The 66,190-nt window shown below is 51.6% G+C and overlaps 13 protein-coding genes across 13 annotated transcripts; all 13 read right to left on the reverse strand.

Moving 5' to 3' along the window:
- Positions 1–8,619: 8,619 nt before the first annotated feature.
- On the reverse strand, positions 8,620–11,931 carry LOC138368505 (proteoglycan 4-like). Its single transcript, XM_069331031.1, has one exon. It carries the CDS (start codon positions 11,929–11,931, stop codon positions 8,620–8,622), a length of 3,312 nt encoding a protein of 1,103 aa, XP_069187132.1.
- Positions 11,932–14,566: 2,635 nt separating this feature from the next.
- Positions 14,567–15,418, reverse strand: LOC138368506 (rho family-interacting cell polarization regulator 1-like). Its single transcript, XM_069331032.1, has one exon. It carries the CDS (start codon positions 15,416–15,418, stop codon positions 14,567–14,569), a length of 852 nt encoding a protein of 283 aa, XP_069187133.1.
- Positions 15,419–16,447: 1,029 nt separating this feature from the next.
- Positions 16,448–18,684, reverse strand: LOC138368507 (mucin-6-like). Its single transcript, XM_069331033.1, has 3 exons — positions 17,997–18,684; positions 17,193–17,857; positions 16,448–17,053 (listed from the first exon to the last, which is right to left on the reverse strand). Exons 1-3 carry the CDS (start codon positions 18,682–18,684, stop codon positions 16,448–16,450), a joined length of 1,959 nt encoding a protein of 652 aa, XP_069187134.1.
- A 799-nt stretch (positions 18,685–19,483) lies between these two features.
- On the reverse strand, positions 19,484–20,752 carry LOC138368508 (uncharacterized). The gene has a single exon (XM_069331034.1). The coding sequence runs from the start codon at positions 20,750–20,752 to the stop codon at positions 19,484–19,486; it is 1,269 nt and encodes a 422-aa protein (XP_069187135.1).
- A 5,089-nt stretch (positions 20,753–25,841) lies between these two features.
- On the reverse strand, positions 25,842–27,143 carry LOC138368509 (mucin-7-like). Its single transcript, XM_069331035.1, has one exon. The coding sequence runs from the start codon at positions 27,141–27,143 to the stop codon at positions 25,842–25,844; it is 1,302 nt and encodes a 433-aa protein (XP_069187136.1).
- An 18-nt stretch (positions 27,144–27,161) lies between these two features.
- LOC138368510 (mucin-2-like) lies at positions 27,162–29,690 on the reverse strand. Its single transcript, XM_069331036.1, has 3 exons — positions 28,498–29,690; positions 27,628–28,347; positions 27,162–27,477 (listed from the first exon to the last, which is right to left on the reverse strand). Exons 1-3 carry the CDS (start codon positions 29,688–29,690, stop codon positions 27,162–27,164), a joined length of 2,229 nt encoding a protein of 742 aa, XP_069187137.1.
- Positions 29,691–29,708: 18 nt separating this feature from the next.
- LOC138368511 (mucin-2-like) lies at positions 29,709–32,237 on the reverse strand. Its single transcript, XM_069331037.1, has 3 exons — positions 31,045–32,237; positions 30,175–30,894; positions 29,709–30,024 (listed from the first exon to the last, which is right to left on the reverse strand). Exons 1-3 carry the CDS (start codon positions 32,235–32,237, stop codon positions 29,709–29,711), a joined length of 2,229 nt encoding a protein of 742 aa, XP_069187138.1.
- An 18-nt stretch (positions 32,238–32,255) lies between these two features.
- On the reverse strand, positions 32,256–34,654 carry LOC138368512 (mucin-6-like). The gene is made up of 3 exons (XM_069331038.1): positions 33,837–34,654; positions 32,722–33,441; positions 32,256–32,571 (listed from the first exon to the last, which is right to left on the reverse strand). The coding sequence occupies exons 1-3, from the start codon at positions 34,652–34,654 to the stop codon at positions 32,256–32,258; spliced, it is 1,854 nt and encodes a 617-aa protein (XP_069187139.1).
- A 485-nt stretch (positions 34,655–35,139) lies between these two features.
- LOC138368514 (rho family-interacting cell polarization regulator 1-like) lies at positions 35,140–36,048 on the reverse strand. Its single transcript, XM_069331039.1, has one exon. It carries the CDS (start codon positions 36,046–36,048, stop codon positions 35,140–35,142), a length of 909 nt encoding a protein of 302 aa, XP_069187140.1.
- A 525-nt stretch (positions 36,049–36,573) lies between these two features.
- Positions 36,574–37,632, reverse strand: LOC138368515 (uncharacterized). Its single transcript, XM_069331040.1, has one exon. The coding sequence runs from the start codon at positions 37,630–37,632 to the stop codon at positions 36,574–36,576; it is 1,059 nt and encodes a 352-aa protein (XP_069187141.1).
- Positions 37,633–37,964: 332 nt separating this feature from the next.
- On the reverse strand, positions 37,965–39,023 carry LOC138368516 (glutamate--tRNA ligase-like). The gene is made up of 2 exons (XM_069331041.1): positions 38,254–39,023; positions 37,965–38,103 (listed from the first exon to the last, which is right to left on the reverse strand). The coding sequence occupies exons 1-2, from the start codon at positions 39,021–39,023 to the stop codon at positions 37,965–37,967; spliced, it is 909 nt and encodes a 302-aa protein (XP_069187142.1).
- A 2,632-nt stretch (positions 39,024–41,655) lies between these two features.
- On the reverse strand, positions 41,656–42,324 carry LOC138368517 (uncharacterized). Its single transcript, XM_069331043.1, has one exon. The coding sequence runs from the start codon at positions 42,322–42,324 to the stop codon at positions 41,656–41,658; it is 669 nt and encodes a 222-aa protein (XP_069187144.1).
- A 1,132-nt stretch (positions 42,325–43,456) lies between these two features.
- LOC138368518 (mucin-2-like) lies at positions 43,457–44,803 on the reverse strand. The gene has a single exon (XM_069331044.1). The coding sequence runs from the start codon at positions 44,801–44,803 to the stop codon at positions 43,457–43,459; it is 1,347 nt and encodes a 448-aa protein (XP_069187145.1).
- Between the last annotated feature and the right edge of the window lie 21,387 nt (positions 44,804–66,190).

Genomic DNA, 66,190 nt, shown 5'->3' on the forward strand with positions numbered 1-66,190 from the left:
CCATAGCGGTGTGTGGGCCAGTGAGTTGCCATAGCGGTGTGTGGGCCAGTCAGTGGATATAGCGGTGTGTGGGCCAGTGAGTGGCCATAGTAGTGTGTGGGCCAGGAGTGACAATAGCGGTTGGTGGGCCATTGAGTGGCTATAGCGGTGTGTTGGCCAGTGAGTGGCCATAGTGGTGTGAGGGCCAGTGAGTGGCCATAGTGGTGTGAGGGCCAGTGAGTGGATATAGCGCGGTGAGGGGCCAGTGAGTGGATATAGCGGGGTGAGGGCCAGGGAGTGGCCAAAGATTTGTGTGGGCCAGTGAATGGTCATAGCGGTGTGTGGGCCAGTGAGTGGCCATAGCGGTGTGACGGCCAGGGAGTGGCCATAGCGGTGTGTGTGCCAGTGAGGGTTGCCATAGCGGTGTGTGGGCCAGTGAGTGGCCATAGTGGTGTGTGGGCCAGAGAGTGGCCATAGTGGTGTGTGGGCCAGTGAGTGGCCATAGTGGTGTGTGGGCCAGTGAGTGGTTATAGCGATGTGAGGGCCAGTGAGTGGATATAGCGGGGTGAGGGCCAGGGAGTGGCCAAAGCGGTGTGAGAGCCAGGGAGTAGCCATAGCATTTGTGTGGGCCAGGGAGTGGCCATAGCGGTGTGTGGGCCAGGGAGTGGCCAAAGCATTTGTATTAGCCAGGGAGATGCCATAGTGGTGTGTGGGCCAGTGAGTTGCCATAGCATTTGTATGGGTCAGTGAGTGGCCATTGCGGTGTGAGGGCCAGGGAGTTGTCATAGCGGTGTGTGGGCCAGTTAGTGGCAATTGTGGTGTGTGGGCCAGTGAGTGGCCATAGCAGTGTGTGGGCCAGAGAGTGGCCATAGTATTGTGTGGGAGAGGGAGTGACAATAGCGGTGTGTGGGCCAGTGAGTGGCCATAGCTATGTGTGGGCCAGTGAGTGGGCCATAGCGGTGTATGGGCCAGTGAGTGGTCAAAGCAATATGCGGGCCAGGGAGTTGCCATAGCTGTGTGTGGGCCAGTGAGTGGCCATAGGGATGTGAGGGCCAGTGAGTGGCCATAGCGGTGTTTGGTCTAGTGAGTGGACATAGTGGTGTGTGGGCCAGGGAGTGGCCATAGCGGTGTGTGGGCCAGTGAGTGGGCCATAGCTGTGTGTGGGCCAGTGAGTGGGCCATAGCGGTGTGTGGGCCATTGAGTTGCCATAGCGGTGTGTGGGCCAGTGAGTGGCCATAGGGATGTGAGGGCCAGTGAGTGGCCATAGCGGTGTTTGGTCTAGTGAGTGGACATAGTGGTGTGTGGGCCAGGGAGTGGCCATAGCGGTGTGGGCGCCAGGGATTGGCCATAGCGGTGTGTGGGCCAGTGAATGGCCATAGAGGTGTGTGGGCTAAGGAGTGACCATAGCGGTGTGTGGGTCAGTGAGTGGCCATAGCGGTGTGAGGGCCAGTGAGTGGCCAAAGCAGTATGCGGGCCAATGATTTGCCATAGCGGTGTGTGGGCCAGTGAGTGGCCATAGCGGTGAGTGTGCCAGAGGGTAGCCATAGCATTTGTGTGGGGCCAGGGAGTTGCCATAGCATTTGTATGGGCCAGGGAGTGGTAATAGTAGTGTGTGGGCCAGGAGTGACAATAGCGGTGTGTGGGCCACGGAGTGGTCATAGCGGTGTGTGGGCCAGTGAGTTGCCATAGCGGTGTGTGGGCCACGGAGTGGTCATAACGGTGTGTGTGCCAGAGAGTGACCCTAGCGGTGTGTGGGCCAGTGAGTGGCCATAGCGTTGTGTGGGCAAGTGAGTGGTCATAGCGGTGTGTGGGCCAGTGAGCGGCCATAGCGATGTGAGGGCCAGTGAGTGGATATAGCGGGATGAGGGCCAGGGAGTTGCCATAGATGTGTGTAGGCCAGTGAGTGGTAATAGCGGTGTGTGGGCCAGTGAGTGGCCATAGCGGTGTGTGGGCCAGGGAGTAGCCATAGCATTTGTGTAAGCCAGGGAGTGACCATAGCGGTGTGTGGGCCAGGGAGTGGCCATAGTGGTGTGTGGGCCAGTGAGTGGCCATAGCAGTGTGAGGGCCAGTGAGTGGCCGTAGCGGTGTGTGGGCCAGTGAGTGGCCATAGCGTTGTGTGGGCCAGTGAGTGGCCATAGGGGTGTGTGGCCCAGTGAGTGGCCATATCGGTGTGAGAGCCAGTGAGTGGCAATAGCGGTGTGTGGGCCAGTGAGTGGCTATAGCGGTGTTTGGGCCAGTGAGTGGCTATAGCGGTATGTGGGCCAGTGAGTGTCCATAGCGGTGTGTGAGCCAGGGAGTGACCACAGCGGTGTATGGGCCAGGGAGTGACCATAGCGGTGTGTGAGCCAGGGAGTGGCCATAGCGGTGTGTGGGCCAGGGAGTGGCCATAGCGGTGTGTGGGCCAGGGAGTGGCCATAGCGGTGTGTGAGCCAGGGAGTGACCATAGCGGTGTGTGGGCCAGTGAGTGGCCATAGCGGTGTGTGGGCCAGGGAGTGGCCTCAGCATTTGTGTGAGCCAGGGAGTGACCACAGCGGTGTGTGAGCCAGGGAGTGGCCATATCGGTGTGTGGGCCAGTGAGTGGCCATAGCGGTGTGTGGGCCAGGGAGTGGCCATAGCGGTGTGTGAGCCAGGGAGTGGCCATAGCGGTGTGTGAGCCAGGGAGTGGCCATAGCGGTGTGTGGGCCAGTGAGTGGCCATAGCGGTGTGTGGGCCAGGGAGTGGCCATAGCGGTGTGTGAGCCAGGGAGTGACCATAGCGGTGTGTGGGCCAGGGAGTGGCCATAGCGGTGTGTGGGCCAGTGAGTTGCCATAGCGGTGTGTGGGCCAGTCAGTGGATATAGCGGTGTGTGGGCCAGTGAGTGGCCATAGTAGTGTGTGGGCCAGGAGTGACAATAGCGGTTGGTGGGCCATTGAGTGGCTATAGCGGTGTGTTGGCCAGTGAGTGGCCATAGTGGTGTGAGGGCCAGTGAGTGGCCATAGTGGTGTGAGGACCAGTGAGTGGATATAGCGCGGTGAGGGGCCAGTGAGTGGATATAGCGGGGTGAGGGCCAGGGAGTGGCCAAAGATTTGTGTGGGCCAGTGAATGGTCATAGCGGTGTGTGGGCCAGTGAGTGGCCATAGCGGTGTGACGGCCAGGGAGTGGCCATAGCGGTGTGTGTGCCAGTGAGGGTTGCCATAGCGGTGTGTGGGCCAGTGAGTGGCCATAGTGGTGTGTGGGCCAGAGAGTGGCCATAGTGGTGTGTGGGCCAGTGAGTGGCCATAGTGGTGTGTTGGCCAGTGAGTGGTTATAGCGATGTGAGGGCCAGTGAGTGGATATAGCGGGGTGAGGGCCAGGGAGTGGCCAAAGCGGTGTGAGAGCCAGGGAGTAGCCATAGCGTTTGTGTGGGCCAGGGAGTGGCCATAGCGGTGTGTGGGCCAGGGAGTGGCCAAAGCATTTGTATTGGCCAGGGAGATGCCATAGCGGTGTGTGGGCCAGTGAGTGGCCATAGTGGTGTGTGGGCCAGTGAGTTGCCATAGCATTTGTATGGGTCAGTGAGTGGCCATTGCGGTGTGAGGGCCAGGGAGTTGTCATAGCGGTGTGTGGGCCAGTTAGTGGCAATTGTGGTGTGTGGGCCAGTGAGTGGCCATAGCAGTGTGTGGGCCAGAGAGTGGCCATAGTATTGTGTGGGAGAGGGAGTGACAATAGCGGTGTGTGGGCCAGTGAGTGGCCATAGCTATGTGTGGGCCAGTGAGTGGGCCATAGCGGTGTATGGGCCAGTGAGTGGTCAAAGCAATATGCGGGCCAGGGAGTTGCCATAGCTGTGTGTGGGCCAGTGAGTGGCCATAGGGATGTGAGGGCCAGTGAGTGGCCATAGCGGTGTTTGGTCTAGTGAGTGGACATAGTGGTGTGTGGGCCAGGGAGTGGCCATAGCGGTGTGTGGGCCAGTGAGTGGGCCATAGCTGTGTGTGGGCCAGTGAGTGGGCCATAGCGGTGTGTGGGCCATTGAGTTGCCATAGCGGTGTGTGGGCCAGTGAGTGGCCATAGGGATGTGAGGGCCAGTGAGTGGCCATAGCGGTGTTTGGTCTAGTGAGTGGACATAGTGGTGTGTGGGCCAGGGAGTGGCCATAGCGGTGTGTGGGCCAGGGAGTGGCCATAGCGGTGTGTGAGCCAGGGAGTGACTATAGCGGTGTGTGGGCCAGTGAGTGGCCATAGCGGTGTGTGGGCCAGGGAGTGGCCACAGCATTTGTGTGAGCCAGGGAGTGACCACAGCGGTGTGTGAGCCAGGGAGTGGCCATAGCGGTGTGTGGGCCAGGGAGTGGCCATAGCGGTGTGTGAGCCAGGGAGTGGCCATAGCGGTGTGTGAGCCAGGGAGTGGCCATAGCGGTGTGTGGGCCAGTGAGTGGCCATAGCGGTGTGTGGGCCAGGGAGTGGCCATAGCGGTGTGTGAGCCAGGGAGTGACCATAGCGGTGTGTGGGCCAGGGAGTGGCCATAGCGGTGTGTGGGCCAGGGAGTGGCCATAGCGGTGTGTGAGCCAGTGAGTGGCCATAGCGGTGTGTGGGCCAGGGAGTGGCCATAGCGGTGTGTGGGCCAGGGAGTGGCCATAGCGGTGTGTGGGCCGGGGAGTGGCCATAGCGGTGTGTGGGCCAGGGAGTGGCCATAGCGGTGTGTGGGCCAGTGAGTGGCCATAGCGGTGTGTGGGCCAGGGAGTGGCCATAGCGATGTGTGAGCCAGGGAGTGGCCATAGCGGTGTGTGGGCCAGGGAGTGGATATAGCGGTGTGTGGGCCAGGGAGTGGCCATAGCGGTGTGTGAGCCAGGGAGTGACCATAGCGGTGTGTGAGCCAGGGAGTGGCCATAGCGGTGTGTGAGCCAGGGAGTGACCATAGCGGTGTGTGGGCCAGTGAGTGGCCATAGCGGTGTGTGGGCCAGGGAGTGGCCATAGCGGTGTGTGAGCCAGGGAGTGACCATAGCGGTGTGTGAGCCAGGGAGTGACCATAGCGGTGTGTGGGCCAGGGAGTGACCATAGCGGTGTGTGGGCCAGTGAGTGGCCATAGCGGTGTGTGGGCCAGGGAGTGGCCATAGCGGTGTGTGAGCCAGGGAGTGACCATAGCGGTGTGTGAGCCAGGGAGTGACCATAGCGGTGTGTGGGCCAGGGAGTGACCATAGCGGTGTGTGGGCCAGTGAGTGGCCATAGCGATGTGTGGGCCAGGGAGTGGCCATAGCGGTGTGTGAGCCAGGGAGTGACCATAGCGGTGTGTGAGCCAGGGAGTGACCATAGCGGTGTGTGGGCCAGTGAGTGGCCATAGCGGTGTGTGGGCCAGTGAGTGGCCATAGCGGTGTGTGAGCCAGGGAGTGACCATAGCGGTGTGTGAGCCAGGGAGTGGCCATAGCGGTGTGTGAGCCAGGGAGTGGCCATAGCGGTGTGTGGGCCAGTGAGTGGCCATAGCGGTGTGTGGGCCAGGGAGTGGCCATAGCGATGTGTGAGCCAGTGAGTGACCATAGCGGTGTGTGGGCCAGGGAGTGGCCATAGCGGTGTGTGAGCCAGGGAGTGACCATAGCGGTGTGTGGGCCAGGGAGTGACCATAGCGGTGTGTGGGCCAGGGAGTGACCATAGCGGTGTGTGGGCCAGTGAGTGGCCATAGCGGTGTGTGGGCCAGGGAGTGGCCATAGCGGTGTGTGAGCCAGGGAGTGACCATAGCGGTGTGTGAGCCAGGGAGTGACCATAGCGGTGTGTGGGCCAGGGAGTGACCATAGCGGTGTGTGAGCCAGTACTCACCTAATTGTACTCACCTAATTGTGCTTGCGGGGGTTGAGCTTTGGCTCTTTGGTCCCGCCTCTCAACCGTCAATCAACTGGTGTACAGATTCCTGAGCCTACTGGGCTCTATCATATCTACATATGAAAATGTGTATGGTGTCAGCCTCCACCACATCACTTCCTAGTGCATTCCATTTATTAACTGCTCTTACACTGAAAAAATCTTTCTAACGTCTCTGTGGTTCATCTGGGTACTAAGTTTCCACCTGTGTCCCCTTGTTCTTGTCGGTCCCGTGCTGAAGAGTTTGTCTTTGTCCACCCTGTCAATTCCCCTGAGAATTTTGTAGGTGGTTATCATGTCTCCCCTTATTCTTCTGTTTTCCAGGGATGTGAGGTTCAGCTCCTTTAGCCTTTCCTCGTAGCTCATTCGTCTCAGTTCTGGGACGAGCCTGGTGGCATACCGCTGGATCTTCTCTAACTTTGTCTTGTGTTTAACTAGGTATGGACTCCATGCTGGAGTTGCATACTCCAGGATTGGTCTGACGTAAGTGGTATACAGGGTCCTGAACGATTCCTTACACGAGTTTCTATAGGCAGTTCTTATGTTGGCCAGTCTAGCATATGCCGCTGATGATATTCTTTTGATGTGGGCCTCTGGTGACAGGTTCGGTGTGATATCGACCCCAGATCTTTCTCTCTATTTGACTCTTGCAGGATTTCACCTCCCAGATGATACCTTGTGTTCAGCCTCCTGCTCCCTTCGCCTAATTTCATTACTTTGCACTTTCCTGAGTTGAACTTTAGCAGCCATTTTCTAGACCATTCCTCCAGTTTCTCCAGGTCATCCTGTAGTCTCTGTCTATCTTCATCCGTCTTGATTCTTCTCATAATTTTTGCATCATCAGCAAACATTGAGAGGAACGAGTCTATACCCTCCGGAAGATCGCTTACATATATGAGAAACAGGATGGGTCCAATTACTGAGCCCTGTGGGACTCCGCTGGTGACATATCGCCACTCTGATGTCTCCCCCTCACCGTTACTTGCTGTTTTCCTGTTGCTTAACCTGCCTGATGCTCCAACTTTTTAAACAGCCTTTTATGTCACAGGCTTTTTGGCAGTCCAGGAAAATGCAGTCGGCCCACCCTTCTCTTTCCTGCATAATTTTTATTGCTTGGTCATAGAATTCTATTAAACCTGTGAGGCACGATTTACCATCCCTGAACCCATGTTAGTGGTGTGTTACAAAGTTATTTCCCTCCAGATGCTCTACGAACCTTTTCCTCACGATCTTCTCCATCACTTTGCATGGTATACAAGTTAGGGATACTGGCCTGTAGTTCAGAGCCTCTTGCCTGTTACCCTACTTGTATTTTGGGACTACGTTAGCTGTCTTCCAACTTTCTGGTAAGTCTCCTGTTTCCAGTGACCTGTTAAATACCATAGAGAGTGGCACACTTAGTGCTTCTGCACCTTCCTTTAGTATCCATGGTGAGATTCTGTCAGGCCCAACAGCCTTTGTCACATCCAGCTCCAGCAGACACCTTTTGACCTCATCACTGGTGAGGTCAAATTCCTCCAAGGTTGCTTGGCTTGTCTCCTCTTTTAGTGCAGGTTCCTCCCATTGCTCTATTGTGAAGACCTCCTGGAACCCTTGTTGAGTTTTTCACACACCTCCTTGTCATTCTCTGTGTATTTGTTCTCCCCTTTTCTCAGTTTCATCAGTTGTTCCTTTACTGCTGTTTTCCTCTTGATGTGGCTGTGGAGCAGTTTGGTTGGATCTTGGCTTTACTTGCTATGTCATTTTCAAACTGTCTCTCTGCATCCCTCCTCACTCTGACGTACTCATTTCTGGCCCTCTGGTATCTCTCCCTGCTCTCCGGTGTTCTGTTATTTCTGTAGTTTCTCCATGTTCTTTTACTCAGTTGCTTCGCTACCTTGCATTCCTAGTTGAACCATGGGTTTTTCTGTTGTTTTTCGTTTTTGTCCTTTTGGACGGGGATAAACCTGTCTGCAGCTTCCTGGTACTTCTGGGTGACAAAATCCATTATATCCTGCACATTCTTGTCTCTAATTTCTGTTTCCCATGGTATTACCCTGAGGAAGTTCCTCATCTCGTCTATTTCCTCTTCGGTAATTTAGTCTTTTTCCCTCCAATCCCATCCTTGGATAGGTTATCCCTACCTCCACCAAATGAAGGTTCAGTGAGTGGCCATAGCGGTGTGTGGGCCAGGGAGTGGCCATAGCAGTGTGTGGGCCACTACTTACCTATTTGTGCTTGCGGGGATTGAGCTCTGGCTCTTTGGTCCCGCCTCTCAACTGTCAATCAACAGGTGTACAGGTTCCTGAGCCTATTGGGCTCTATCAAATCTACACTTGAAATTGTGAATGGAGTCAGCCTCCACCACATCACTGCAATTTGTCAACCACTCTGACACTAAAATTTTATTTTCTAACATCTCTGCGGTTCATTTGGGCACTTGTTCCACCTGTGTCCCGTAGTGAGTGTGCCCCTTGTGTTAAATAACCTGTCTTTACCAACCCCCTGTCAATTCCTCTGAGAATCTTGTACATGCATGGTGATCATTTCCACCTAACTCTTCTGTCTTCCAGCGACGTGAGGTTTAATTCCCGTAGTCTCTCCTCGTAGGTCATACCTCTCAGCTCGGGTACTAGTCTGGTGGCAAACCTTAGAACCTTTCCCAGTTTAGTCTTCAAGTGAGTGGCCATAGCGGCGTGAGGGCCAGTGTGAATGGCCAGCAGCGTGTGGTGAACATAGGTCAGAAAGTGATTGGCTACAGGGCGTAGCCGAAAGGTGGGCCAAGCGGGTCGCGCCACAGGGCATGTATGAAATCATTTAAGTGGTGGTAATCGTGAGAAACCATTGCTAAAGTGAAATCAAGCGTTAACTGTGTATGCCTAGGCATAGCGAGCCGTGAGTATTTTGACGTCTGGTGTTCCCGTGGGACACTGTGGGGGTGTTCCCGTGGGACACTGTGGCGTGTTCCCGTGGGACACTGTGGGCGTGTTCCCGTGGGGCACTGTGGCGTGTTCCCGTGGGACACTGTGGCGTGTTCCCGTGGGACACTGTGGGCGTGTTCCCGTGGGACACTGTGGGCGTGTTCCCGTTGGACACTGTGGGCGTGTTCCCGTGGGACACTGTTGGCGGCGTGTCCCGTGGGACACTGTGGCGTGTTCCCGTGGGACACTTTGGCGTGTTCCCGTGGGACACTGTTGGCGTGTTCCCGTGGGACACTGTGGGCGTGTTCCCGTGGGACACTTTGGCGTGTTCCCGTGGGACACTGTTGGCGTGGGACGCTGTGGGTGTGTCCCCGTGGGCACTGTGGGCGTGTTCCCGTGGGGCACTGTGGGCGTGTTCCCGTGGGCACTGTGGGCGTGTCCCCGTGGGCACTGTGGGCGTGTTCCCGTGGGACACTGTTGGCGTGTTCCCGTGGGACACTGTGGGCGTGTCCTCGTGGGCACTGTGGGCGTGTTCCCGTGGGACACTGTGGGCGTGTTCCCGTGGGACACTGTGGGCGTGTCCCCGTGGGCACTGTGGGCGTGTTCCCGTGGGACACTGTTGGCGTGTTCCCGTGGGACACTGTTGGCGTGTCCCCGTGGGCACTGTGGGCGTGTTCCCGTGGGACACTGTGGGCGTGTTCCCGTGGGACACTGTGGGCGTGTTCCCGTGGGACACTGTGGGCGTGTACCCGTGGGCACTGTGGGCGTGTTCCCGTGGGACACTGTGGGCGTGTTCCCGTGGGACACTGTTGGCGTGTTCCCGTGGGACACTGTTGGCGTGTCCCCGTGGGCACTGTGGGCGTGTTCCCGTGGGACACTGTGGGCGTGTTCCCGTGGGACACTGTGGGCGTGTTCCCGTGGGACACTGTGGGCGTGTCCCCGTGGGCACTGTGGGCGTGTTCCCGTGGGACACTTTGGCGTGTTCCCGTGGGACACTTTGGCGTGTTCCCGTGGGACACTGTGGCGTGTTCCCGTGGGACACTTTGGCGTGTTCCCGTGGGACACTGTTGGCGTGTTCCCGTGGGACACTGTGGGCGTGTTCCCGTGGGACACTGTTGGCGTGTCCCCGTGGGCACTGTGGGCGTCTTCCTGTGGGACACTGTGGGCGTGTTCCCGTGGGACACTGTGGGCGTGTCCCCGTGGGCACTGTGGGCGTGTTCCCGTGGGACACTGTGGGCGTGTTCCCGTGGGACACTGTGGGCGTGTTCCCGTGGGCACTGTGGGCGTGTTCCCGTGGGACACTGTGGGCGTGTTCCCGTGGGACACTGTGGGCGTGAACCCGTGGGCACTGTGGGCGTGTTCCCGTGGGACACTGTGGGCGTGTTCCCGTGGGACACTGTTGGCGTGTTCCCGTGGGACACTGTTGGCGTGTCCCCGTGGGCACTGTGGGCGTGTTCCCGTGGGACACTGTGGGCGTGTTCCCGTGGGACACTGTGGGCGTGTTCCCGTGGGACACTGTGGGCGTGTCCCCGTGGGCACTGTGGGCGTGTTCCCGTGGGACACTTTGGCGTGTTCCCGTGGGACACTTTGGCGTGTTCCCGTGGGACACTGTGGCGTGTTCCCGTGGGACACTTTGGCGTGTTCCCGTGGGACACTGTTGGCGTGTTCCCGTGGGACACTGTGGGCGTGTTCCCGTGGGACACTGTGGGCGTGTCCCCGTGGGCACTGTGGGCGTGTTCCCGTGGGACACTGTGGGCGTGTTCCCGTGGGACACTTTGGCGTGTTCCCGTGGGACACTGTGGCGTGTTCCCGTGGGACACTTTGGCGTGTTCCCGTGGGACACTGTTGGCGTGTTCCCGTGGGACACTGTGGGCGTGTTCCCGTGGGACACTGTGGGCGTGTCCCCGTGGGCACTGTGGGCGTGTTCCCGTGGGACACTGTGGGCGTGTTCCCGTGGGACACTGTGGGCGTGTTCCCGTGGGGCACTGTGGGCGTGTCCCCGTGGGCACTGTTGGGGTGTTCCCGTGGGACACTGTTGGCGTGTTCCCGTGGGACACTGTTGGCGTGTCCCCGTGGGCACTGTGGGCGTGTTCCCGTGGGACACTGTGGGCGTGTTCCCGTGGGACACTGTGGGCGTGTCCCCGTGGGCACTGTGGGCGTGTTCCCGTGGGACACTGTGGGCGTGTTCCCGTGGGACACTGTGGGCGTGTTCCCGTGGGCACTGTGGGCGTGTTCCCGTGGGACACTGTGGGCGTGTTCCCGTGGGACACTGTGGGCGTGTTCCCGTGGGACACTGTGGGCGTGTTCCCGTGGGACACTGTGGGCGTGTTCCCGTGGGACACTGTGGGCGTGTTCCCGTGGGACACTGTTGGCGTGTTCCCGTGGGACGCTGTGGGTGTGTCCCCGTGGGCACTGTGGGCGTGTTCCCGTGGGGCACTGTGGGCGTGTTCCCGTGGGCACTGTGGGCGTGTTCCCGTGGGCACTGTGGGCGTGTTCCCGTGGGACACTGTTGGCGTGTTCCCGTGGGACACTGTGGGCGTGTCCTCGTGGGCACTGTGGGCGTGTTCCCGTGGGACACTGTGGGCGTGTTCCCGTGGGACACTGTGGGCGTGTCCCCGAGGGCACTGTGGGCGTGTTCCCGTGGGACACTGTTGGTGTGTTCCCGTGGGACACTGTTGGCGTGTCCCCGTGGGCACTGTGGGCGTGTTCCCGTGGGACACTGTGGGCGTGTTCCCGTGGGACACAGTGGGCGTGTTCCCGTGGGACACTGTGGGCGTGTACCCGTGGGCACTGTGGGCGTGTTCCCGTGGGACACTGTGGGCGTGTTCCCGTGGGACACTGTTGGCGTGTTCCCGTGGGACACTGTGGGCGTGTCCCCGTGGGCACTGTGGGTGTGTTCCCGTGGGACACTGTGGGCGTGTTCCCGTGGGACACTGTGGGCGTGTTCCCGTGGGACACTGTGGGCGTGTCCCCGTGGGCACTGTGGGCGTGTTCCCGTGGGACACTGTGGGCGTGTTCCCGTGGGGCACTGTGGGCGTGTTCCCGTGGGACACTTTGGCGTGTTCCAGTGGGACACTGTGGGCGTGTTCCCGTGGGGCACTGTGGGCGTGTTCCCGTGGGACACTGTTGGCGTGTTCCAGTTGGTGGACGTGTGGCGTCTAGAGATGGCGACCCGTGTGAATTGGCGCTTGGACACTGGGGGGGGTGCAAAGTAATGCTCGTTTAGTGGCGAATTAGACGCCAGTGTAATGACCATTATTGACTGTTTTGTAGTGTGCATGTTTTGACATTAAGAGCATGGAGGTATGAGAGTGCATGACATTAATGGCGTTGTGCGCCAAGGTATGTACTTACATAATTATACTTACCTAATTGTGCTAGCGGGGGTTGAGCTCTGGCTCTTTGGTCCAGCCTCTCAAAGGTCAATCAACTAATGTAAAGGTTCATGAGCCTACTGGGCTCTATCATATCTACACTTAAAGCTGTGTATGGAGTCAGCTTCCACCACGTCACTTCCGAATGCACTCTGACACTAAAGAAAATTTTTCTAACTTCACTATGGCTCATTTTGGTCATTTCCGCCTGTGTTCCCTAGTGTACTGTTACTGGTAGGTGTACATCTGGGAGTTTTGTAGCGTTATTAGTGTTGAGGTATGTAAACGCAGGTGGTAGTGTATGGTGCAGGGTCACTACGCAAGTGATAATACTTGACAAATGTGGGTCAGGAAGTTATCGGATTACAGGGAGAGAATGTGCATGCGTTTGGTTACTTATTGTAGGGGTTATTGGTGGTAACGTTTCGTGGTGTTTTGGTGCGCTCTGGCTTAAGGCATGTGGTTATGGTGTTGAGGGTGTTGGAGACGCCGAGTGGTGTTGGGGGCGTTGGAGACGCTGTGTGGATGTTGAAGGTGTTAGGGACGCCGTGTGGTGTTGAGGGCGTTGGAGACGCCGAGTAGTGTTGGGGGCGTTGGAGACTTCGAGTAGTGTTGGTGGCGTTGGAGACTTCGAGTAGTGTTGGGGGCGTTGGAGACGCCGAGTGCTTTTGAGGGCGTTGGAGACGCCGAGTGGTGTTGATGGCATTAAGGACGCCGTGTGGTGTTAAAGGCGTTAGGGACGCCGTGCGGTGTTGGAGACGCCGTGTGCTGTTGAGGGCGTTGGAGACGCCGAGTGGTGTTAGGGGCGTTCGCGACGCCGTGTGGTGTTGATGGCATTGGGGACGTCGTGTGGTGTCGAGGGCGTTGGAGATGCCTTGCGGTGATGGAGGCTCCGTGTGGTGTTGAGGGCGTTGGGAATGCCTTGTGGTGTTGAGGGCGTTGGAGACGCCGTGTGGTGTTGAGGGCGTTGGGGACGACGGGTGGTGTTGGGATCGTAGGAGACGTCGTGTGGTGTTGAGGACGTTGGAGACACAGAGTGGTGTTGGGCGTTGGAGACACCGTGTGGTGTTGAGGGCGTTGGAGACGCCGAGTGGTGTTGGGGGCGTTGCAGACGCCGTGTAGTGTTGAGGGCGTAGGAGACGCCGAATGGTGTTGCAGACGCCGTGTAGTGTTGAGGAGGTAGGAGACGCAGTGTGGTGTTGGAGGCGCCGTGTGGTGTTGATGGCATTGAGGACGCAAGTGTGGTGTAGAAAGCGTTAGGAATGCCGTGTGGTGTTGAGGGCCTTGGGGACGACTTCTGGTGTTGGATGCGCCGTGTGGTGTTGAGGGCGTTGGAGACGCAGTGTGGTGTTCAGGGCGTTGGAGATGCCTTGTGGTGTTGAGGGCGTTGGAGACGCTGTGTGGTGTTGAGGGCGTTGGAGACGCCGGGAGGTGTTGGGGGCGTTGGAGACGCTGTGAGGTGTTGAGGGTGTTGCAGACGCCGTGTAGTGTTGAGGGGGTAGGAGACGCCGTGTGGTGTTGAGGGCGTTGGAGACGCCGGGAGGTGTTGGGGGCGTTGGAGACGTTGTGTGGTGTTGAGGTCGTTGGAGACAGTAAGTGGTGTTGAGGGCGTTGGCGACGCCAAGTGGTGTTGAGGGCGTTTGGGACGCCGTGTGGTGTTGAGGGCATTGGTGACGTTGTGTAGTGTTGAGGGCGTTGGAGACGCCGTGAGGTGTTCAGGGCGTTGGAGACGCTGTAAGGTGTTAAGGGCGTTGGAGACCCCGAGTGGTGTTGAGGGCGTTGGAGACCCCGAGTGGTGTTGAGGGCGTTGGAGACGCCGTGTGGTGTTTAGAGCGTTGGTGTCGTTGTGTGGTGTTGAGGGCGTTGGAGACGCAGTGAGGTGTTTAGGGCGTTGGCGACGCCTTGTGGTGTTGAGGGCGTTGGCAACGCCGTGTGGTATTGGAGGCGTTGGTGACGCCGTGTGGTGTTGAGGGTGTTAGAGACGTCGTGTAGTGTTGAGGGGGTAGGAGACGCCGTGTGGTCTTGGAGGCCTTGGGGACGACTTCTGGTGTTGGAATCTCCGTGTGGTGTTAGGGGCGTTGCAGACGCCATGTGGTGTTGGGGGCGTTGGAGACGCCGTGTGCTGTTGAGGGCGTTGCAGACACCGAGTGGTGTTGGGGGCGTTGGAGACGCCGTGTGCTGTTGAGGGCGTTGCAGACGCCGAGTGGTGCTGGGGTCGTTGGAGACGCCGTGTGCTGTTGAGGGCGTTGCAAACGCCGAGTGGTGTTGGGGGCGTTGGAGACCCCGTGTGCTGTTGAGGGCGTTGCAGACGCCGAGTGGTGTTAGGGGCGTTGGAGACGCCGTGTGCTGTTGAGGGCGTTGCAGACGCCGAGTGGTGTTAGGGGCGTTGGAGACGCCGTGTGGTGTTGATGGCATTGGGGACGTCGTGTGGTGTAGAAAGCGTTGGGGACGCCGTATGGTGTTGAGGGCGTTGGGGACACCTTGTGGTGTTAGAGGCGCCGTGTGGTGTTGATGGCATTACAGACGCTGAGTGGTGTTGAGAGCGTTGGTGACGCCGGGTGGTGTTAAGGGCGTTGGAGACGCCGTGTGGTGTTGACGGCGTTGCAGACGCCGAGTGGTGTTGAGGGCGTTGGTGCCGCCGTGTGGTGTTAAGGGCTTTGGAGTCGCCGTGTGGTGTTGACGGCGTTGGAGACGCATTGTGGTGTTCAGGGCGTTGGAGACGCTGTGTAGTGTTGAGGGCGTTGGAGACACTGAGTGGTGTTGAGGGCGTTGGAGACGCCGAGTGGTGTTGAGGGCGTTGGAGATGGCAAGTGATGTTGAGGGCGTAGGAGACGCCGAGTGGTGTTGGGGCGTTGGAGACGCCAGTTTGGTGTTGAGGGTGTTGGAGATGCCGAGTGGTGTTGGGGGCGTTGCAGACGCCATGTAGTGTTGAGGGGGGTAGGAGACGCCGTGTGGTGTTGATGGCGTTGGAGATGCCGGGAGGTGTTGGGGGCGTTGGAGACGTTGTGTGGTGTTGAGGTGGTTGGAGACGGTAAGTGATGTTGAGGGCGTTGGAGACGCCGAATGGTGTTGAGGGCGTTGGAGATGGCAAGTGATGTTGAGGGCGGTGGAGACGCCGAGTAGTGTTGAGGGCGTTGGAGACGTCGTGTGGTGTTTAGGGCGTTGGTGTCGTTGTGTGGTGTTGAGGGCGGTGGTGTCGTTGTAAGGTGTTGAGGGCGTTGGAGACGCCGTGTGGTGTTGGGGGCGTTGCAGATGCCGTGTAGTGCTGAGCGCGTAGGAGACGCCGAATGGTGTTGCAGACGCAGTGTAGTGTAGAGGAGGTAGGAGACGCCGTGTGGAGTTGGAGGCGCCGTGTGGTGTTGATGGCATTGAGGAAGCCGTGTGGTGTAGAAAGCGTTAGGAACGCCGTGTGGTGTTGAGGGCCTTGGGGACGACTTCTGGTGTTGGAGGCGCCTTGTGGTGTTGAGGGCGTTGGAGATGCCTTGTGGTGTTGAGGGCGATGGAGACGCCGAGTGGTGTTGAGGGCGTTGGAGACGCTGTGTGGTGTTGATGGCATTGGGGAAGTCGTGTGGTGTTGAGGGCGTTGAAGACGCCTTATGGTGTTAAAGGCGTTGGAGACGCCGTTTGGTGTTGAGGGTGTTGGAGACGCCGTTTGGTGTTGAGGGTGATGGAGACGCCGAGTGGTGTTGGGGGCGTTGCAGACGCCGTGTAGTGTTGAGTGGGGTAGGAGACGCCGTGTGGTGTTGAGGGCGTTGGAGACGCCGGGAGGTGTTGGGGGCGTTGGAGACGTTGTGTGGTGTTGAGGTCGTTGGAGACAGTAAGTGGTGTTGAGGGCGTTGGAGACGCCAAGTGGTGTTGAGGGCGTTTGGGACGCCGTGTGGTGTTGAGGGCATTGGTGACGTTGTGTAGTGTTGAGGGCGTTGGAGACGCCGTAAGGTGTTCAGGGCGTTGGAGACGCTGTGAGGTGTTGAGGGCGTTGGAGACACAGTGTGGAGTTTAGGGCGTTGGTGTCGTTGTGTGGTGTTGAGGGCATTGGAGACGCCATGAGGTGTTGAGGGCGTTGGCGAAGCCTTGTGGTGTTGAGGGCGTTGGCAACGCCGTGTGGTATTGGAGGCGTTGGTGACGCCGTGTGGTGTTGAGGGCGTTGGAGACGCCGAGTGGTGTTGGGGGCGTTGCCGACTCCGTGTAGTGTTGAGGGGGTAGGAGACACCATGTGATGTTGAAGGCGCCTTGTGGTGTTGATGGCATTGGGGATGCCGTGTGGTGTGGAAAGAGTTAGGGGACGCCGTATGGTGTTGAGGGCCTTGGGGACGACTTCAGGTGTTGGAATCGCTGAGTGGTGTTGGGTGCGTTGGAGACGCCGTGTGCTGTTGAGGGCGTTGGAGACGCCGAGTGGTGTTAGGGGCGTTGGAGACGCCGTGTGCTGTTGAGGGCGTTGCAGACGCCGAGTGGTGTTGGGTGCGTTGGAGACGCCGTGTGCTGTTGAGGGCGTTGGAGACGCCGTGTGGTGTTGAGGGCGTTGGAGACACTGAGTGGTGTTGAGGGCGTTGGAGACGCCGAGTGGTGTTGAGGGCGTTGGAGATGGCAAGTGATGTTGAGGGCGGTGAAGACGCCGAGTAGTGTTGAGGGCGTTGGGGACGCCGAGTGGTGTTGGGATCGTAGGAGACGTCGTGTGGCGTTGAGGGCGTTAGAGACGCCTTGTGGTGTTAAGGGCGTTGGAGACGCCGAGTGGTGTTGGGGCGTTGGAGACGCCGTTTGGTGTTGAGGGCGTTGGAGATGCCGAGTGGTGTTGAGGGCGTTGCAGACGCCGTGTAGTGTTGAGGGGGGTAGGAGACGCCGTGTGGTGTTGAGGGCATTGGAGACGCCGGGAGGTGTTGGGGGCGTTGGAGACGTTGTGTGGTGTTGAGGTGGTTGGAGACGGTAAGTGGTGTTGAGGGCGTTGGAGACGCCGAGTGGTGTTGAGGGCGTTGGAGATGCCGTGAGGTGTTCAGGGCGTTGAAGACACTGTGAGGTGTGGAGGGCGTTGGAGACGTCGTGTGGTGTTTAGGGCGTTGGTGTCGTTGTGTGGTGTTCAGGGCGGTGGTGTCGTTGTGTGGTGTTGAGGGCGTTGGAGACGCCGTTAGGTATTGAAGGCGTTGCCGACGCCTTGTGGTGTTGAGGCCGTTGGCAACGCCGTGTGGTGTTGAGGGCCTTGGAGACGCCCTGTGGTGTTGGGATCGTTGGTGACGCGGTATGGTGTTGAAGACATTGGAGACGTCGTGTGGTGTTGAGGGCGTTGGAGACGCCGAGTGAAGTTGAGGGCGTTGGAGACGCCGAGTGGTGTTGAGGGCGTTGGAGACGCCGAGTGGTGTTGAGGGCGTTGGAGACGGCGAGTGATGTTCAAGGCGGTGGAGACGGCGAGTGGGGTTGAGGGCGTTGGAGACGCTGTGTGGAGTTTAGGGCGTTGGGGACACCGGGTAGTGTTGGGGGACGTTGTGTGGTGTTGAGGGCGATGGAGATGGTAAGTGGTGTTGATGGCATTGGAAACGGCCTGTGGTGTTGAGGGTGTTGGAGACGCCGTGTGGTGTTGAGGGAGTTGGAGACGCCGAGTGGGGTTGAGGGCGTTAGTGACTCCGTGTGGTGTTAAGGGCGTTGGAGACGCCTTGTGGTGTTGAGGGCGTTGGAGACGCCGAGTGGTGTTGAGGGCGTTGGAGACGCCGTGAGGTGTTGAGGGCGTTGGAGACTCTGTGAGGTGTTGAGGGCGTTGAAGACTCCGAGTGGTGTTGGGGGCGTTGGAGACGCCGTGTGATGTTAAGAGCGTTGGCGACGCTGTGTGGTGTTTAGGGAGTTGGCAACGCCGTGTGGTATTGGGGGCGTTGGTGACACCATGTTGTGTTGAGGGCGTTGGAGACGCCCTGTGGTGTTGAGGGCCTTGGAGACGCCGGGTGGTGTTGAGGGCGTTGGAGACGCCGTTTGGTGTTAAGGGCGTTGGAGACGCAGACTTGTTTTGAGGGCGTTGGAGACGCCCTGTGGTGTTGAGGGCGTTGGAGACGCCGGGTGGTGTTGAGGGCGTTGGTGACGCCGTTTGGTGTTAAGGGCGTTGGAGACGCAGACTTGTTTTGAGGGCGTTGGAGACGCCCTGTGGTGTTGAGGGCGTTGGAGACGCCGGATGGTGTTGAGGGCGTTAGAGACGTTGTGTGGTATTGAGGGCGATGGAGATGGTAAGTGGTGTTGAGGGCGTTGGAATCGTCCTGTGGTGTTGAGGGTGTTGAAAGAAGCCGTGAGGTGTTAAGGGCGTTGGAGACGCCAAGTGGTGTTGAGGGCGTTGGAGACGCCGTGTGGTGTTGTAGGTGTAGGAAACGTCCTGTGGTGTTGAGGGTGTTCGAGACGCCGTATGGTGTTGAGGGCGTTGGAGACGCCGAGTTGTGTTGAGGGCGTTTCCCCTGTGGTGTTAATTGCGTTGGAGTTGCCGAGAGGCGAAGAAGGCGTTGGAAACGCTGAGTGATGTTGAGGGCGTTGGGGATGCCGTGTTGTGTTGAGGGCGTTGGAGACGCTGAGTGGTGTTGCGGGCGTTGGAGACGCCGTGTGGTGTTGAGCGCGTTGGAGACGCCGTGTGGTGTTGAGGGTGTTGGTGACGCTGAGTAGTGTTGGGGCATTGAAGACGCCGTGTGGTGTTGAGGGCGTTAGTGACGCCGTGTGGTGTTGGGGCGTTGGATACGCCATGTGGTGTCGTGGGCGTTGGAGACGCCCTGTGGTGTTGAGGGCATTGGTGACGCCCTCTGGTGTTGAAGGCGTTGGGGACGCCGTGTGGTGTTGAGGGTGTTGGAGACGCCATGTGGTGTTGGGGGCGTGGGAGACACCGAGTTATGTTGGGGGCGTTGGGGGCGCCGTTTGGTGTTGGGGGCATTGGAGACGCCATGCGGTGTTGAAGGCGTTGGAGATGCCGTGTGGTGTTGAGGGCGTTGGGGACGCCCTGTGGTGTTGAGGGTGTTGGAGACGCCGTGTGGTGTTGGGGGCGTTGGAGACGCAGTGTGCTGTTGAGGGCGCTGGAGTCGCTGAGAGGTGTAGAGGGAGTTGGAGAAGCTGAGTGATGTTGAGGGCGTTGGAGACGCCGAGTGGTGTTGGGGACATTGCAGACGCCACGTGGTGTTGAGGGTTTAGGATACGCCGTGTGGTGCTAAGGGCGTTGAAGACGCCGGGAGGTGTTGGGGGCTTTTGAACCGTTATGTGGTGTTGAGGGCGTTGAAGACGCCGAGTGGTGCTGAGGGCGTTGGAGACCCTGAGCGGTGTTGAGGGCTTTGGAGACGCGGCGTTGTGTTGGGATATTTGGAGACGCCGTGTGGTGTTGAGTTCGTTGGAGACGCCGTGTGGTGTTGAGGGTGAGGTGATGGTGAGATGTGTTGGCGCGTTGCAGACGCTGAGTGGTGTTGAGGGCGTTGGTGACGCAATGTGGTGTTAGGGCTTTGGAGACGCCATGTGGTGTTGAGGGCGTTGGAGACGCCCTGTGGTGTTGAGGGTGTTGCAGACGCCGAGTGGTGTTGGGGGCGTTGCAGACGCCGTGTAGTGTTGAGGGGGTAGGAGACGCCGTGTGGTGTTGAAGGCGTTGGAAACGCCCTGTGGTGTTGAAGTTGTTGGTGACGCCTTGTGGTGTTCAGGGTGTTGGTGACGCCGTGTGATGTTGGGGCGTTGGAGACACCGAGTTGTGTTGGGGGCGCTGGGGACGCCATGTGGTGTTGGGGGCATTGGTGACGTCATGTGGTGTTGAGGGGGTTCGAGACGCTCTGTGGTGTTGAGAGCGTTGGACACGCCGTGTGGTGTTGAGGGCGTTGGAGACGCCCTGTGGTGTGGAGGGTGTTGGAGACGCCGTGTGGTGTTGGGGGCGTTGGAGAAGCCGTGTGGTGTTGAGGGCGTGGGAGCCGCCGAGTGGTGATGCGGGCGTTGCAGACGCCGTGTGGTGTTGAGGGTGTATGAGACGCCGTGTGGTGTTAAGGGCGTTGGAGACGCTGGGAGGTGTTGGCGGCGTTGGAGACGCCGTGTGGTGTTGAGGGCGTCGGTGACGTTGTGTGGTGTTGAGGGCGTTCGCGACGACGTGTGTTGTTGAGGGTGTTGGAGACGCCGTGTGGTGTTGAGGGCATTGGAGACGCCTTGTGGTGTTGAGGGTGTTGGTGACGCACTGTGGTGTTGAGGGTGTTTGAGACCCTGTGTGGTGTTGAGGGCGTGGGAGACACCGAGTTGTGTTGGGGGCGTTGGGGACGCCGTTTGGTGTTGGGGGCATTGGAGACGCCTTTTGGTTTTAGGGGCATTGGTGACGCCATGCGGTTTTGAGGGGGTTGGAGACGCCATGTGGTGTTGAGGGTGTTGCAGACGCCGTGTGGAGTTGAGGGCGTTGGAGACGCCGTGTGGTGTTGGGGGCGTTGCAGATGCCGTGTAGTGTTGAGGGCCTAGGAGACGCCGAATGGTGTTGCAGACGCAGTGTAGTGTTGAGGAGGTAGGAGACGCCGTGTGGTGTTGGAGGCGCCATGTGGTGTTGATGGCATTGAGGAAGCCGTGTGGTGTAGAAAGCGTTAGGAACGCCGTGTGGTGTTGAGGGCCTTGGGGAACACTTCTGGTGTTGGAGGCGCCTTGTGGTGTTGAGGGCGTTGGAGACGCAGTGTGGTGTTGAGGGCGTTGGAGATGCCTTGTGGTGTTGAGGGCGTTGGAGACGCTGTGTGGTGTTGATGGCATTGGGGAAGTCGTGTGGTGTTGAGGGCGTTGGAGACGCCTTATGGTGTTAAAGGCGTTGGAGACGCCGTTTGGTGTTGAGGGTGTTGGAGACGCCGTTTGGTGTTGAGGGGGTAGGAGATGCCGTGTGGTTTTGAGGGCGTTGGAGACGCCGGGAGGTGTTGGGGGCGTTGGAGACGTTGTGTGGTGTTGAGGTCGTTGGAGACAGTAAGTATTGTTGAGGGCGTTGGAGACGCCAATTGGTGTTGAGGGCGTTTGGGACGCCGTGTGGTGTTGAGGGCATTGGTGACGTTGTGTAGTGTTGAAGGCGTTGGAGACGCCGTGAGGTGTTCAGGGCGTTGGAGACGCTGTGAGGTGTTGAGGGCGTTGGAGACACCGTGTGGAGTTTAGGGCGTTGGTGTCGTTGTGTGGTGTTGAGGACGTTGGAGATGCCATGAGGTGTTGAGGGCGTTGGCGAAGCCTTGTGGTGTTGAGGGCGTTGGCAACGCCGTGTGGTATTGGAGGCATTGGTGACGCCGTGTGGTGTTGAGGGCGTTGGAGACGCCGAGTGGTGTTGGGGGCGTTGCAGACGCCGTGTAGTGTTGAGGGGGTAGGAGACGCCGTGTGATGTTGGAGGCGCCGTGTGGTGTTGATGGCATTGGGGATGCCGTGTGGTGTGGAAAGAGTTAGGGACGCCGTATGGTGTTGAGGGCCTTGGGGACGACTTCAGGTGTTGGAATCGCCGAGTGGTGTTGGGGGCGTTGGAGACGCCGTGTGCTGTTGAGGGCGCTGGAGACGCCGAGTGGTGTTAGGGGCGTTGGAGACGCCGTGTGCTGTTGAGGGCGTTGCAGACGCCGAGTGGTGTTGGGTGCGTTGGAGACGCCGTGTGCTGTTGAGGGCGTTGGAGACGCCGAGTGGTGTTAGGGGCGTTGGAGACGCCGTGTGATGTTGATGGCATTGGGGACGTCGTGTGGTGTAGAAAGCGTTGGGGACGCCGTGTGGTGTTGAGGGCGTTGGGGACACATTGTGGTGTTAGAGGCGCCGTGTGGTGTTGAAGGCATTACAGACGCCGAGTGGTGTTGAGGGCGTTGATGACGCCGTGTGGTGTTAAGGGCGTTGGACACGCCGTGTGGTGTTGAAAGCGTTGCAGACGCCGAGTGGTGTTGAGGGCGTTGGTGCCGCCGTGTGGTGTTAAGGGCTTTGGAGACGCTGTGTGGTGTTGAAGGCTTTGGAGACGCCTTGTGGTGTTGAGGGCGTTGGAGACGCCGTGTGGTGTTGAGGGCGTTGGAGACACTGAGTGGTGTTGAGGGCGTTGGAGACGCCGAGTGGTGTTGAGGGCGTTGGAGATGGCAAGTGATGTTGAGGGCGGTGGAGACGCCAAGAATGTTGAGGGCGTTGGGGACGCCGAGTGGTGTTGGGATCGTAGGAGACGTCGTGTGGCGTTGAGGGCGTTAGAGACGCCTTGTGGTGTTAAGGGCGTTGGACACGCCGAGTGGTGTTGGGGCGTTGGAGACGCCGTTTGGTGTTGAGGACGTTGGAGATGCCGAGTGGTGTTGGGGGCGTTGCAGACGCCGTGTAGTGTTCAGGGGGGTAGGAGACGCCGTGTGGTGTTGAGGGGGGTAGGAGACGCCGTGTGGTGTTGAGGGCGTTGGAGACGCCGGTAGGTGTTGGGGGCGTTGGAGACGTTGTGTGGTGTTGAGGTGGTTGGAGACGGTAAGTGGTGTTGAGGGCGTTGGAGACGCCGTGAGATGTTCGGGGCGTTGGAGACACTGTGAGGTGTGGAGGGCGTTGGAGACGTCGTGTGGTGTTTAGGGCGTTGGTGTCGTTGTGTGGTGTTGAGGGCGGTGGTGTCGTTGTGTGGTGTTGAGGGCGTTGGAGACGCCGTTAGGTATTGAGGGCGTTGCCGACGCCTTGTGGTGTTGAGGCCGTTGGCAACGCCGTGTGGTGTTGAGGGCGTTGGAGACGCCCTGTGGTGTTGGGATCGTTGGTGACGCGGTATGGTGTAGAGGGCAATGGAGACGTCGTGTGGAGTTTAGGGCGTTGGGGACACCGGTTAGTGTTGGGGGACGTTGAGTGGTGTTGAGGGCGATGGAGATGGTAAGTGGCGTTGATGGCATTGGAAACGGCCTGTGATGTTAAGAGCGTTGGAGACGCCGTGTGGTGTTGAGGGCGTTGGAGACGCCGAGTGGTGTTGAGGGCGTTGGAGACGCCGTGAGGTGTTGAGGGCGTTGGAGACTCTGTGAGGTGTTGAGGGCGTTGAAGACTCCGAGTGGTGTTGGGGGCGTTGAAGACGCCGTGTGGTGTTAAGAGCGTTGGCGACGCTGTGTGGTGTTTAGGGAGTTGGCAACGCCGTGTGGTATTGGGGGCGTTGGAGACGCCATGGAGTGTTGAGAGCGTCGAAGACGCCGGGTGGTGTTGAGGGCGTTGGTGACGCCGTTTGGTGTTAAGGGCGTTGGAGACGCAGACTTGTTTTGAGGGCGTTGGAGACGCCCTGTGGTGTAGAGGGCGTTGGAGACGCCGGGTGGTGCTGAGGGCGTTAGAGACGTTGTGTGGTGTTGAGGGCGATGGAGATGGTAAGTGGTGTTGAGGGCGTTGGAATCGTCCAGTGGTGTTGAGGGTGTTGAAAGAAGCCGTGAGGTGTTAAGAGCGTTGGAGACGCCAAGTGGTGTTGAGGGCGTTGGAAACGCCATGTGGTGTTGAGGATGTTGGAGACTGCGTGTGGTGTTGAGGGCGTTGGAGACGCCGTGTGGTGTTGAAGGTGTAGGAAACGTCCTGTGGTGTTGAGGGTGTTCGAGACGCCGTATGGTGTTGAGGGCGTTGGGAGACGCCGAGTTGTGTTGAGGGCGTTTCCCCTGTGGTGTTAATTGCGTTGGAGTTGCCGAGAGGTGAAGAAGGCGTTGGAGACGCTGTTGGAGACGCTGTTGGAGTGATGTTGAGGGCGTTGACGATGCCGTGTTGTGTTGAGGGCGTTGGAGACGCTGAGTGGTGTTGAGGGCGTTGGAGACGCCGTGTGGTGTTGAGCGCGTTGGAGACGCCGTGTGGTGTTGAGGGTGTTGGTGACGCTGAGTTGTGTTGGGGCATTGGAGACGCCGTGTGGTGTTGAGGGCGTTAGTGACGCCGTGTGGTGTTGGGGCGTTGGAGACGCCATGTGGTGTTGTGGGCGTTGGAGACGCCCTGTGGTGTAGAGGGCATTGGTGACGCCCTCTGGTGTTGAAGGCGTTGGGGACGCCGAGTGGTGTTGGGATCGTAGGAGACGTCGTGTGGCGTTGAGGGCGTTAGAGACGCCTTGTGGTGTTAAGGGCGTTGGACACGCCGAGTGGTGTTGGGGCGTTGGAGACGCCGTTTGGTGTTGAGGACGTTGGAGATGCCGAGTGGTGTTGGGGGCGTTGCAGACGCCGTGTAGTGTTGAGGGGGGTAGGAGACGCCGTGTGGTGTTGAGGGGGGTAGGAGACGCCGTGTGGTGTTGAGGGCGTTGGAGACGCCGGTAGGTGTTGGGGGCGTTGGAGACGTTGTGTGGTGTTGAGGTGGTTGGAGACGGTAAGTGGTGTTGAGGGCGTTGGAGACGCCGTGAGATGTTCGGGGCGTTGGAGACACTGTGAGGTGTGGAGGGCGTTGGAGACGTCGTGTGGTGTTTAGGGCGTTGGTGTCGTTGTGTGGTGTTGAGGGCGGTGGTGTCGTTGTGTGGTGTTGAGGGCGTTGGAGACGCCGTTAGGTATTGAGGGCGTTGCCGACGCCTTGTGGTGTTGAGGCCGTTGGCAACGCCGTGTGGTGTTGAGGGCGTTGGAGACGCCCTGTGGTGTTGGGATCGTTGGTGACGCGGTATGGTGTAGAGGGCAATGGAGACGTCGTGTGGAGTTTAGGGCGTTGGGGACACCGGTTAGTGTTGGGGGACGTTGAGTGGTGTTGAGGGCGATGGAGATGGTAAGTGGTGTTGATGGCATTGGAAACGGCCTGTGGTGTTAAGAGCGTTGGAGACGCCGTGTGGTGTTGAGGGCGTTGGAGACGCCGAGTGGTGTTGAGGGCGTTGGAGACGCCGTGAGGTGTTGAGGGCGTTGGAGACTCTGTGAGGTGTTGAGGGCGTTGAAGACTCCGAGTGGTGTTGGGGGCGTTGAAGACGCCGTGTGGTGTTAAGAGCGTTGGCGACGCTGTGTGGTGTTTAGGGAGTTGGCAACGCCGTGTGGTATTGGGGGCGTTGGAGACGCCATGGAGTGTTGAGAGCGTCGAAGACGCCGGGTGGTGTTGAGGGCGTTGGTGACGCCGTTTGGTGTTAAGGGCGTTGGAGACGCAGACTTGTTTTGAGGGCGTTGGAGACGCCCTGTGGTGTAGAGGGCGTTGGAGACGCCGGGTGGTGCTGAGGGCGTTAGAGACGTTGTGTGGTGTTGAGGGCGATGGAGATGGTAAGTGGTGTTGAGGGCGTTGGAATCGTCCAGTGGTGTTGAGGGTGTTGAAAGAAGCCGTGAGGTGTTAAGAGCGTTGGAGACGCCAAGTGGTGTTGAGGGCGTTGGAAACGCCATGTGGTGTTGAGGATGTTGGAGACTGCGTGTGGTGTTGAGGGCGTTGGAGACGCCGTGTGGTGTTGAAGGTGTAGGAAACGTCCTGTGGTGTTGAGGGTGTTCGAGACGCCGTATGGTGTTGAGGGCGTTGGGAGACGCCGAGTTGTGTTGAGGGCGTTTCCCCTGTGGTGTTAATTGCGTTGGAGTTGCCGAGAGGTGAAGAAGGCGTTGGAGACGCTGTTGGAGACGCTGTTGGAGTGATGTTGAGGGCGTTGACGATGCCGTGTTGTGTTGAGGGCGTTGGAGACGCTGAGTGGTGTTGAGGGCGTTGGAGACGCCGTGTGGTGTTGAGCGCGTTGGAGACGCCGTGTGGTGTTGAGGGTGTTGGTGACGCTGAGTTGTGTTGGGGCATTGGAGACGCCGTGTGGTGTTGAGGGCGTTAGTGACGCCGTGTGGTGTTGGGGCGTTGGAGACGCCATGTGGTGTTGTGGGCGTTGGAGACGCCCTGTGGTGTAGAGGGCATTGGTGACGCCCTCTGGTGTTGAAGGCGTTGGGGACGCCGTGTGGTGTTGAGGGTGTTGGAGACGCCATGTGGTGTTGGGGGCGTGGGAGACACCGAGTTATGTTCGGGGCGTTGGGGACGCCGTTTGGTGTTGGGGGCATTGGAGACGCCATGCGGTGTTGAGGGCGTTGGAGACGCCCTGTGGTGTTGAGGGTGTTGGAGTCGCTGAGAGGTGTAGAGGGAGTTGGAGAAGCTGAGTGATGTTGAGGGCGTTGGAGACGCCGAGTGGTGTTGGGGACATTGCAGACGCCACGTGGTGTTGAGGGCGTAGGATACGCCGTGTGGTGTTAAGGGCGTTGAAGACGCCGGGAGGTGTTGGGGGCTTTCGAACCGTTATGTGGTGTTGAGGGCGTTGAAGACGCCGAGTGGTGCTGAGGGCGTTGGAGACCCTGAGTGGTGTTGAGGGCTTTGGAGACGCGGCGTTGTGTTGGGATATTTGGAGACGCCGTGTGGTGTTGAGTTCGTTGGAGACGCCGTGTGGTGTTGAGGGTGTTGGTGATGGTGAGATGTGTTGGCGCGTTGCAGACGCTGTGTGGTGTTGAGAGCGTTGGTGACGCCATGTGGTGTTGAGGGCGTTGGAGACGCCCTGTGGTGTTGAGGGTGTTGGAGACGCCCTGTGGTGTTGGGGGCGTTGCAGACGCCGTGTAGTGTTGAGGGGGTAGGAGACGCCGTGTGGTGTTGAGGGCGTTGGAAACGCCCTGTGGTGTTGAGGTTGTTGGTGACGCCTTGTGGTGTTCAGGGTGTTGGTGACGCCGTGTGATGTTGGGGGCGTTGGAGACACCGAGTTGTGTTGGGGGCGCTGGGGACGCCGTGTGGTGTTGGGGGCATTGGTGACGTCATGTGGTGTTGAGGGGGTTCGAGACGCTCTGTGGTGTTGAGAGCGATTGACACGCCGTGTGGTGTTGAGTGCGTTGGAGACGCCCTGTGGTGTGGAGGGTGTTGGAGACGCCGTGTGGTGTTGGGGGCGTTGGAGAAGCTGTGTGGTGTTGAGGGCGTGGGAGTCGCCGAGTGGTGATGCGGGCGTTGCAGACACCGTGTGGTGTTGAGGGTGTATGAGACGCCGTGTGGTGTTAAGGGCGTTGGAGACGCTGGGAGGTGTTGGCGGCGTTGGAGACGCCGTGTGGTGTTGAGGGCGTCGGTGACGTTGTGTGGTGTTGAGGGCGTTCGCGACGACGTGTGTTGTTGAGGGTGTTGGAGACGCCGTGTGGTGTTGAGGGCATTGGAGACGCCTTGTGGTGTTGAGGGTGTTGGTGACGCACTGTGGTGTTGAGGGTGTTTGAGACCCTGTGTGGTGTTGGGGGCGTGGGAGACACCGAGTTGTGTTGGGGGAGTTGGGGACGCCGTTTGGTGTTGGGGGCATTCGAGACGCCTTTTGGTTTTAGGGGCATTGGTGACGCCATGCGGTGTTGAGGGGGTTGGAGACGCCCTGTGGTGTTGAGGGTGTTGCAGACGCCGTGTGGAGTTGAGGGCGTTGGAGACGCCGTGTGGAGTTGAGGGCGTTGGAGATGCCGTGTGGTGTTGAGGGTGTTGGAGACGCCATGTGGTGTTGAGGGCGTAGGCGACGCAGTGTGCTGTTGAGGGCGTTGGAGTCGCCGAGAGGTGTAGAGGGCGTTGGAGAAGCTAAGTGATGTTGACGGCGTTGAGGACGCCGTGTTGTGTTGAGGGCGTGGAGTCGCCGAGTGGTGTTGAGGGCGCTGCAGACACCGAGTTATGGTGAGGGCTTTGTAGACGCCGAGTGGTGTTGAGTGCGTTGGAGACGCCGAGTGATGTTGAGGGCAGTGGAGACGCCGAGTGGTGTTAAGGGTGTTGGGGACGTCGTGTGGTGTTTAGGGCGTTGGAGTCGCCGTGTGTTGTTGAGGGCGTTGGAGACGCCGGGTGTTGTTGCGATCGTAGGAGATGCGTGTGGTGTTGAGGGCGTTGGAGACACCGAGTGGTGTTGAGGGCGTTGGAGACGCCGAGTGGTGTTAAGGGCGTTGAAGACGCCGGGAGGTGTTGGGGGCGTTGGAAACTCCCAGTGGTGTTGAGGGTGTTGGAGACACCGAGTGGTGTTGAGAGCGTTGGTGACGCCGAGTGATGTTGCGGGCGTTGCAGACGCCGTGTGGTGTTGAGGGTGTAGGAGACGAAGTGTGGTGTTAAGGGCGTTGGAGACGCCGGGAGGTGCTGGGAGCGTTGGAGACTTTGTGTGGCATTCAGGGCGTTGAAAACGTCCTGTGGTGTTGAGGGTGTTGGAGACGCCGTGTGGTGTTGAGGGCATTGGAGACGCCGAGTTGTGTTGAGGGAGTTGGAAACGCCCTGTGGTGTTGAGGGTGATGGAGACGCCGTGTGATGTTGAGGGTGAAGGAGACGCCGAGTGGTACTGAGGGCGTTGGAGACGCCGAGTGGTGTTGAGGGCTTGGGGACGCCATGTGGTGTTGAGGGCGTTAGAAACGCTGAGTGGTGCTGAGGGCGTTGGAGACGCCAAGTGGTGTTGAGGGCGTTGGTGACGCTGAGTGGTATTGAGGGCGTTGGAGTCGCCAAGTGGTGTTGTGTTGAGGGCGTGGAGTCGCCGAGTGGTGTTGAGGGCGCTGCAGACACCGAGTTATGGTGAGTGCTTTGTAGACGCCGAGTGGTGTTGAGTGCGTTGGAGACGCCGAGTGATGTTGAGGGCGGTGGAGACGCCGAGTGGTGTTAAGGGTGTTGGGGACGTCGTGTGGTGTTTAGGGCGTTGGAGTCGCCGTGTGTTGTTGAGGGCGTTGGAGACGCCGAGTGTTGTTGCGATCGTAGGAGATGCGTGTGGTGTTGAGGGCGTTGGAGACACCGAGTGGTGTTGAGGGCGTTGGAGACGCCGAGTGGTGTTAAGGGCGTTGAAGACGCCGGGAGGTGTTGGGGGCTTTCGAACCGTTATGTGGTGTTGAGGGCGTTGAAGACGCCGAGTGGTGCTGAGGGCGTTGGAGACCCTGAGTGGTGTTGAGGGCTTTGGAGACGCGGCGTTGTGTTGGGATATTTGGAGACGCCGTGTGGTGTTGAGTTCGTTGGAGACGCCGTGTGGTGTTGAGGGTGTTGGTGATGGTGAGATGTGTTGGCGCGTTGCAGACGCTGTGTGGTGTTGAGAGCGTTGGTGACGCCATGTGGTGTTGAGGGCGTTGGAGACGCCCTGTGGTGTTGAGGGTGTTGGAGACGCCCTGTGGTGTTGGGGGCGTTGCAGACGCCGTGTAGTGTTGAGGGGGTAGGAGACGCTGTGTGGTGTTGAGGGCGTTGGAAACGCCCTGTGGTGTTGAGGTTGTTGGTGACGCCTTGTGGTGTTCAGGGTGTTGGTGACGCCGTGTGATGTTGGGGGCGTTGGAGACACCGAGTTGTGTTGGGGGCGCTGGGGACGCCGTGTGGTGTTGGGGGCATTGGTGACGTCATGTGGTGTTGAGGGGGTTCGAGACGCTCTGTGGTGTTGAGAGCGATTGACACGCCGTGTGGTGTTGAGTGCGTTGGAGACGCCCTGTGGTGTGGAGGGTGTTGGAGACGCCGTGTGGTGTTGGGGGCGTTGGAGAAGCTGTGTGGTGTTGAGGGCGTGGGAGTCGCCGAGTGGTGATGCGGGCGTTGCAGACACCGTGTGGTGTTGAGGGTGTATGAGACGCCGTGTGGTGTTAAGGGCGTTGGAGACGCTGGGAGGTGTTGGCGGCGTTGGAGACGCCGTGTGGTGTTGAGGGCGTCGGTGACGTTGTGTGGTGTTGAGGGCGTTCGCGACGACGTGTGTTGTTGAGGGTGTTGGAGACGCCGTGTGGTGTTGAGGGCATTGGAGACGCCTTGTGGTGTTGAGGGTGTTGGTGACGCACTGTGGTGTTGAGGGTGTTTGAGACCCTGTGTGGTGTTGGGGGCGTGGGAGACACCGAGTTGTGTTGGGGGAGTTGGGGACGCCGTTTGGTGTTGGGGGCATTAGAGACGCCTTTTGGTTTTAGGGGCATTGGTGACGCCATGCGGTGTTGAGGGGGTTGGAGACGCCCTGTGGTGTTGAGGGTGTTGCAGACGCCGTGTGGAGTTGAGGGCGTTGGAGACGCCGTGTGGAGTTGAGGGCGTTGGAGATGCCGTGTGGTGTTGAGGGTGTTGGAGACGCCATGTGGTGTTGAGGGCGTAGGCGACGCAGTGTGCTGTTGAGGGCGTTGGAGTCGCCGAGAGGTGTAGAGGGCGTTGGAGAAGCTAAGTGATGTTGACGGCGTTGAGGACGCCGTGTTGTGTTGAGGGCGTGGAGTCGCCGAGTGGTGTTGAGGGCGCTGCAGACACCGAGTTATGGTGAGGGCTTTGTAGACGCCGAGTGGTGTTGAGTGCGTTGGAGACGCCGAGTGATGTTGAGGGCAGTGGAGACGCCGAGTGGTGTTAAGGGTGTTGGGGACGTCGTGTGGTGTTTAGGGCGTTGGAGTCGCCGTGTGTTGTTGAGGGCGTTGGAGACGCCGGGTGTTGTTGCGATCGTAGGAGATGCGTGTGGTGTTGAGGGCGTTGGAGACACCGAGTGGTGTTGAGGGCGTTGGAGACGCCGAGTGGTGTTAAGGGCGTTGAAGACGCCGGGAGGTGTTGGGGGCGTTGGAAACTCCCAGTGGTGTTGAGGGTGTTGGAGACACCGAGTGGTGTTGAGAGCGTTGGTGACGCCGAGTGATGTTGCGGGCGTTGCAGACGCCGTGTGGTGTTGAGGGTGTAGGAGACGAAGTGTGGTGTTAAGGGCGTTGGAGACGCCGGGAGGTGCTGGGAGCGTTGGAGACTTTGTGTGGCATTCAGGGCGTTGAAAACGTCCTGTGGTGTTGAGGGTGTTGGAGACGCCGTGTGGTGTTGAGGGCATTGGAGACGCCGAGTTGTGTTGAGGGAGTTGGAAACGCCCTGTGGTGTTGAGGGTGATGGAGACGCCGTGTGATGTTGAGGGTGAAGGAGACGCCGAGTGGTACTGAGGGCGTTGGAGACGCCGAGTGGTGTTGAGGGCTTGGGGACGCCATGTGGTGTTGAGGGCGTTAGAAACGCTGAGTGGTGCTGAGGGCGTTGGAGACGCCAAGTGGTGTTGAGGGCGTTGGTGACGCTGAGTGGTATTGAGGGCGTTGGAGTCGCCAAGTGGTGTTGTGTTGAGGGCGTGGAGTCGCCGAGTGGTGTTGAGGGCGCTGCAGACACCGAGTTATGGTGAGTGCTTTGTAGACGCCGAGTGGTGTTGAGTGCGTTGGAGACGCCGAGTGATGTTGAGGGCGGTGGAGACGCCGAGTGGTGTTAAGGGTGTTGGGGACGTCGTGTGGTGTTTAGGGCGTTGGAGTCGCCGTGTGTTGTTGAGGGCGTTGGAGACGCCGAGTGTTGTTGCGATCGTAGGAGATGCGTGTGGTGTTGAGGGCGTTGGAGACACCGAGTGGTGTTGAGGGCGTTGGAGACGCCGAGTGGTGTTAAGGGCGTTGAAGACGCCGGGAGGTGTTGGGGGCTTTCGAACCGTTATGTGGTGTTGAGGGCGTTGAAGACGCCGAGTGGTGCTGAGGGCGTTGGAGACCCTGAGTGGTGTTGAGGGCTTTGGAGACGCGGCGTTGTGTTGGGATATTTGGAGACGCCGTGTGGTGTTGAGTTCGTTGGAGACGCCGTGTGGTGTTGAGGGTGTTGGTGATGGTGAGATGTGTTGGCGCGTTGCAGACGCTGTGTGGTGTTGAGAGCGTTGGTGACGCCATGTGGTGTTGAGGGCGTTGGAGACGCCCTGTGGTGTTGAGGGTGTTGGAGACGCCCTGTGGTGTTGGGGGCGTTGCAGACGCCGTGTAGTGTTGAGGGGGTAGGAGACGCCGTGTGGTGTTGAGGGCGTTGGAAACGCCCTGTGGTGTTGAGGTTGTTGGTGACGCCTTGTGGTGTTCAGGGTGTTGGTGACGCCGTGTGATGTTGGGGGCGTTGGAGACACCGAGTTGTGTTGGGGGCGCTGGGGACGCCGTGTGGTGTTGGGGGCATTGGTGACGTCATGTGGTGTTGAGGGGGTTCGAGACGCTCTGTGGTGTTGAGAGCGATTGACACGCCGTGTGGTGTTGAGTGCGTTGGAGACGCCCTGTGGTGTGGAGGGTGTTGGAGACGCCGTGTGGTGTTGGGGGCGTTGGAGAAGCTGTGTGGTGTTGAGGGCGTGGGAGTCGCCGAGTGGTGATGCGGGCGTTGCAGACACCGTGTGGTGTTGAGGGTGTATGAGACGCCGTGTGGTGTTAAGGGCGTTGGAGACGCTGGGAGGTGTTGGCGGCGTTGGAGACGCCGTGTGGTGTTGAGGGCGTCGGTGACGTTGTGTGGTGTTGAGGGCGTTCGCGACGACGTGTGTTGTTGAGGGTGTTGGAGACGCCGTGTGGTGTTGAGGGCATTGGAGACGCCTTGTGGTGTTGAGGGTGTTGGTGACGCACTGTGGTGTTGAGGGTGTTTGAGACCCTGTGTGGTGTTGGGGGCGTGGGAGACACCGAGTTGTGTTGGGGGAGTTGGGGACGCCGTTTGGTGTTGGGGGCATTAGAGACGCCTTTTGGTTTTAGGGGCATTGGTGACGCCATGCGGTGTTGAGGGGGTTGGAGACGCCCTGTGGTGTTGAGGGTGTTGCAGACGCCGTGTGGAGTTGAGGGCGTTGGAGACGCCGTGTGGAGTTGAGGGCGTTGGAGATGCCGTGTGGTGTTGAGGGTGTTGGAGACGCCATGTGGTGTTGAGGGCGTAGGCGACGCAGTGTGCTGTTGAGGGCGTTGGAGTCGCCGAGAGGTGTAGAGGGCGTTGGAGAAGCTAAGTGATGTTGACGGCGTTGAGGACGCCGTGTTGTGTTGAGGGCGTGGAGTCGCCGAGTGGTGTTGAGGGCGCTGCAGACACCGAGTTATGGTGAGGGCTTTGTAGACGCCGAGTGGTGTTGAGTGCGTTGGAGACGCCGAGTGATGTTGAGGGCAGTGGAGACGCCGAGTGGTGTTAAGGGTGTTGGGGACGTCGTGTGGTGTTTAGGGCGTTGGAGTCGCCGTGTGTTGTTGAGGGCGTTGGAGACGCCGGGTGTTGTTGCGATCGTAGGAGATGCGTGTGGTGTTGAGGGCGTTGGAGACACCGAGTGGTGTTGAGGGCGTTGGAGACGCCGAGTGGTGTTAAGGGCGTTGAAGACGCCGGGAGGTGTTGGGGGCGTTGGAAACTCCCAGTGGTGTTGAGGGTGTTGGAGACACCGAGTGGTGTTGAGAGCGTTGGTGACGCCGAGTGATGTTGCGGGCGTTGCAGACGCCGTGTGGTGTTGAGGGTGTAGGAGACGAAGTGTGGTGTTAAGGGCGTTGGAGACGCCGGGAGGTGCTGGGAGCGTTGGAGACTTTGTGTGGCATTCAGGGCGTTGAAAACGTCCTGTGGTGTTGAGGGTGTTGGAGACGCCGTGTGGTGTTGAGGGCATTGGAGACGCCGAGTTGTGTTGAGGGAGTTGGAAACGCCCTGTGGTGTTGAGGGTGATGGAGACGCCGTGTGATGTTGAGGGTGAAGGAGACGCCGAGTGGTACTGAGGGCGTTGGAGACGCCGAGTGGTGTTGAGGGCTTGGGGACGCCATGTGGTGTTGAGGGCGTTAGAAACGCTGAGTGGTGCTGAGGGCGTTGGAGACGCCAAGTGGTGTTGAGGGCGTTGGTGACGCTGAGTGGTATTGAGGGCGTTGGAGTCGCCAAGTGGTGTTGTGTTGAGGGCGTGGAGTCGCCGAGTGGTGTTGAGGGCGCTGCAGCCACCGAGTTATGGTGAGTGCTTTGTAGACGCCGAGTGGTGTTGAGTGCGTTGGAGACGCCGAGTGATGTTGAGGGCGGTGGAGACGCCGAGTGGTGTTAAGGGTGTTGGGGACGTCGTGTGGTGTTTAGGGCGTAGGAGTCGCCGTGTGTTGTTGAGGGCGTTGGAGACGCCGAGTGTTGTTGCGATCGTAGGAGATGCGTGTGGTGTTGAGGGCGTTGGAGACACCGAGTGGTGTTGAGGGCGTTGGAGACGCCGAGTGGTGTTAAGGGCGTTGAAGACGCCGGGAGGTGTTGGGGGCGTTGGAAACTCCCTGTGGTGTTGAGGGTGTTGGAGACACCGAGTGGTGTTCAGAGCGTTGGAGACGCCGAGTGATGTTGCGGGCGTTGCAGACGCCGTGTGGTGTTGAGGGTGTAGGAGACGAAGTGTGGTGTTAAGGGCGTTGGAGACGCCACGAGGTGCTGGGAGCGTTGGAGACTTTGTGTGGCATTCAGGGCGTTGAAAACGTCCTGTGGTGTTGAGGGTGTTGGAGACGCCGTGTGGTGTTGAGGGCATTGGAGACGTCGAGTTGTGTTGAGGGAGTTGGAAACGCCCTGTGGTGTTGAGGGTGATGGAGACGCCGTGTGATGTTGAGGGTGAAGGAGACGCCGAGTGGTACTGAGGGCGTTGGAGACGCCGAGTGGTGTTGAGGGCTTGTGGACGCCATGTGGTGTTGAGGGCGTTAGAAACGCTGAGTGGTGCTGAGGGCGTTGGAGACGCCAAGTGGTGTTGAGGGCGTTGGTGACGCTGAGTGGTATTGAGGGCGTTGGAGACGCCAAGTGGTGTTGAGGGTGTTGGAGACCCCGAGTGGTGCTGAGGGCGTTGGAGACGCGGCGATGTGTTGGGATAGTTGGAGACGCCGTGTGGTGTTGAGTGCATTGGAGACGCCGTGTGGTGTTGAGGGTGTTGGTGCGCTGAGTGGTGTTGGGGCGTTGGAGACGCCATGTGATGTTGAGGGCGTTGGAGACGCCCTGTAGTGTTGAGGGCATTGGTGACGGCCTGTGGTGTTGAAGGCGTTGGGGACACCGAGTGGTGTTGAGGGTGTTGGAGACGCCGTGTGGTGCTGGGGGCGTTGGAGACACCGAGTTGTGTTTGGGGCGTTGGGGACGACGTTTGGTGCTGGGGGCATTGGAGACGCCTTGTGGTGTTGGGGGCATTGGTGACGCCATGCGGTGTTGAGGGGGTTGGAGACGCCCTGTGGTGTTGAGGGTGTTGCAGAAGCCGTGTGGTGTTGAGGGTGTTGGAGACGCCGAGTGGTGTTGGAGGCGTTGGAGACGCTGTTTCCTGGTTGATACCTGGTTGATGGGGTTCTGGGAGTTCTTCTACTCCCCAAGCCCGGCCCAAGGCCAGGCTTGACTTGTGAGAGTTTGATCCACTAGGCTGTTGCTTGGAGAGGCCCGCAGGCCCACATACCCACCGCAGCCCGGTTGGTTCGGCACTCCTTGGAGGAATAAATCTAGTTTCCTCTTGAAAATGTCCACGGTTGTTCCGGCAATATTTCTTATGCTTGCTGTGTGCTGTTGAGGGCGTTGGAGTCGTCGAGAGGTGTAAAGGGCGTTGGAGAAGCTAAGTGATGTTGACGGCGTTGAGGACGCCGTGTTGTGTTGAGGGCGTGGAGTCGCCGAGTGGTGTTGAGGGCGCTGCAGACACCGAGTTATGGTGAGGGCTTTGTAGACGCCGAGTGGTGTTGAGTGCGTTGGAGACGCCGAGTGATGTTGAGGGCGGTGGAGACGCCGAGTGGTGTTAAGGGTGTTGGGGACGTCGTGTGGTGTTTAGGGCGTTGGAGTCGCCGTGTGTTGTTGAGGGCGTTGGAGACGCCGAGTGTTGTTGCGATCGTAGGAGATGCGTGTGGTGTTGAGGGCGTTGGAGACACCGAGTGGTGTTGAGGGCGTTGGAGACGCCGAGTGGTGTTAAGAGCGTTGAAGACGCCGGGAGGTGTTGGGGGCGTTGGAAACTCCCTCTGGTGTTGAGGGTGTTGGAGACACCGAGTGGTGTTGAGAGCGTTGGAGACGCCGAGTGATGTTGCGGGCGTTGCAGACGCCGTGTGGTGTTGAGGGTGTAGGAGACGAAGTGTGGTGTTAAGGGCGTTGGAGACGCCGGGAGGTGCTGGGAGCGTTGGAGACTTTGTGTGGCATTCAGGGCGTTGAAAACGTCCTGTGGTGTTGAGGGTGTTGGAGACGCCGTGTGGTGTTGAGGGCATTGGAGACGCCGAGTTGTGTTGAGGGAGTTGGAAACGCCCTGTGGTGTTGAGGGTGATGGAGACGCCGTGTGATGTTGAGGGTGAAGGAGACGCCGTGTGGTACTGAGGGCGTTGGAGACGCCGAGTGGTGTTGAGGGCTTGGGGACGCCATGTGGTGTTGAGGGCGTTAGAAAAGCTGAGTGGTGCTGAGGGCGTTGGAGACGCCAAGTGGTGTTGAGGGCATTGGTGACGGCCTGTGGTGTTGAAGGCGTTGGGGACACCGAGTGGTGTTGAGGGTGCTGGAGACGCCGTGTGGTGCTGGGGGCGTTGGAGACACCGAGTTGTGTTTGGGGCGTTGGGGACGACGTTTGGTGCTGGGGGCATTGGAGACGCCTTGTGGTGTTGGGGGCATTGGTGACGCCATGCGGTGTTGAGGGGGTTGGAGACGCCCTGTGGTGTTGAGGGTGTTGCAGAAGCCGTGTGGTGTTGAGGGTGTTGGAGACGCCGAGTGGTGTTGGAGGCGTTGGAGACGCTGTTTCCTGGTTGATACCTGGTTGATGGGGTTCTGGGAGTTCTTCTACTCCCCAAGCCCGGCCCAAGGCCAAGCTTGACTTGTGAGAGTTTGATCCACTAGGCTGTTGCTTGGAGCGGCCCGCAGGCCCACATACCCACCGCAGCCCGGTTGGTCCGGCACTCCTTGGAAGAATAAATCTAGTTTCCTCTTGAAAATGTCCACGGTTGTTCCGGCAATATTTCTTATGCTTGCTGTGTGCTGTTGAGGGCGTTGGAGTCGTCGAGAGGTGTAAAGGGCGTTGGAGAAGCTAGGTGATGTTGACGGCGTTGAGGACGCCGTGTTGTGTTGAGGGCGTGGAGTCGCCGAGTGGTGTTGAGGGCGCTGCAGACACCGAGTTATGGTGAGGGCTTTGTAGACGCCGAGTGGTGTTTAGTGCGTTGGAGACGCCGAGTGATGTTGAGGGCGGTGGAGACGCCGAGTGGTGTTAAGGGTGTTGGGGACGTCGTGTGGTGTTTAGGGCGTTGGAGTCGCCGTGTGTTGTTGAGGGCGTTGGAGACGCCGAGTGTTGTTGCGATCGTAGGAGATGCGTGTGGTGTTGAGGGCGTTGGAGACACCGAGTGGTGTTGAGGGCGTTGGAGACGCCGAGTGGTGTTAAGGGCGTTGAAGACGCCGGGAGGTGTTGGGAGCGTTGGAAACTCCCTGTGGTGTTGAGGGTGTTGGAGACACTGAGTGGTGTTGAGAGCGTTGGAGACGCCGAGTGATGTTGCGGGCGTTGCAGACGCCGTGTCTTGTTGAGGGTGTAGGAGACGAAGTGTGGTGTTAAGGGCGTTGGAGACGCCGGGAGGTGCAGGGAGCGTTGGAGACTTTGTGTGGCATTCAGGGCGTTGAAAACGTCCTGTGGTGTTGAGGGTGTTGGAGACGCCGTGTGGTGTTGAGGGCATTGGAGACGCCGAGTTGTGTTGAGGGAGTTGGAAACGCCCTGTGGTGTTGAGGGTGATGGAGACGCCGTGTGATGTTGAGGGTGAAGGAGACGCCGAGTGGTACTGAGGGCGTTGGAGACGCCGAGTGGTGTTGAGGGCTTGGGGACGCCATGTGGTGTTGAGGGCGTTAGAAACGCTGAGTGGTGCTGAGGGCGTTGGAGACGCCAAGTGGTGTTGAGGGCATTGGAGACGCCGTGTGGTGTTGAGGGTGTTGGTGCGCTGAGTGGTGTTGGGGCGTTGGAGACGCCATGTGATGTTGAGGGCGTTGGAGACGCCCTGTAGTGTTGAGGGCATTGGTGACGGCCTGTGGTGTTGAAGGCGTTGGGGACACCGAGTGGTGTTGAGGGTGTTGGAGACGCCGTGTGGTGCTGGGGGCGTTGGAGACACCGAGTTGTGTTTGGGGCGTTGGGGACGACGTTTGGTGCTGGGGGCATTGGAGACGCCTTGTGGTGTTGGGGGCATTGGTGACGCCATGCGGTGTTGAGGGGGTTGGAGACGCCCTGTGGTGTTGAGGGTGTTGCAGAAGCCGTGTGGTGTTGAGGGTGTTGGAGACGCCGAGTGGTGTTGGAGGCGTTGGAGACGCTGTTTCCTGGTTGATACCTGGTTGATGGGGTTCTGGGAGTTCTTCTACTCCCCAAGCCCGGCCCAAGGCCAGGCTTGACTTGTGAGAGTTTGATCCACTAGGCTGTTGCTTGGAGCGGCCCGCAGGCCCACATACCCACCGCAGCCCGGTTGGTCCGGCACTCCTTGGAGGAATAAATCTAGTTTCCTCTTGAAAATGTCCACGGTTGTTCCGGCAATATTTCTTATGCTTGCTGTGTGCTGTTGAGGGCGTTGGAGTCGTCGAGAGGTGTAAAGGGCGTTGGAGAAGCTAAGTGATGTTGACGGCGTTCAGGACGCCGTGTTGTGTTGAGGGCGTGGAGTCGCCGAGTGGTGTTGAGGGCGCTGCAGACACCGAGTTATGGTGAGGGCTTTGTAGACGCCGAGTGGTGTTGAGTGCGTTGGAGACGCCGAGTGATGTTGAGGGCGGTGGAGACGCCGAGTGGTGTTAAGGGTGTTGGGGACGTCGTGTGGTGTTTAGGGCGTTGGAGTCACCGTGTGTTGTTGAGGGCGTTGGAGACGCCGAGTGTTGTTGCGATCGTAGGAGATGCGTGTGGTGTTGGCGTTGGAGACACCGAGTGGTGTTGAGGGCGTTGGAGACGCCGAGTGGTGTTAAGGGCGTTGAAGACGCCGGGAGGTGTTGGGGGCGTTGGAAACTCCCTGTGGTGTTGAGGGTGTTGGAGACACCGAGTGGTGTTGAGAGCGTTGGTGACGCCGAGTGATGATGCGGGCGTTGCAGACGCCGTTTGGTGTTGAGGGTGTAGGAGACGAAGTGTGGTGTTAAGGGCGTTGGAGACGCCGGGAGGTGCTGGGAGCGTTGGAGACTTTGTGTGGCATTCAGGGCGTTGAAAACGTCCTGTGGTGTTGAGGGTGTTGGAGACGCCGTGTGGTGTTGAGGGCATTGGAGACGCCGAGTTGTGTTGAGGGAGTTGGAAACGCCCTGTGGTGTTGAGGGTGATGGAGACGCCGTGTGATGTTGAGGGTGAAGGAGACGCCGAGTGGTACTGAGGGCGTTGGAGACGCCGAGTGGTGTTGAGGGCTTGGGGACGCCATGTGGTGTTGAGGGCGTTAGAAACGCTGAGTGGTGCTGAGGGCGTTGGAGACGCCAAGTGGTGTTGAGGGCATTGGTGACGGCCTGTGGTGTTGAAGGCGTTGGGGACACCGAGTGGTGTTGAGGGTGTTGGAGACGCCGTGTGGTGCTGGGGGCGTTGGAGACACCGAGTTGTGTTTGGGGCGTTGGGGACGACGTTTGGTGCTGGGGGCATTGGAGACGCCTTGTGGTGTTGGGGGCATTGGTGACGCCATGCGGTGTTGAGGGGGTTGGAGACGCCCTGTGGTGTTGAGGGTGTTGCAGAAGCCGTGTGGTGTTGAGGGTGTTGGAGACGCCGAGTGGTGTTGGAGGCGTTGGAGACGCTGTTTCCTGGTTGATACCTGGTTGATGGGGTTCTGGGAGTTCTTCTACTCCCCAAGCCCGACCCAAGGCCAGGCTTGACTTGTGAGAGTTTGATCCACTAGGCTGTTGCTTGGAGCGGCCCGCAGGCCCACATACCCACCGCAGCCCGGTTGGTCCGGCACTCCTTGGAGGAATAAATCTAGTTTCCTCTTGAAAATGTCCACGGTTGTTCCGGCAATATTTCTTATGCTTGCTGTGTGCTGTTGAGGGCGTTGGAGTCGTCGAGAGGTGTAAAGGGCGTTGGAGACGCTGAGTGATGTTGAGGGCGTTGGTGACGCCGTGTTCTGATGAGGGCGTGGAGTCGCCGAGTGGTGTTAAGTGCGTTGGAGACGCCGAGTGATGTTGAGGGCGGTGTAGACGCCGAGTGGTGTTGAGGGCGTTGGACACGCCATGTGGTGTTGAGGGATTTGGGGACGTCGTGGGGTGTTTAGGGCGTTGGAGTCGCCGTGTGGTGATGAGGGCGTTGGAGACGCCGAGTGTTTTTGGGATCATAGGAGACGTCGTGTGGCATTGAGGGTGTTGGAGACACCGAGTGGTGTTGAGGGCGTCTGAGACGCCGAGTGGTGTTGGGGGCAGTGCTGTGGGACATTTGGGGTTTGTCTCTATTTATTTAAATATTAATGTAATGAAATCAATTACGAAGGACCACCCGCTTTTATAGTAAAGAGGGAAACTAATAAAATGTGATCATTAGAAAATTCCTAGAGGAACCAGTAACTATGGATAAATACTAGAGAATATAATCACTTGTAAAATTAATGGGCTGTATATAATTTAATTGAATCAAAGCCTCAAACACCTACATTGGGGGGGGGGGGGTATTACTAGAACTTCATATATGTCTAGGAACTAGTGTGGTTCGTGCACCAGTTCATTATGTAATAACCTAATCTTAAGACCAATTATTGAATCAATAAAATTTGTCACCAATAGGAACATAGATTATGAATATCAGAAATTAATGATTATAATAAACACGTGTCAAATCCAGTGAACAGTGATCTATGGTAATAATACACTACAGATAATTTAATCAATGGAATACGGAAAAGGGTCTTAGCTTGAAGACGTTTTCCAGGACATCAATTATGAATCATCCTCGGAATCTCCTGAACTCATCATGGAACACTGGGAGATGATTAACACGGGAAAGTGACAGCTCGGGGAATTCTTCACACGCGAGCTGTAAATCAAGATATATTACGTAGCAACCTATTAGGCTGATAAATATCTATATTCAAGAATTGGTAATGGAGAGTGAAAATAAATACATACGTGTATTTTATTTATATCGCTCGGCGTGACGACAAGCTACCCGGCTATAACCTATCTCTAATGATGCATCAAAAGGGAATAAAGGTACTTAGCTAATAGGGCACTGTGTAAGTTGAGGCTTGCCGAAGCTCGCGTCTTAGGCTCTAGCGTCGTAATAGCGAACACGTGGCGTTGAACCTAGCCTAGATGTCGAAGCGCTTCTCTGGCCGGTCACGATGGACTACACGGAACAAATTAACAGGTTCCGGGCTGAATGTCAAGTTAATTCTCGTTGACGATTCACCATGATGTATCCTGTGACACAGACACCAGCCAAGTTGCTCAATTCCGCAACTATTCTTCACACCGCACGTTGGCGACTTTCCTCTCTCGTCTACGCCTACACACGCTCTCGGTGGCGTCTTCTCGATTAATGGCGTCTCCTCTGTCCCCAGCTCCGCGTCCCGCATTTGCTCCACAAATTATTTACTGCGAATAATATTATTCCTCGCAGTTGCGACTGAAATGCTTGGATAATGACGGGTTTATTATTCAGAGGAGTTAAATATTATTATTTGCTCGTTTTACGATGGTAAACGAGCAATGGAGATGAATCTAATTCTCTCCATGGCATTCACGCGTGACATTAAATTTATTACCAGATAACAGTTGTAACTAGAAACACTCTATTTGGCATTATTTGGGAGTCAGGTTATCGGTAAATAATTATCACACAGAACACTGTTGTTTTTAGAGAATCAAACTCAATTCTCTGACACACTGGATATAGATGTGTTTATTATGGTGGAATCTGACGCAATACTGGCGTATGGTGACGTAAGAATCCTAGCATTATTGTACAGATACAATTATTAATACATGTGAACTCTACGGTTGGTTAATTTTAGTTACTACAGTGATTAGTAGATTTAGTAATAATTAATAATAATACAACAGTGTTGTATTAGTGTTGGAAATTTCCAACAATTGCAGAACCCACGTGGTGTTGAGGGCGTAGGAGACGCCGTATGGTGTTAATTAAGGGCGTTGGAGACGCCTCGAGGTGTTCGTGGCGTTGGAAACGTTGTGTGGTGTTAAGGGCGTTGGAGACGGTAAGTGGTGATGAGGGCGTTGGAAACGTCCCGTGGTGTTGAGGGTGTAGGAAACGCCGTGTGGTGTTGAGGGCGTTGCTAACGCCGAGTGGTGTTGAGGGCGTTGGAAACGCTCTGTGGTGTTGAGAGTGTTGGAGACGCCGTGTGGTGTTGAGGGCTTTGGTGACATTGTGTGGTGTTGAGGGCGTTGGAGACGCCGTGAGGTGTTGAGGGCGTTGGAGACCCCGAGTGGTGTTGGGGGCGTTGGAGATGTCGTCTGGTGTTGACTGCGTAGGTGACGTTGTGTGGTGTTGAGGGCGTTGGCGACGCTATGTGGTGTTCAGGGCGTTTGAGACCCCAAGTGGAGTTGAGGGCATTGGAGACGCCATGTGGTGTTGAGGGTGTAGGAGACGCCGAGTGGTACTGAGGGCGTTGGAGACGCCGAGTGGTGTTGAGGGCGTTGGAGACGTCGTGTGGTGTTGAGGGCGTTGGAGACCCCAAATGGTATTGAGGGCGTTGGAGACGCCGTGTGGTGTTGAGGGTGTAAGAGACGCCGAGTGGTATTGAGGGCGTTGGAGACGCCGAGTGATGTTGAGGGCATTGGGGACGCTGTGTGGTGTTGAGGGCGTTGGAGACGCGGTATTGTGTTGAGGGCGTTGGAGACCCCGTGAGGTGTTGAGGGTGTTGGTGACGTTGAGTGGTGTTGGGGCGTTGGATACACCGTGTGGTGTTGAGGGCGTTGGAGACGCCCTGTAGTGTGAAGGGCATTGGTGACGCCCTGTGGTGTTGAGGGTGTTGGAGATGCCGTGAGATGTTGAGGGCGTTGGAGACGCCCTGTGGTGTTGAGGGTGTTGGTGACGCACTGTGGTGTTGAGGGTGTTGGAGACGCTGTGTGGTGTTGGGGGCGTTGGAGACACTGAGTTGTATTAGGGGCGTTGGGGACGACGTTTGGTGTTGGGGGCATTGGAGACGCCTTGTGGTGTTGGGGGCATTGGTGACGGCATGCGGTGTTGAGGGGTTTGGAGACGCCGTGTGGTGTTGAGGGCGTTGGAGACGCCGAGTTGTGTTGAGGGCGTTGGAAACGCCCTGTGTTGTTGGTGGCGTTGGAGACTTTGTGTGGTGTTAAGGGCATTGGAGACGCCGAGTTGTGTTGAGGGCGTTGGAGACACCTAGTGGTGTTGGGGTTGTTGGAGACGCCGTGATGTGTTGAGGACGTTGGTGACGTTGTGTGGTGTTGAAGGCGTTAGAGACGCCATGAGGTACTGATGGCGTTGGAGACCCCGAGTGGTGTTGAGGGCGTTGGAGACGCCGTGTGGTGTTGAGGGCGTCGATGACGTTGTGTGGTGTTGAGGGCTTTGGCGACGACGTGTCGTGTTGAGGGTGTTGGAGACGCCGTGTGGTGTTGAGTGCGTTGGAGACGCCTTGTGGTGTTGAGGGTGTTGGTGATGCACTGTGGTGTTGAGGGTGTTTGAGACCTTGTGTGGTGTTGGGGGCGTGGGAGACACCGAGTTGTGTTGGGGGCGTTGGGGACGCCATTTGGTGTTGGGGGCATTGGTGACACTATGCGGTGTTGAGGGGGTTGGAGACGCCGTGTGGTGTTGAGGGCGTCGGTGACGTTGTGTGGTGTTGAGGGCGTTGGCTACGACGTGTGGTGTTGAGGGTGTTGCAAACGCTGTGTGGAGTTGAGGGCGTTGGAGATGCCATGTGGTGTTGAGGGCGTTGGAGACGCCGTGTGGTGTTGGGGGCTTAGGAGACGCAGTGTGCTGTTGAGGGCGTTGGAGTCGCCGAGAGGTGTAGAGGGCGTTGGAGAAGCTAAGTGATGTTGAGGGCGTTGAGAACGCCGTGTTGTGTTGAGGGCGTGGAGTCGCCGAGTGGTGTTGAGGGCGTTGGAGACACCGAGTTATGGTGAGGGCTTTGTAGACGCCGAGTGGTGTTGAGGGCGTCGGTGACGTTGTGTGGTGTTGAGGGCGTTGGCTACGACGTGTGGTGTTGAGGGTGTTGCAAACGCTGTGTGGAGTTGAGGGCGTTGGAGATGCCATGTGGTGTTGAGGGCGTTGGAGACGCCGTGTGGTGTTGGGGGCTTAGGAGACGCAGTGTGCTGTTGAGGGCGTTGGAGTCGCCGAGAGGTGCAGAGGGCGTTGGAGAAGCTAAGTGATGTTGAGGGCGTTGAGAACGCCGTGTTGTGTTGAGGGCGTGGAGTCGCCGAGTGGTGTTGAGGGCGTTGGAGACACCGAGTTATGGTGAGGGCTTTGTAGACGCCGAGTGGTGTTGAGTGCGTTGGAGACGCCGAGTGATGTTGAGGGCGGTGGAGACGCCGAGTGGTGTTTAGGGTGTTGGGGACGTCGTGTGTGTGTTTAGGGCGTTGGAGTCGCCGTGTGGTGTTGAGGGCGTTGGAGACGCCGAGTGTTCTTGCGATCGTAGGAGACGTCGTGTGGCGTTGAGGGCGTTGGAGACACCGAGTGGTGTTGAGGGCTTTGGAGACGCCGAGTGGTATTAAGGGCGTTGAAGACGCTGGGAGGTGTTCAGGGCGTTGGAAACGCCCTGTGGTGTTGAGGGTGTTGGAGATGCCGAGTGGTGCTGAGGGCGTTGGAGACCCTGAGTGGTGTTGAGGGCTCTGGAGACGCGGCGTTGTGTTGGAATAGTTTGAGACGCCGTGTGGTGTTGAGTGGGTTGGAGACGCCGTGTGGTGTTGAGGGTGTTGGTGATGGTGAGTGGTGTAGGGACGTTGGAGACGCCGTGTTGTGTTGAGGCCGTTGGTGACGCCATGTGATGTTGGGGCTTTGGAGATGCCATATGGTGTTGAGTGCGTTAGAGACGCCCTGTGGTGTTGAGGGCATTGGTGACGCCCTGTGGTGTTGAAGGCGTTGGGGACGCCGTGTGGTGTTGTTGGTGTTGGAGACGCCGTGTGGTGTTGAGGGCGTTGGAGACGCCGTGCGGTGTTGAGGGTGTTGGTGACGCACTGTGGTGTTGAGGGTGTTGTAGACGCCAAGTGGTGTTGAGGGTGTTGGAGTCCCCGGTTGGTGCTGAGGGCGTTGGAGACACGGCGTTGTGTTGGGATAGTTGGAGACGCCGTGTGGTGTAGAGTGCATTGGAGATGCCGTGTGGTGTTAATGGCGTTGGTGACGCCAGTAGTGGGATTGATGCCATAGAGCGTCCGTTTTGGTTTTTTCCAGGGACGCTCTATGGCATGATGCCATAGAGCGTCCGTTTTGTTTTTTTCCAGGGACGCTCTACGTCGCAGCCCCATAGAGCGTCCGTTTTGTTTTTTCCCAGGGATGCTCTACGTCGCAGGGTTATTTTCAACTTTTAGACCGGTCGTTTTTTTTTTTTCCGGGGCCTGTCTACGCACCCCTAGTTTCACGAACTTGAATTACGACATAGACCGTGCGTTTTTGTTTTTTCCGGGCACGGTCTACGCACCCTGGGTTTTCTCGATTCAACTTGCCTAGGGATTAAAAAGCCGGTCCCTGGCATCCCCAAATTTCGTTGGCTCAGTGACCCTGCACAGACATTGCTAATGGTCAATGACGTCACCAGCTAGCCGCTCAGCATTCCTGCACCGGCATGTTCGAGGAGATTAAAAAACCAGTCGTAGCATCATGGGTTTTGCGATACAACAGTGTCCTTGAAACCTAATATAAAATACCATCATCCCTAGTCTATTTTTAATTTCATATTTACTTCCAACCATTGCCCATTACATTTATCAAAGGGAAACAAGTATGTGAGGGAAGAACATAACTTCAGCACTGCAAGAAGTTATGTGTGTATTTTCAAGTTCGTCCCCTGCTGCCTGTATTTACCCAGGTCTTTTTCCTAAATATAAAACTTATCCAATTCATTTCCTATTCTGTTTCATGTTGATACGTATAAGTCGCACCTCTATCATGTCACCCCTATTTTTTCTTTGTCGTCGTCGTTCTAGGATTGATGACTACGACGTGCGATTTTCATTTTTTCCAAAGCCGGTCGTAGCTTCAGGGGTTTTTGATAGCTACGACCGGCTTTTTTCATTTTTTCCAAAGCCGGTCGTAGCTTCAGGGGTTTTTCCTGTTTTTTTTCCCTATGTCGGTCGTAGCATCTGGGGTTTTTCCTGTTTTTTTTTTTCCTAAGCCTGTCGTAGCATCATGGGTTTTTGTGAATTTTTTTGTTCCTATGCTGGTCTTAGCATCATAGTTTTTTGTTCCTATGCCGGTCGTAGCATCATAGTTTTTTGTTCCTAGGGATTAAAAAGCTGGTCCCTGGCATCCCCAAATTTCGTTGGCTTAGTGACCCTGCACAGACATTGCTAATGGTCAATGACGTCACCAGCTAGCCGCTCAGCATTCCTGCACCGGCATGTTCGAGGGGATTAAAAAGCCGGTCGTAGCATCATGGGTTTTGCGATACAACAGTATCCTTGAAACCTAATATAAAATACCATCATCCCTAGTCTATTTTTAATTTCATATTTACTTCCAACGATCGCCCATTACATTCATCAAAGGGAAACAAGTATGTGAGGGAAGAACATAACTTCAGCACTGCAAGAAGTTATGTGTGTATTTTCAAGTTCGTCCCCTGCTGCCTGTATTTACCCAGGTCTTTTTCCTAAATATAAAACTTATCCAATTCATTCCTATTCTGTTTCATGTCGATACGTATAATAGGTTATAAATATTCCCCTTTAGTATGACCATTCAGTCACACCTCTATCAAGTCACATCTATTTCTTCTTCTTCGTCGTCGTTCTAGAGAATGTAATTTGAGCTATGACAATCTTTCTTGAAGGATCGTTTATTATGCATAGGGCAAAAAACAGTAACCCTGAAACCTAATGTAAAATACCATCAACCCTAGACTATTATAAATTTCCTATTTACTTCCAACCATCGGTCATTGCATGAAACAAAAAGGGAGCAGCACTGCAAGAAGTTATTTGTGTATTTTTCGAGTTCTTCCCCTGTTACCTATATTTACCCAGGTCTTTTTCCTAAATATATAACTTATCCAATTCATTCCTGTTCTGTTTCATGTTGATACGAATAATGGGTCATTAATATTCCCCTTTACTATGACCATTCAGTCACACGTCTATCATGTCACCCCTATTTCTTCTTCATCATCGTCGTTCTAGAGAATGTAATTTGAGCTTTGAGCTTGGACAATCTTTCTTGAAGGATCGTTTATTATGCATAGGGCAAAAAATAAAATGAAAAAAACTGCTATCAGTCGTTTATATGAAAAAAACAGAGCCCTGGGCATTGGTGATTTCAATGCGAGTTCGGTAGTGACCCTATCCTTATGCGCTCAAAACATACCTCCCACACCAATAAAGCCTTCTGCAGATACCGCCTTTTGTGACGTCATCATCCCTAATGTAGCACGAGGCATCAACGGGCAAAATGCGGATCCCAGGAGGTTCACACATAAGTGTGAACTCTTAATCTGGCTTAATACCTCACCTATACTCTGTGCTTCATCAGAGTTGATATTCAGCTACAATAGCTCGTATTTTCGCTCATTGCTTATATTTTCTGTTATTCATAAACCCTATCAAACCTTCCTAACCTAACCTATCCTATCTTATTATATATAACAAACAAATACATTCTACAGACCAGTTATTGTTGTTGTTTAGTGACATCGTGAAAAGCGAACTCGGGTATAGGGATAATGTATTGCTAGCCATTAGCATATAGGTGTGAAGGTATTACTTCACCTTACTGGTCAACTATGTATGACGTCACCAGACAACCAATGCGGCCTTTGGCGTCCTACTGGTATGTGTATTTGATGTTATTATTCAAAAATGACTAGACTATCCATCCCCACCTAACCTAATCAGAGGACTAAGAATATACATTTTAGTCATCCACAACTGTAATCATTATTCAGTGATAAGTTCAAAAGTATAACAGAAGCCCAAATGTTGTACTGCAATTTAAGCAGAATCGTACATCTGGCAGCATAGCAGGTGAGCTGAACATAAGAATAAAGGTAACTGCAGAGGTCCTATTGGCCCATACGAGGCAGCTCCTATATATTTCCACCCAATCTCATTCATATCCACCCTATGCTTAAAACAACCAAGGGATCCCACTTAAAGTATTAGTTTACAATAATAGTTTTTATAAATAGCTCTTATTCTAGTTTTATACACAACAGCAATTAAGAAAACCCTATATCTAGATATTCTACTATAATCCACAAGTAGTTACCACACATCTGGCAGTACAGCGGATTAGTGGCTGTGTCATAGGCTAGTCAATTGTCCTCACATCCATCAAATAGATATCCAAATGTCGCACCTCAATTCATCCATCTAGCAACTCAGCTGGATGTTAGCCACTATATTCATAGGCTAATCATTTCTACACCTCAAAAAATCCTAGTCTCGCTGCGCAAATCAGCTAACTTGTTTCTAAACCAACACTCGCAAATACAATCATGCATACCTACACATACTTCAAAACCTATGCATTCATAGAGAATAGCCTAGTTTTTGCCACCATTTCCCCATTAATCAGATGTAATTTATGCCATACACACAGAAAATACAGCATTTACACACCAAATATGCCATTTATGCACAAAATATATTATTTACTCTCAAAATATACCATCACATAAAAAAATATGAGATTTTCATACAAAATATGTCAGTTGCAAACAAAAATATACCATTTACACAATATTGCATGTACACTCAGAGTATGACATTTACACAAAGTACGGTATTTTGCACAAATATATCAAAATGCTTATGCATTTAGACAATAAAAAATGCACTTTAACTAAAATTACACAATTTCACAAACGTAATTTTCACAAAATACCCACACATTGTCTCATAAACCAAAATACACTTACACCATAAAGATCTATTTTATCAAATTACAGAGCTTACACAAAATACACAATTTTCACACACAAATACAGTTTCACCAGTTACACTTCAACATATTAAAAACACAACTTGCATAAATGCACTATTATCACAAAAATTATTACACAGTTTGTGTAATTATTTTACATCTTTGCACAATTAATACAAGAAAACTTGCTATATAATTACTCAGCTTGCACAATGACAATCAATACCCAAAGGTATAAATAAACAATTCGTCCATATGCAATTACACAACATGCGCAATTAATACACAACTTATACAATATTACACATCTTTCATATTTATTACACACAACTTGCACAAATGCATATCTAGCACAAATACGTGCAATACATAACTACCCCAAATATGAAAATACACAACTAGCATAAATACACGATTTACACAAATACAATTGCGACATTTACACAACTAGCTCAAAAATGTAATCAATACACAACTTACCAAAATATGAACAATACATAACTAGCACATATTCATTAAATCCACAACTATGCAATTTCCGCAAATACACATACAAAAACATATACAATTAATACATACAACTTGCACAAAACAATACACAATTTATAGAAATATAATCAATACATAATTTCAATAATCATACAACATATGCAAAATACATAATCTGCACAATTAATACACAAGTATATTAATTGTGCTATATATGTCCAAACACAACCAACTGGGTCAAACAATACACAATTTGCATGATATTTTTCTGGGTATATTTAGGACATTAATTATAATATGCTGAGTTTAACCAACTCCCCAAAAGTCAGAATTTCACATATAAAAATGTTTCTTATAACTTCCAATGAGCTCAATATATAACACATTCTTTTCCATTAAGATATCAACATTATTAGTGCTAAACTATTCATCTAACATATGTCCACTGTTTTTATGTCTTATTAATACCTTCCTTGTTACATTCTCTCCAATCAGACCACCATATTTATGTATTTATTCAAACCATCTAACAGACTTATTTGTTCTAGCCTTAGTTATGTTAGGGCAGGTGGGGTTAGGTAGAGTCAGTATTTTCTATGCTAATTTTAGACAAATTTGCTATATCTTATCAAAATGCATCCTGTTAAAACTTAAATTCATCTAAAATATACTTATACTACGCAAATTTGACTAAATTCTACCTAGCTAAACTTACTAAATATGAGCATCCCATATCCTCACATACAAGCCTATGTCGCCTCTGTCCATACATTATATGAGTCTGCCATATAGCACGAACCCCAAATAGGAAAATTTACACTATTTCATAAACATACTAGTTCATTACCCTAAGATATTATATATGTCCTTCCCTACACGACCTCACCAAACCTGACCTAGCATATCCAACCCTGGATTTGGTTAAAGTTGGCGAAATGTATGCTATGCCACCTAAATTTCACCAAATTTAAGGCAATTTCCACCAAATATACCCAAATGTTGTGTATCATAGCATCGCCAAAGCCCATTTTCTCCTATTCCATACTACCCTACACAACCTCACCCAACCTGACCTAGCATATCCAAACCTGGATGTGGTTAAAGTCGGCGAAATTAATGCTATGCCACCTAAATTCTATCTAATTTAAGGCAATTCCCACCAAATATAACCAAATGTTCTGTATCACAGCACTGCCAAAGCCCATTTTTACCTACATTTTCTCCTATTCCATCCTACCCTACGCAACCTTACCTAACCTATCCTAGCATATCCAAACCTAGATTTGGTTAAAGTCGGCGAAATTTAAGCTATCCCACCTAAATTCTATCTAATTTAAGGCAATTCCCACCAAATATATCCAAATGTTCTGTATCACAGCACTGCCAAAGCCCATTTTTACCTACATTTTCTCCTATTCCATCCTACCCTACGCAACCTTACCTAACCTATCCTAGCATATCCAAACCTAGATTTGGTTAAAGTAGGCGAAATTTAAGTTATCCCATATAAATTTGACCTAATTTAAGACAATTCCCACCAAATATACCCAAAAATGTTTTGGAACGTACCACGGCCAAAGCTCATTTTAGCTGAGTTTTTACCTATTCCAACCTGCCCTAGACAACCCTACCCAGCCTCTCCTGGCATATCCAAAGTCAGATTTGATTATAGTTGGCGAAATTTATGCCTTTCCAACCTAAATTTTACCTAATTTAAGACAATTTCTACCCAATATACCCAAAATGTTTTGTTACATAGCTCAGCAAAAGACCATTTTAGCCGAGATTTCACATATTCCAACCTACCCTACATAGCCTTACCTATCCCTGACCTAGCAGATTTGATTAAAGTTTGGGAAATTTAAGCTATCGCCATCAAATTGGAGACAATTTCCACCAAATATGCCTAAATGTTGTGTATTTGGTTAAAGTATAAAATAAAGTATAAAATTATACTATATATTTAAGGTAGGAATATATTTTCACACATAAACCTAACATTCCCTAATTTAACCCTGTACTCTAATTTCGAGGTAAAGGGGGGTCTAAACCCTCTGGTTATGGGTTAGGATAAGGAAAATAAGGTAAATGGTAATTAAATAGTTTTGGTGAGTTATATCCCTTTCTAACTAAGGTTAGGTTAAGGATGGTTAGGTTGAACTGATGTAGAGAAAATTCCCATTATTATCATATTTTCCATTAACCTCCCTCCCCCAGGTAATAGAGGTTAGGTTGAGGATGATTGAATTATGTGAAAAAAAAATATGCTACGAGTATGATGCAATGTTGAACCAAGATTCGTGTATCAGAGGTTAGGTCCAGGGCGGTTGGGTTGATGCATAAACAACACCTTCTTCCCATAAATACAATAAATTTGAAGTTAGATAAAGGGAGGTTAGGCCCAGGATGGGTTGATGCACAAATAACACGGTCCTCCCATATTTATGATAAATTTGAAGTTTGATAAATGGAGGCTAGGTCGAGGACGATTGGGTTGATGCACAAACAACACGTCCTTCCATATTTACGATAAATTTGAAGTTAGATGAAGGGAGGTTAGGTCCAGGTCGGTTGGGTTGATGTGTAAAAACAAAACACACACCCAACACTATATCTACAATATTGAACACAGTTCCAAGTTTTAAAGGAGAGGGGCTGTTAGGTGCATATCCAAAACATCACTTTTCTATGAATATGGTTACAATGTTCAACAAAGATCCTAGCAGGTTAGGCACAGTGCGGATAGGTTCATATCCAAAACTTCAGTTTTCGAAGAAATATTCAACAAAGCTCCAAGACTCTTGCAGGTTAGGCATGGGCATTTAGGTTCATATCCAAAAACATCACTTCTCTGAGTATCAGAGGCTAGGTCCAGGTTTAGATGGAATGGGTGAAAATGTGGGTAAAATGGGTTTTGGCTGTGCTATGATACACAACATTTAGGCATATTTGGTGGAAATTGTCTCCAATTTGATGGCGATAGCTTAAATTTCCCAAACTTTAATCAAATCTGCTAGGTCAGGGATAGGTAAGGCTATGTAGGGTAGGTTGGAATATGTGAAAACTCGGCTAAAATGGTCTTTTGCTGAGCTATGTAACAAAACATTTTGGGTATATTGGGTAGAAATTGTCTTAAATTAGGTAAAATTTAGGTTGGAAAGGCATAAATTTCGCCAACTATAATCAAATCTGACTTTGGATATGCCAGGAGAGGCTGGGTAGGGTTGTCTAGGGCAGGTTGGAATAGGTAAAAACTCAGCTAAAATGAGCTTTGGCCGTGGTACGTTCCAAAACATTTTTGGGTATATTTGGTGGGAATTGTCTTAAATTAGGTCAAATTTATATGGGATAACTTAAATTTCGCCTACTTTAACCAAATCTAGGTTTGGATATGCTAGGATAGGTTAGGTAAGGTTGCGTAGGGTAGGATGGAATAGGAGAAAATGTAGGTAAAAATGGGCTTTGGCAGTGCTGTGATACAGAACATTTGGATATATTTGGTGGGAATTGCCTTAAATTAGATAGAATTTAGGTGGGATAGCTTAAATTTCGCCGACTTTAACCAAATCTAGGTTTGGATATGCTAGGATAGGTTAGGTAAGGTTGCGTAGGGTAGGATGGAATAGGAGAAAATGTAGGTAAAAATGGGCTTTGGCAGTGCTGTGATACAGAACATTTGGTTATATTTGGTGGGAATTGCCTTAAATTAGATAGAATTTAGGTGGCATAGCATTAATTTCGCCGACTTTAACCACATCCAGGTTTGGATATGCTAGGTCAGGTTGGGTGAGGTTGTGTAGGGTAGTATGGAATAGGAGAAAATGGGCTTTGGCGATGCTATGATACACAACATTTGGGTATATTTGGTGGAAATTGCCTTAAATTTGGTGAAATTTAGGTGGCATAGCATACATTTCGCCAACTTTAACCAAATCCAGGGTTGGATATGCTAGGTCAGGTTTGGTGAGGTCGTGTAGGGAAGGACATATATAATATCTTAGGGTAATGAACTAGTATGTTTATGAAATAGTGTAAATTTTCCTATTTGGGGTTCGTGCTATATGGCAGACTCATATAATGTATGGACAGAGGCGACATAGGCTTGTATGTGAGGATATGGGATGCTCATATTTAGTAAGTTTAGCTAGGTAGAATTTAGTCAAATTTGCGTAGTATAAGTATATTTTAGATGAATTTAAGTTTTAACAGGATGCATTTTGATAAGATATAGCAAATTTGTCTAAAATTAGCATAGAAAATACTGACTCTACCTAACCCCACCTGCCCTAACATAACTAAGGCTAGAACAAATAAGTCTGTTAGATGGTTTGAATAAATACATAAATATGGTGGTCTGATTGGAGAGAATGTAACAAGGAAGGTATTAATAAGACATAAAAACAGTGGACATATGTTAGATGAATAGTTTAGCACTAATAATGTTGATATCTTAATGGAAAAGAATGTGTTATATATTGAGCTCATTGGAAGTTATAAGAAACATTTTTATATGTGAAATTCTGACTTTTGGGGAGTTGGTTAAACTCAGCATATTATAATTAATGTCCTAAATATACCCAGAAAAATATCATGCAAATTGTGTATTGTTTGACCCAGTTGGTTGTGTTTGGACATATATAGCACAATTAATATACTTGTGTATTAATTGTGCAGATTATGTATTTTGCATATGTTGTATGATTATTGAAATTATGTATTGATTATATTTCTATAAATTGTGTATTGTTTTGTGCAAGTTGTATGTATTAATTGTATATGTTTTTGTATGTGTATTTGCGGAAATTGCATAGTTGTGGATTTAATGAATATGTGCTAGTTATGTATTGTTCATATTTTGGTAAGTTGTGTATTGATTACATTTTTGAGCTAGTTGTGTAAATGTCGCAATTGTATTTGTGTAAATCGTGTATTTATGCTAGTTGTGTATTTTCATATTTGGGGTAGTTATGTATTGCACGTATTTGTGCTAGATATGCATTTGTGCAAGTTGTGTGTAATAAATATGAAAGATGTGTAATATTGTATAAGTTGTGTATTAATTGCGCATGTTGTGTAATTGCATATGGACGAATTGTTTATTTATACCTTTGGGTATTGATTGTCATTGTGCAAGCTGAGTAATTATATAGCAAGTTTTCTTGTATTAATTGTGCAAAGATGTAAAATAATTACACAAACTGTGTAATAATTTTTGTGATAATAGTGCATTTATGCAAGTTGTGTTTTTAATATGTTGAAGTGTAACTGGTGAAACTGTATTTGTGTGTGAAAATTGTGTATTTTGTGTAAGCTCTGTAATTTGATAAAATAGATCTTTATGGTGTAAGTGTATTTTGGTTTATGAGACAATGTGTGGGTATTTTGTGAAAATTACGTTTGTGAAATTGTGTAATTTTAGTTAAAGTGCATTTTTTATTGTCTAAATGCATAAGCATTTTGATATATTTGTGCAAAATACCGTACTTTGTGTAAATGTCATACTCTGAGTGTACATGCAATATTGTGTAAATGGTATATTTTTGTTTGCAACTGACATATTTTGTATGAAAATCTCATATTTTTTTATGTGATGGTATATTTTGAGAGTAAATAATATATTTTGTGCATAAATGGCATATTTGGTGTGTAAATGCTGTATTTTCTGTGTGTATGGCATAAATTACATCTGATTAATGGGGAAATGGTGGCAAAAACTAGGCTATTCTCTATGAATGCATAGGTTTTGAAGTATGTGTAGGTATGCATGATTGTATTTGCGAGTGTTGGTTTAGAAACAAGTTAGCTGATTTGCGCAGCGAGACTAGGATTTTTTGAGGTGTAGAAATGATTAGCCTATGAATATAGTCGCTAACATCCAGCTGAGTTGCTAGATGGATGAATTGAGGTGCGACATTTGGATATCTATTTGATGGATGTGAGGACAGTTGACTAGCCTATGAACACAGCCACTAATCCGCTGTACTGCCAGATGTGTGGTAACTACTTGTGGATTATAGTAGAATATCTAGATATAGGGTTTTCTTAATTGCTGTTGTGTATAAAACTAGAATAAGAGCTATTTATTAAAACTATTATTGTAAACTAATACTTTAAGTGGGATCCCTTGGTTGTTTTAAGCATAGGGTGGATATGAATGAGATTGGGTGGAAATATATAGGAGCTGCCTCGTATGGGCCAATAGGACCTCTGCAGTTACCTTTATTCTTATGTTCAGCTCACCTGCTATGCTGCCAGATGTACGATTCTGCTTAAATTGCAGTACGACATTTGGGCTTCTGTTATACTTTTGAACTTATCACTGAATAATGATTACAGTTGTGGATGACTAAAATGTATATTCTTAGTCCTCTGATTAGGTTAGGTGGGGATGGATAGTCTAGTCATTTTTGAATAATAACATCAAATACACATACCAGTAGGACGCCAAAGGCCGCATTGGTTGTCTGGTGACGTCATACATAGTTGACCAGTAAGGTGAAGTAATACCTTCACACCTATATGCTAATGGCTAGCAATACATTATCCCTATACCCGAGTTCGCTTTTCACGATGTCACTAAACAACAACAATAACTGGTCTGTAGAATGTATTTGTTTGTTATATATAATAAGATAGGATTGGTTAGGTTAGGAAGGTTTGATAGGGTTTATGAATAACAGAAAATATAAGCAATGAGCGAAAATACGAGCTATTGTAGCTGAATATCAACTCTGATGAAGCACAGAGTATAGGTGAGGTATTAAGCCAGATTAAGAGTTCACACTTATGTGTGAACCTCCTGGGATCCGCATTTAGCCCGTTGATGCCTCGTGCTACATTAGGGATGATGACGTCACAAAAGGCGGTATCTGCAGAAGGCTTTATTTCAAAATATGAGAGGCTTACTTTTACTGAATGAGTTTTTTATTTGTTAAATGCTACAGTATGGTGTGGGAGGTATGTTTTGAGCGCTCTGTTTTTTTCATATAAACGACTGATAGCAGTTTTTTCATTTTATTTTTTGCCCTGTGCATAATAAACGATCCTTCAAGAAAGATTGTCCAAGCTCAAAGCTCAAATTACATTCTCTAGAACGACGATGATGAAGAATAGGGGTGACATGATAGACGTGTGACTGAATGGTCATAGTAAAGGGGAATATTAATGACCCATTATTCGTATCAACATGAAACAGAACAGGAATGAATTGGATAAGTTATATATTTAGGAAAAAGACCTGGGTAAATATAGGTAACAGGGGAAGAACTCGAAAAATACACAAATAACTTCTTGCAGTGCTGCTCCCTTTTTGTTTCATGCAATGACCGATGGTTGGAAGTAAATAGGAAATTTATAATAGTCTAGGGTTGATGGTATTTTACATTAGGTTTCAGGGTTACTGTTTTTTGCCCTATGCATAATAAACGATCCTTCAAGAACAATTGTCATAGCTCAAATTACATTCTCTAGAACGACGACGAAGAAGAAGAAATAGGGGTGACATGATAGAGGTGTGACTGAATGGTCATACTAAAGGGGAATATTTATAACCTATTATACGTATCGACATGAAACAGAATAGGAATGAATTGGATAAGTTTTATATTTAGGAAAAAGACCTGGGTAAATACAGGCAGCAGGGGACGAACTTGAAAATACACACATAACTTCTTGCAGTGCTGAAGTTATGTTCTTCCCTCACATACTTGTTTCCCTTTGATGAATGTAATGGGCGATGGATGGAAGTAAATATGAAATTAAAAATAGACTAGGGATGATGGTATTTTATATTAGGTTTCAAGGATACTGTTGTATCGCAAAACCCATGATGCTACGACCGGCTTTTTAATCCCCTCGAACATGCCGGTGCAGGAATGCTGAGCGGCTAGCTGGTGACGTCATTACCATTAGCAATGTCTGTGCAGGGTCACTAAGCCAACGAAATTTGGGGATGCCAGGGACCAGCTTTTTAATCCCTAGGAACAAAAAACTATGATGCTACGACCGGCATAGGAACAAAAAACTATGATGCTAAGACCAGCATAGGAACAAAAAAATTCACAAAAACCCATGCTGCTACGACAGGCTTAGAAAAAAAACAGGAAAAACCCCAGATGCTACGACCGACATAGGGAAAAAAAACAGGAAAAACCCCTGAAGCTACGACCGGCTTTGGAAAAAATGAAAAAAGCCGGTCGTAGCTATCAAAAACCCCTGAAGCTACGACCGGCTTTGGAAAAAATGAAAATCGCACGTCGTATTCATCAATCCTAGAACGACGACGACAAAGAAAAAATAGGGGTGACATGATAGAGGTGCGACTTATACGTATCAACATGAAACAGAATAGGAAATGAATTGGATAAGTTTTATATTTAGGAAAAAGACCTGGGTAAATACAGGCAGCAGGGGACGAACTTGAAAATACACACATAACTTCTTGCAGTGCTGAAGTTATGTTCTTCCCTCACATACTTGTTTCCCTTTGATAAATGTAATGGGCAATGGTTGGAAGTAAATATGAAATTAAAAATAGACTAGGGATGATGGTATTTTATATTAGGTTTCAAGGACACTGTTGTATCGCAAAACCCATGATGCTACGACCGGCTTTTTAATCTCCTCGAACATGCCGGTGCAGGAATGCTGAGCGGCTAGCTGGTGACTTCATTGACCATTAGCAATGTCTGTGCAGGGTCACTGAGCCAACGAAATTTGGGGATGCCAGGGACCGGCTTTTTAATCCCTAGGCAAGTTGAATCGAGAAAACCCAGGGTGCGTAGACCGTGCACGGAAAAAAACAAAAATGCACGGTCTATGTCGTACTTCAAGTTCGTGAAACTAGGGGTGCGTAGACAGGCCCCGGAAAAAAAAAAAAACGACCGGTCTAAAAGTTGAAAATAACCCTGCGACGTAGAGCGTCCCTGGGAAAAAACAAAACGGACGCTCTATGGGGCTGCGACGTAGAGCGTCCCTGGAAAAAAACAAAACGGACGCTCTATGGCATCATGCCATAGAGCGTCCCTGGAAAAAAACCAAAACGGACGCTCTATGGCATCAATCCCACTACTGACGCCGTGTGGTGTTGGGGCGTTGAAGACACCATGTGATGTTGAGGGCGTTGGAGACGCCCTGTGGTGTTGAGGGCATTGGTGACGGCCTGTGGTGTTGAAGGCGTTGGGGACACCGAGTGGTGTTGAGGATGTTGGAGACGCCGTGTGGTGTTGGGGTCGTTGGAGACACCGAGTTGTGTTTGAGGCGTTGGGGACGACGTTTGGTGCTGGGGGCATTGGAGACGCCTTGTGGTGTTGGGGGCATTGGTGACGCCATGCGGTGTTGAGGGGGTCGGAGACGCCCTGTGGTGTTGAGGGTGTTGCAGAAGCCGTGTGGTGTTGAGGGCGTTGCCCAGCAAACACAAATCATCTACCCAACGTTCGCCTATCTCTTTCCATAGGTGTGGGAATGATTTGCATTGAGAATGGTGCAGGAGAGCCTTTGAGAAACTTTTACTCAAAAAATCCAAACACAAAGGTTTTATTTAAAATTGTTTTTCTACCATTATTATGTTCCAAATGTAAAACAAATAGTTTTTACATGTTTAAATATAAAATTTATGGTGTTTTTTTGTAAAATTCATTAATAAATTGTGAATGATATATATTGGCTGAGTGAAACCTTTAAAATCAATTTAGTTATAATATGAACAGAAAAAAATAGTTTTCCAAATTTTCTAAAAATCGCTCTTTTTAACACAATTTGACTCCTTATGCATTCCACTAAACACTATATTATGTTTAAATATATAATTTATGTATTATTCCCTAAAATAATTTATATAAATTATAAAAGTTGCTGGAAAGTGGTGTGAAAGAATCTGAAAACTTTTTGTTGTCTTATATTGTCGTGTTCTTATTAACTATGTCTCAAGTTCACAGTTTATCAGACAAGAAGATTAACATTCGTCAACTCTTAAAATCTTATATGTTATCTTGCTGGTGCAAAATGGGTGAATCTTTAGGAACAGCTAGTATCTATATATGACAAATGGTGTTTTCCCTAACTCAAACAATGTAGGGTTTATTATTCTACACATATTTCTAATGACTCTTAGATGTTTACATTCTCTGAAGTATAATTGTGAAGGCTGTGTCCATCACTCTCTACACAGATTCTTAAACTCCTCTCTGCAGGTTCAACTATATAATTAGTTTCCATTTTGAATCTCCATGGACATTTGTATCCAAAATGAAACCAATGTGGTTTCCTTCGGCGCCTTCAGCCAGCACATTTGCTCATTCATTTCCACAGATTCCAACATGGTAGGGGATTTACAGAAATTTGTATATTCATATTGTTATATATTAAAAATATGAATGCAGTTCAATATGATAAGACAAATACATGAGTTTATGATAAATTCGTTTTCTGTGATATACCATTGATATGCTCTTTTTTTCTTTAAATGGCAGACTAAACTAAAGTGCTCACATCAACAGATTTGTATCAACAGTATCAAAATTTATATGTTTGTCCTGCACACCGCCCCCATCCAGTGGGCAGCGGTGGATAGGTTACAATCACTTAGTTGTTATCTACAGTTAGCAAACTGGGGATATTTGGCTAAAATTTCTGGTAGCAGATCATTTTGAATGAAATATTGACACATCGTTGGAACATTGGTTATAGAATTGTCTCTAAATTCATGTATCTTTTCGCACTCCATCACATAGTGACGGAGGGTGTGCGAATAATTTTGTTGACACAGTTTACATTTGGTCAGGTCTACATCAGCAGATAATGAGAATTCCCAGAGATACTTGTAACCGAGTCTAAGCCGAGCAGTAGTAACATCTAGAAGTCTGCTGATTTTATTGGATGATCCATAGATGTGTGGCTCCTCTTGCATGATAGTATGATGATAGATGGAATTACTGGTGTCAATTTCACTTTGCCTCAGATCTACAAGATCTTGTTGAAGTTCTCGGTGTACTGCTGCTCTCAGATTGCTCATTGACAATCCAAGGTTACACTCAACGGCTCCTTTAAAGGCAGATTCTTTGGCTAACTTATCAGCTCTATCATACATTCGGAGCCCAACATGAGATGGAGACCACATGAAATGGACTCTGTTACCATCCTTAATAATTTTGTTGTATTTGTGTCTAGCTTCCGACACAAGCATGTTACAGTTATGTCTTAAAGAGTTGAGAGCATTTAAGGATGATTAGGAGTCACTTACAATTAATGTATCAAGTTTTGAGACTTGTACACATTTCAGTGCAAGGATCAAGGCAAATAGTTCAGTCTGAAGGGTAGAGGCCCAGTTTTTTATACGGACTCCCCACTCAAAGTATAGGCCATCGCCCATTGTCAGGACAACCGCACTTCCAGCTGCACCCGTGGTGCTGTGTAGGGAACCATCAGTGTATATAATTTGAGAGAGAGAATGCTCTGTGGACAGAGCATCAATATGGCTTAAGGCGTTGAGATTTGCCTCAAGACGAAGCTTGGGCTGATCTCTGATTTGCTTCTTGGGTGGAAAGGGAGGGATTAAAACTGGAAAGGGTGTAACCTTCTACGGTGCAGGAAAGTGCCGTTGTTGTTTCTCTTGGTACAAATCATGAACCCCATATATTCTGAGTTGAGTTCCGGTTTTTGTTATCCATTTGGAACAATGCTGATCTTCAATAAAGAAATTCTGGAGGGCTTCTGTGCAAGGATTAGGATGAGTTAGCCTAAGCATTTTTATACCAATTTGACAGTTAATTTCAGTAACTTGTTAAGGGGATAATGGGTGTCCAGTCAGTGCAAGAATGTCCTTAGCTAGATGAGCTGGACCCTAGGCTAGCACACAACCATTCTGCGGAAACAAAAAATTTTAGTTTTGGCACTCAAGAATCTAATTTTTTACACTTATAATGTTCCTCCCGGACTGGCCAACCACTTGTTATAAATAATGGTGTATTGGCTTCTATGGGGTACTGGTACTATTAAGGGGTAAGGGTAGTTAGAAGACAAGAGTATCAAATATGGGAGAACTAAAAGGCCCGGCCCCCAAAATAAACTATCCACAGTAGTAATAACTTGCTACTAGACCATATATGTTAGTCTAAGGGTTGATCAATGCGCTCCCACACAGGAAGAAGGGATACTCTGTAATTCATGTACTTATTTATTAACCCCTTAACAACCCCCCATATACACTCACACCAATAACAATAATAATAATAACTTTACCACACTATCTTACGTTAAAAGCCTTGGTCCACATAGGCAGGATACAAGGTTTACACTAATAACAAGCTAGGGTAAAGTACTACTGGATAAGCACTGAAGCTGGATGCAGCTTAGGGTAGTGAGACCCCACGTGGTACCCTAATACAAAACACAACACTTAGGGTTACCCAAAACACTGGCAACTACTACCCCCAGGTCTCATCAATCATTACTACCAGAGAAGGTACACTTAGAAATCATACAATACTTAACTTAATGGTACAGGAACTTAAGGTAAGGGAAATAAGTAAGAGGAGAAGGGAGGAGATTAGGGGTGCAGCCACAGAGTAGGTCTCGTCCGCACGAACGCCAGCCAGAGAAGAACCTCCTAGCGACCAGCTAGGCCTCCCATGTCGTGGTGCCGGAAGGAGCCTAATTGATCGTGCAGCTAAGCACATTAAAGATCTTCCCCTATGCAACGTATTGTTACTTTACAAATGAGTAGAAAGTATTAGTAAGCAAAGTTGGTGCCTATGTTATTATTTAATAATCAACCCCCAGCTCAGTCTTTAAATGCTCTTTGAGAAACAATAATAGTCTTACGTCTGGCAGGGAAGATACAAACAATTGCCGCTCGAGATGCACTCAACTGTACTACCAGAAAGTTTAATAGCTCAATTTTGACCTCTGGTTTCCACTGGAGAACCCAGGGTCGTAACACACGATCAAAAACGCTCAGAATATTAAGTTCCTTTCTCATATTAAGTATCTTTTTGGTACGAGGGCACCCAAGGATTATCCTCAAGGCTTCGTTCTGCAATTTTTCAAGCGCTCCAAGCTTTCTTTCAGGCATCAAAACAAGCAGAGGTGCAGCATAATCCACTAAAGATCTGATGTATGCAAAGTACATCATTTTGACAATTCTGACATTGGCACCATAGCCTGTAAGACAAATACATGAGTTTATGATAAATTCGTTTTCTGTGATATAACATTGATATGCTCTTTTTTTCTTTAAACGGCAGAATAAACTAAATCACATTATCAATGGGTTCGAGATCAACCAGAATTCCAGTTTCTAGGCAGGCGATGAGTACTCACAATAACCTTAAGCGTCAAAACAAAAATGTGTATGCAATTTTTACTCTTTTTATATCCTGAATGGATATAACAAAGGGGATATTAATAGGGTATTAAAATTGTCAACACAAGATAGAACACGAAACAATGGGTATAAATTGGATAAGTTTAGATTTAGGAAAGACTTTAGGATTTAGGAAAGGATTTAGAAAGAAAAGAAAGACAAATAAATCTCAAATAAATCTCAAAATAAACAATACCCAAATTTTTAACAAATTAGATGGCAAATTCCTTGGCATTCTCATTGACCACAAGCTTAATTTCCAGGGACACATTCTAAACATATAAAAAAAGTTTCAAAAACTGTGGGCATTCTTTCTAAGATCAGATATTATGTACCACGCCCTGCCCTGGTGACTCTCTATTACTCCCTTATCTATCCATATCTCAACTATGGTATTTGTGCTTGGGGCTCTACTACCCAAAATCACTTACGTCCTCTAATTACTCAACACAAAGCTGCTATTAGGACAATATCCAATTCTGGCCCCAGACATCACTCGGTACCCCTATTCAAATCCCTGAATATGTTAGACATTAAGTCACTGCACATTCTCTCATGTGTACTATACATATACAAAACGCTAAATTGTAATGCCAATCCTGATCTCAAAAGCTTCATAGAAGGTTGTAACAGAACCCATGAGCACCACACCAGAAATAAATACAGTTTTGATATTCCTAGAGTACGACTTAATCAAACCAGAAATGCTCTACAAATCAAGGGGCCCAGGATGTGGAATGACCTTCCCAACCATGTTAAAGACAGTACCTCTCTCAACCAGTTTAAGTTAAAAACGAAGCTATACCTAATGAATTCCCTGTAACCTACCTTACCTCTCTATTGTCAACCCATGTATGTTTTTTTTTTTTTTTTTGTTTTACAAATCAACGCTGTTTTAATGTAATTTTCTGTAATAATTTGTAATTGTATTTGTGCTGTTTTTTCAACAATGTTCCCCCCTCTTTTACCTCTATTTTTATTTGTACTCAACGCATTTTTTTCTTTTTACCCATTAGTTTTAAGCTTTAGTCAGTAGTGTTTTTTCCTGCCCGAAACGCTTTGCGTAATAGTGGCTTTAGGCATTGTATGTACTAGCTCTTATCTATAAAGCCAACAAACTTTTTAAAATCTCTTTATGTATGTACCTTTGCCTAAATAAAAATTATTATTATTATTATTATTATTATTATTATTATTATACTTGGGTAAATACTGGGTCAGTAACAGGGTTGTTGATTTGTGGAATTTTTCTTAACTTATAAATTTATCTTTATTTATCTTAAACTGTTGGGAGAGGTACAGTTTTTAACATAATTGGGAAGGTCATTCCACATTCGAGGTCCCTTGATTTGTAAAGCATTTCTAGTTTGACTAAGTCGTACTCTTGGAATATCAAATAGGTATTTGTTTCTGGTGTGGTGCTCATGGGATCTGTTACAACCTTCTAGGAAGCTTTTAAGGTCAGGATTGACATTACAGTGCAGCGTTTTATATATATAAAATACACATGAGAGTATGTGCAGGGACTTGCCTACTATAGTGGCTTTAGGTATTGTATGCACTAGCTCTATCTATAAATCCAACATTATGTTTGTAAATCAACTATGTATGTACTTTCCTGAATAAAATTGACTTTACTGTACACTTATATTCTCTGTGGATTTGTTATCCCCTATCGTTTGGGAGAAAAAAAATGACTAATACGTTCGGCGAATGACTTTGACTTCAACTTCACTTTGACTTCGTTCATGTCATCGTATTTTCCATAATATATAAAGGTTATGACAATGCAATTATATTATTGTGTGCAAATAAGTTTGAAATTTCATGTACCCTAAAAATAGTAAAATAAAGAATAAGAATAATTAAATAATTGTTGTAGTAAATTGTCACACGTTCATCATACGCAAACGAACACACAGTTTGGAGCGTCAGTACAACACGACCGCCGCCATTTTAAAACACGGCTTCAAATGTAAGTAATGTTTTTCTCGTACTAACACTGTGTTATAAAATAGATTAGGTCTTGAATTCACAAATTTAGTTGTTACATCTGACAATGTTAGACGGTGTAATGCTGGTCCATGTTGACGTATTTGTGGGCTTGGTTGGTTTAAATGTGGAGGCGAGGCCTAGTGCTGGTGTATGTGGAGGCGAGGCCTGGCTGTGCTAGTGTGAATGTGGAGGCGAGGCCTGGCAGTGCTGGTGTATGTGGAGGCGAGGCCTGGCTGTGCTAGTGTGTATGTGGAGGCGAGGCCTGGCTGTGCTAGTGTGTATGTGGAGGCGAGGCCTGGCTGTGCTGGTGTATGTGGAGGCGAGGCCTGGCTGTGCTAGTGTGTATGTGGAGGCGAGGCCTGGCTGTGCTAGTGTGTATGTGGAGGCGAGGCCTGGCTGTGCTAGTGTGTATGTGGAGGCGAGGCCTGGCTGTGCTGGTGTATGTGGAGGCGAGGCCTGGCTGTGCTAGTGTGTATGTGGAGGCGAGGCCTGGCTGTGCTAGTGTGTATGTGGAGGCGAGGCCTGGCTGTGCTAATGTGTATGTGGAGGCGAGGCCTGGCTGTGCTAGTGTGTATGTGGAGGCGAGGCCTGGCTGTGCTAGTGTGTATGTGGAGGCGAGGCCTGGCTGTGCTAGTGTGTATGTGGAGGCGAGGCCTGGCTGTGCTAGTGTGTATGTGGAGGCGAGGCCTGGCTGTGCTAGTGTGTATGTGGAGGCGAGGCATGTACAACACTCCCCAATAGGAAGAAAACCCACTGGGTTCTAGGCTAGGTTAGGCTTATCTGTAATAATTGAATTAAGCCTAGCAAAGCCTAGAACCTAGTTCAGTAATTTAAAAAATGTTGTAGCTTGAAAAATGCCGTTCAATACATTAAACAATTTAAATATTTTCAGGCAATCAACACAACCCTCTCATGTTGGCTAACCCTCTCTCATGTTGGTCAATAATTTAATTATTTTTTTATGGAGTAATCTTTGCTGTTGAAATGTAGTCTTTTTGAGACTTCATTTCAAATGTAGTGTGTGTGGAGGCGTGTATGTTAGGTATTACCTAACATACACGGTCTAATATATCTATCTGTGTGAAATAGATTAAATCCATTTATTTGATATTCAGCTAATAGTTCTGTATTTTCTACATTCATCCATGTTTTGGTAAGTGCAATAATATGTATTGTTTCATTGCAGATTAGAGATTCTAGATAGTTCTAGATTTCCGAAGTACTGAAACGCGCGCCATACAGGCTTGGTGGATCTAGGTGCAAGGTAAAATTATTTACATTTACTTGTTTTTTTATTTATATGCATATATATATATATATATATATATATATATATATATATATATATATATATATATATATATATATATATATTATATATGTGTGTATATGTATTTGTATGTATATAAATTTGTGTGTAAATCACGGAAATTAACTTGTGGAAACTGGCAACCAAAAACCAGTAGGCAGTCTACTGTATTTTATCAAACCCTTATTAGAATAATAGATCTTGTAATAATTTTGCAAAAATAGTGGCATTTACTATTTTTAAAAGATTATTAAAAAATTTACCGATATGGTGCATTCAGAAGACAAACCAAATTTTTTCACTCTTGACAATTGAGCACCTACTACATCCAGATTCTAGGGAGGAAAGGAAGGACGATCTTACTGGCTCCCATAGACTCTCCGAGGCACAAACCAGGCTTGTACACAACCCTCCCCCTGCACCCGAGCTATGTCAACAGGCCGTTCTCCCTCTTCGCCCTTACATCATCACACACACAGACCACAATAACGTGATGCATCAAATGAACAAATCCACAAGGGCCGTGATGAGGATTCAAACCTGTGTCCGGGAGCATCCCAGACATTGCCTTAATTATCTGTAATCAACTGATTTTCAGAGCTGCTCATTACAAAATACTCTTTA

The sequence above is a fragment of the Procambarus clarkii genome, chromosome 25 (genome assembly GCF_040958095.1).
Source record: "Procambarus clarkii isolate CNS0578487 chromosome 25, FALCON_Pclarkii_2.0, whole genome shotgun sequence".
NCBI lineage: Eukaryota > Metazoa > Arthropoda > Malacostraca > Decapoda > Cambaridae > Procambarus > Procambarus clarkii.

Coding starts and splice junctions, on each gene's coding strand:
- LOC138368505 (XM_069331031.1), bottom strand. CDS start 11,931: ATGGTCATTACACTGGCGTCTAATTCGCCACTAAACGAGCATTACTTT.
- LOC138368506 (XM_069331032.1), bottom strand. CDS start 15,418: ATGCCATCAACACCACACGGCGCCTCCAACTCCACACGGCGTCTCCTA.
- LOC138368507 (XM_069331033.1), bottom strand. CDS start 18,684: ATGCCCCAACACTACTCAGCGTCACCAACACCCTCAACACCACACGGC. Junction 17,858..17,996: donor CGCCCTTAACACCAAACGGC/GTCTCCAACGCC, acceptor AACACCACACAG/CGTCGCCAACGCTCTTAACA. Junction 17,054..17,192: donor CGGCCTCAACACCACAAGGC/GTCGGCAACGCC, acceptor CACACCTCACAG/TGTCTTCAACGCCCTGAACA.
- LOC138368508 (XM_069331034.1), bottom strand. CDS start 20,752: ATGCCATCAACACCACACAGCGTCTCCAACGCCCTCAACACCACAAGG.
- LOC138368509 (XM_069331035.1), bottom strand. CDS start 27,143: ATGCCCCCAACACCAAACGGCGTCCCCAACTCCCCCAACACAACTCGG.
- LOC138368510 (XM_069331036.1), bottom strand. CDS start 29,690: ATGCCCCCAACACCAAACGGCGTCCCCAACTCCCCCAACACAACTCGG. Junction 28,348..28,497: donor AACGCCCTCAACAACACACG/GCGACTCCAACG, acceptor CGGTGTCTGCAG/CGCCCTCAACACCACTCGGC. Junction 27,478..27,627: donor AACGCCCTCAACAACACACG/GCGACTCCAACG, acceptor CGGTGTCTGCAG/CGCCCTCAACACCACTCGGC.
- LOC138368511 (XM_069331037.1), bottom strand. CDS start 32,237: ATGCCCCCAACACCAAACGGCGTCCCCAACTCCCCCAACACAACTCGG. Junction 30,895..31,044: donor AACGCCCTCAACAACACACG/GCGACTCCAACG, acceptor CGGTGTCTGCAG/CGCCCTCAACACCACTCGGC. Junction 30,025..30,174: donor AACGCCCTCAACAACACACG/GCGACTCCAACG, acceptor CGGTGTCTGCAG/CGCCCTCAACACCACTCGGC.
- LOC138368512 (XM_069331038.1), bottom strand. CDS start 34,654: ATGGCGTCACCAATGCCCCCAACACCACAAGGCGTCTCCAATGCCCCC. Junction 33,442..33,836: donor CTCAACACCACACGGCGTCT/GCAACGCCCGCA, acceptor CGGTGGCTGCAG/CGCCCTCAACACCACTCGGC. Junction 32,572..32,721: donor AACGCCCTCAACAACACACG/GCGACTCCAACG, acceptor CGGTGTCTGCAG/CGCCCTCAACACCACTCGGC.
- LOC138368514 (XM_069331039.1), bottom strand. CDS start 36,048: ATGCCCCCAGCACCAAACGTCGTCCCCAACGCCCCAAACACAACTCGG.
- LOC138368515 (XM_069331040.1), bottom strand. CDS start 37,632: ATGGCGTCACCAATGCCCCCAACACCACAAGGCGTCTCCAATGCCCCC.
- LOC138368516 (XM_069331041.1), bottom strand. CDS start 39,023: ATGCCCCCAGCACCAAACGTCGTCCCCAACGCCCCAAACACAACTCGG. Junction 38,104..38,253: donor AACGCCCTCAACAACACACG/GTGACTCCAACG, acceptor CGGTGTCTGCAG/CGCCCTCAACACCACTCGGC.
- LOC138368517 (XM_069331043.1), bottom strand. CDS start 42,324: ATGCCCTTCACACTACAGGGCGTCTCCAACGCCCTCAACACCACACGG.
- LOC138368518 (XM_069331044.1), bottom strand. CDS start 44,803: ATGGGGCTGCGACGTAGAGCGTCCCTGGAAAAAAACAAAACGGACGCT.